At 42.0% G+C, this 71,423-nt stretch overlaps 4 protein-coding genes across 6 annotated transcripts in view; 1 reads left to right on the top strand and 3 right to left on the bottom strand.

Annotated features, from left to right (window-relative positions):
* The window catches only part of LOC139216965 (uncharacterized), a 3,147-nt gene extending 1,484 nt beyond the window's left edge, over nucleotides 1–1,663 (bottom strand). The window contains exon 1 of the mRNA XM_070848217.1: nucleotides 496–1,663. Coding sequence (XP_070704318.1) covers nucleotides 496–1,476 — 981 coding nt within the window. The 5' untranslated portion in view covers nucleotides 1,477–1,663. The remainder of the gene's footprint in view (nucleotides 1–495) is intronic.
* Nucleotides 1,664–2,263: 600 nt separating this feature from the next.
* On the bottom strand, nucleotides 2,264–10,204 carry LOC139216340 (protein FAM83G-like). The gene is made up of 5 exons (XM_070847433.1): nucleotides 9,686–10,204; nucleotides 8,393–8,560; nucleotides 4,205–4,329; nucleotides 2,779–3,715; nucleotides 2,264–2,404 (listed from the first exon to the last, which is right to left on the bottom strand). The coding sequence occupies exons 1-5, from the start codon at nucleotides 10,139–10,141 to the stop codon at nucleotides 2,264–2,266; spliced, it is 1,827 nt and encodes a 608-aa protein (XP_070703534.1). The 5' UTR covers nucleotides 10,142–10,204.
* A 4,755-nt stretch (nucleotides 10,205–14,959) lies between these two features.
* On the bottom strand, nucleotides 14,960–43,592 carry grapa (GRB2 related adaptor protein a). Its single transcript, XM_070847670.1, has 5 exons — nucleotides 43,466–43,592; nucleotides 38,684–38,781; nucleotides 37,469–37,588; nucleotides 24,693–24,861; nucleotides 14,960–16,357 (listed from the first exon to the last, which is right to left on the bottom strand). The coding sequence occupies exons 1-5, from the start codon at nucleotides 43,541–43,543 to the stop codon at nucleotides 16,172–16,174; spliced, it is 651 nt and encodes a 216-aa protein (XP_070703771.1). The 5' UTR covers nucleotides 43,544–43,592; the 3' UTR covers nucleotides 14,960–16,171.
* A 7,301-nt stretch (nucleotides 43,593–50,893) lies between these two features.
* On the top strand, nucleotides 50,894–70,143 carry epn2 (epsin 2). 3 transcript variants are annotated; one of them, XM_070848574.1, is made up of 10 exons: nucleotides 50,894–51,036; nucleotides 56,563–57,361; nucleotides 58,676–58,830; nucleotides 63,550–63,662; nucleotides 64,205–64,309; nucleotides 64,774–64,900; nucleotides 65,406–65,558; nucleotides 66,013–66,042; nucleotides 67,587–67,814; nucleotides 68,819–70,143. In XM_070848574.1, exons 2-10 carry the CDS (start codon nucleotides 56,931–56,933, stop codon nucleotides 69,169–69,171), a joined length of 1,695 nt encoding a protein of 564 aa, XP_070704675.1. In that variant the 5' UTR covers nucleotides 50,894–51,036; nucleotides 56,563–56,930; the 3' UTR covers nucleotides 69,172–70,143. The 3 variants fall into 3 exon arrangements, with proteins under 3 accessions (XP_070704675.1, XP_070704674.1, XP_070704676.1); XM_070848573.1 differs by having other exon boundaries at nucleotides 66,013–66,105; XM_070848575.1 differs by lacking the exon at nucleotides 66,013–66,042.
* Nucleotides 70,144–71,423: the final 1,280 nt, after the last annotated feature.

The raw sequence follows: 71,423 nt of genomic DNA, 5'->3' as shown, positions 1-71,423 counted from the left end.
AGAGCTGGTGAGCTTGCATAGTACACTGCAAGATAGATAGATAGATAGATAGATTGATTGATCTAATCTTCAGAAATTTTACCACGTCAGAACTAACTCTTTCACTTCATCAAGTAATACGTTCTCACATCTTAATTTTTAAGTGTTATGGGTCGCAGTTTTAAAAATACTGAATGGTGAAACTAACTAACTTCTAACTTTCACCTAATCTAACGCCAATAAGAAGGATAAAACACTTCCTTTTTGTTTAACTACCTTCACTCCTACATTTTATGACAGACAGTTGTGATGACGAACAGCATGTCCCCTCAAAAAATCTGCAAAATGAGTGGATAGTTAAAAAGTACAAATGATTCTGTTTAGATTAACCTGCGAGTTGGCTTTAAAAGTTATTTTTGTGTGATGAGGAGAATTGGGTTGAATATAAAGATGGAAACACCTTACAGTCAATACCTTCTGTCCCTCAGGCTCCCTGCTTGACTGGGGCCTCTCCACACCACTGGGTCCCAATGTCGCCCTGCCCACTTCCTTCACTTTGTCTGGTCTCTCACCCTCAAGGGCCACCTTCTTTAGTTTCAGGTCACCTGTGGACCATCGCTTTGGCTCTGCTTCCTCATTGATTAATTCTCCTGGAGTCACTCCTCCATAGACCAATCTCTCTGATTGGTTTAGCTCCTTCTTTCTCTTAGGGGCTTGGGATTGGGCTTCCTTGGTTTTTTCTACTGTCTCTGTTGAATCTTTGCCTTGTTTAAAATGGCCTGTGGTTCTCTTAGCTTCCTTGCTGCCTCCCCCGTCTGTCCCATGAGGATCTCCCTCTGTCTTCCTTTGTGCCACACTTGGTTTCCTCCCCTTTTCATCCCCTTCTCTCCCACTTTCTTCATTTACAGTCTCCTCGCCCATTGAGGAGACACTAGCAGGCCCAGACAAACTCTGCGTGTCACTGCTGGAGGTATTCCTGTCTGTAGTGCCTGATTTAGCAGCAACAGCATTATAATCCATGCATGTAGGACTAATGGTGATGGTTGTGACATTAGAAGGATTTGGGTATGTGAAGCTAACATATTCCTCTGTGGTGCCATGGTTGCGATAAGCTGCTTGGTCAAAAACCAGCTCGTGGAAAGAAGAGTCGCCACATTCATAATACTCCTCTGAGGTGGTGGAGAGAGATGAGATGTATCCGTCACTGATGTCGGATGTCGGAGTTCGAAATTCTGGAGTGTGTGAACGTGGATCCGGTGTGTGTGTTTGTGAGTCCGGGGTGGGCGTGTGCGGAAGAAACCCGTCTGGAGTTGGAGTGCGAATTAGAGCTGCGAGTGACCACGCTTCTCTCTCAGGCGTCGGCGTACGCAAGTCTGGCACGTGTGTGTCGGTTACTTGCAGGCGCAGGGATTTTTCAGGTGTCTGTTTGCTTCCCTGTGCTTTTGGAAGTAGTTCCTGAAGGCTGCTGTGTGTGTTGTGTTTTGCAGAACTCTGCATACCCACTGTGCAGCGTGCTGGTGTGAAACTCGGACTACCTTGCTGACTGTCTGCAGCGGGTGTGTGTGTGCCATCAACAGGATGGTCTTGGGATATGTGTAAGTTGTGTGAGGCAGAAACAGGAGGGCGTGTTGAAGCTTTTAAGGAATCCGCAGTTTCTAATACCCCAATATCCTGTGGAGTCAAGTCACAAGTCACATTCGTACTTTTTTCATGTGGCGCTTCAGCACACTCACAGCCTATTTGGACTCTTTCCGCGGCCTTGGTCTCCCTATGTGCTGTGGCTATGCAGTCCATCTGTGGGGTTAATTTGCAGCCTGTTGACGTCAAAGTTTTGGGCTCAGCATCTTTCGGAATTATTTCTTGAATATTCACACTCTCCTCCTTTGCTCCATCAGTGATCAAAACATATGACTGGGCTTCTATGTTGGCTCCAGACGCCAACTGCATTCCTGCTCTGTCATCACGCAGACCAACGTCCTCATTCTTTGTCTCTTGAGGAGTCCCAGTCTGTATTTGCTGTGGAGCTTCTCCAATATTTATTGTGTTTTCTGCATCTTTTTGCTCTCCTGTTTTGCCTCCACTGTTGTTATGCAGCTCCTGGACAGTCTCAGGCCCTTTTTCTGGCAATTTCTGCACTGCGGTTGCAACAGCTGCGTCACTGAAGGGCACCACTCGTGCCCCTGCGCTGGTTTCAGGCCTCCTGATGACGCTGAACTCCGGCATCTTCTGCCCATCGCTGGTGACATTACTGCCGTCTTTGATAACCAGCTGGATAGTACGAGGTTTAGGGACGGGGGGAGTTGAGGTCAAAGATGAGTGTGCTGAGGAAGAAGGGAGGGGAGCATTGAGAGTTGTAAAGGAGGAGGTAAGAGGAAGAAGGGAAGAGGAAGGGCTGGTGGAGGACAAAGGAGCACTCGTAGTCGTGCTTGTAGCGACGGAGACATGGATACTTTCGGAGCATATGGTAGAGGAAGAGGAGGAGGACACTTGGCTGTTCACAGTTGGAGTCTGGATGTTTTGAGGCTGTGTGTGAACAGCCTGTGTGTGTGCATCTGTGTGTAGCACCGCTGTCTTTGTTGTGTGTTGCTTTGTGTTCGAGTCAGTGGGATCACGCGGGTGTGAGGTTTGCGTACTGTTTGACTCTACGATGTGTGTGCTGTGCACAACAGCACTTTTTGTGTTTAAACTAGTTTCTGCCTCTTTTTGAGTGTTTGATCCGGGGAAGGAGTCAGGCTTAGGATTGTTTGTGGTGACAGGTTGTGTAGTGTGTGAAGACCTCCCAGTATTAGGAGGGGATGCTTTGCTGCTGGATTTGGGAGGTGTGTATGCATTGAGGTGAGGTGTGGTGTTGAGGGCAGCATCCTGGTTGAAAAGAGTGTTTGATTTCAGTTTATTCTCAGTGCTGAGAGTCTTAGTAGAGGGTTTGTTGGATTCACACTTTGGCCCGAATGCAGTGTATTTCTGTTCAGGAGCCTCTGCTTTACTTTTGCTGTAATCAGGCCCTGCATTGAGTTGTACTGCCTGAGTTCTGTCGACCGCTGACTCTTCAGTCTTGGTTTTAGCTTGTGGTGTTTGACGTTTATTGATCTCCTCACATTTAGCAGTAAACTGTCTGGGCTTAACGACCTCTGGCAGGGTTGCCTTAGGCATACTTAATGGGCTGCTAAACCTGATCGCTTGGCTGGTTTCAAACATCTCAGATCTCTGTAGATGGACTGGAGTTGGTTTGCTGGAATCCCGAATGTTAATGAATCCAATTACATCACTGGGGGGGTCAGGCTCCGGCCAGGTGGGCAGGTATGACATCAAGCACGCTTTCTCTAGATTGGTGAGTCCGGGGTGGATGGGAGGAGGCTCCTGTATGGCTGCTTTGCAAGCCCTCCCTCGCCTCCTCTTCTTGGTTTCTGGGACCTCTGGGGTCTTGGAGTTCTCTGGACTTTGGGTCTCTTTAGGACTGTTGTTGCCAGTGGAAGCGGTGGAGCTGGGGTTGCCTAAATTGAGCAGGGCATATTTGGGGTTGTACAGTTTCCTTGCAATTGCAGCAGAGGGAGGGGCCACCGAGGTCGGCTGTGGGAGGGGCTCTGGTTCAGGTGCAGGCCCCATGGGGACCTTCCGGAGGTCAGCTGAGCTCGAGCTCCCGTAGAGTGTGCGAAACAACTTGTCAAAGGCATCCACTGCCTGGCCTGTAACCACGGTAATGAGACTTTTGTCCAGCCGTGATGACATCCAAGTGAAACTACAGAACACAGAGCAAAAACAAAGTTAAACTACTTTTAAGTCCACCAAAAAATTACAAAACAAACATCTTTTCATTGAAAATACACATTGACTAAGTACACAGCAGTAACTGAAACGTGCAGACACCTGGGGCTAGCTCACCCGATGTGGTACAGTCGCAAATTAACAGACAAAAGTATATGAATCATTGTCCAGTTACTCAGGAACTGAACTTTGCATGCGTTTATTTCGCGTGTTCAATGGATACATTTACAACCTGTTTGTCGAGTATGTAAAGAATGCTAGCGAACGCTAATTGACACGGTGCATTCTTTATTCTTATCTCTTTATGCCGCACTCATAGAAACAAAAACAGGTGGAGCACGCAGAGATAATCTGTTTTCATTGTCGCTCTCTTTATCCGTTTCTCACATTCTCACCGACACGCACATGTATACAGACTCACACGTGTACACAAGTGCACACACAGACAGTAAAGTGCACTGACCTGTACGAACCAGACACGGCTTTGTCTCCATCAATGAACATGAATCTGTGCGCCATTTGCCCTCTGACCTTAGTGGAGGACCGAGTGTAGAACTCTGCTCCCCCTGTGCAGCGAACACGAAGGTGCTGTAACACACACACACACACACACACACACACACACACACACACACACAGTATGGATGTCACATCTCCTGATTCAGAGCTAGCTTTATATTATGTGACCTGTGTGACATAGGGTTGTAAAACAATGACAGAGATGACTTTATCTTTTACTTCCATTTAACTAATATTAGTAACATCTAGTATCAAGCACATAATGAAAAAAGTAATTTTTATGATTTTATGAGGTCCTTTTTCAGTATATATTGACTTATTTATGGTCAAGGTATGTGTACATAAAATGAAAAAGGCGGGAATACTCCACAGACCTGTGTACAGTCTTACCAGCACCATCCTCTAACTACTGTAATGTGATTAAATTCTTAAAGAAAGCATACTCACATTAACAACTATGAAGCACATATAGACAGATAACATTTAAGTCACACATACAAATCAAATGATTTTTTTTTGTGGGCACATCTAACTGTATCAGGTATTAATCAGCTGTAGTCTTTAAGTGACCCACAACTGTTTGTTTGACAGATGAGCACATTTCAATAAAAACCCTGTGGATGGACATAGACAGCAGGAGCAACAATCTACCACTTGACACCCTTGATTTAAGTAACTAACCCACAATTTCAAAGTGCTAAACAGTTACACAGAACACTTCCAAAGTACTGTGATTAACTCTTACACAACCAACATCACTGACATGGATTCTTATTTGATCTCCGTCTTGTCTTTACTTGATCTGAGCACCACATTTGACGCCAAGAACCACACCATTCTCAAAGAATTTCTTCACCATCTTTGCTGGAACATTTCCATTTTGTTCATCGCTGTCTGAAAAGACCAGCATATAAACTGTAAAAAATACTTCTGTATCAGACTGTGGCGGATTAAAATCTGGAGATCAATTCTCTGCTCACTTAACATCAATGTTTTGTTTGGCTGCTTTTTAAAAATGGCTCCATAAACCTTGATTGCAATCTCATGCAGTTAAGAATTAAGTGAGTATGACTTTTTTGCATTGTGCACATGCAAACACAGCCACTCTGACAGGTAATGAGTGGCAGTGCTAACATTTAACTAACATTCATGATAATAGGTGGGTGGTACAGTATATGGTGTTGTAGTCATAAAAGACTGTAAATACGTTTCAGATAAGAGATTACACATAAAAGGTACCTCAAGCTCAACACTTTCTCTATCAAGTCTTTCTCAGTTCTCTCACTCTGACTCACATCTTGTTTTTGGTTGGGTAAATTAACTTGTTCAAAGTAGCATATTGAGTAAGCGCTAGCAAGCTCATGAGCAACATCCTCACTAAATCTGGAAATGCTATTTAATGATATGTGTATAAATGTGTTTCGGTAAAGATCTTCAACCACAATAAAACACATCTTTACATCTGTGGGGGTCATGGTGTATCTTCCTCAAGCTTGGGTCCTGTACCAGAGGTCTGGGACGTTGAAGGTTCTGTGCAGCATCTTAGCTGGTCCTAGGACTGCACTCTTCAGGACAGAGACCTCTGATGTTGTACTTGGAATCTGCTGGAGCCACTCTCCCAGTTTGTGGGACACAGTCCCCAATGCTCTGATCACCACTGTTGCCTTTACTCCCTGCATCTTTTTCTAGCTCATCTTTCACAGACCTTGATATTTTTCAAGTTTCTTGTGTTTCTTCAACACGTTTCTATCGCTCTGGATTGCTACATCTATTACCACTGCCTTCTTCTGCTGTATATATATATATACTACTTGTCCCTATTTATATGTCTACCCTATTTATATCAATGAGGGTAGGCATCTCTCTGTATGATGCAATACAGTTTAACAGCACCACAAACTAGATCCTTCGAAATGACCATACAGTTGAATCTGCATCTCTCTAAAACAACTTCAACAAAAACTGACCCCTCATGAAGGGAGGATATATTGTAAGTTATATTAGACTGTATTACTTTTATCTAGGTGTACCTAATAAACTGGCAAATGAGTGCATATAAGTAGGCTACTGGTATATATAATTACCACTGATGTGGTACACTGTTGAGTAGTAGTTGTCCAGCTATTTCTGAGCTGTTTGACTTGCCCTTAACATCATTATTTTGACTATTGCGTTTAAGACCATCTCAACAAGACACAACTTCACAAGCCATGTCTGTCTGAAAGCAGTAGGTTTTTTCTGTCTAAGCTTGTCTAAAAAGCACTTATTTTCCTCCCTTCTTTGGTCCCTCCCTTAACTTTCTCTATCCCTTGGTACATTCCTTTGGTTATCTGATTAGATCAAATCAGCAAATTGCATTTGCGGGTGCGTGTTCAGGTTTAAACGGTGGATAATGAGTGCTTAAGCTGTTCTAAAGAATTTTACCTGAAAATGCCAACACCAAACCAGCTTTAACCGCACACTGTGGATTTGTTCATTTCACAGAAACACTCTCAGTCCATCTCTGACAGGCTGAAGGGTCGCCATAAAACCGAAAAAGAAAAAGTGCAAAAAGAATCTGGCACCTCTTTGCAAAGTCACCTGCTCCTCCTCCCATTTTATTTATCTACTCCTCCACCTACCTACCCACACCCTCCCTCACAACTTACAGTAAAAACTCAAGCTGTTCTCAAGCTGTCACACCTGTCTTCAACTCCTCCTGCCTATCAGCATGTCAGTCAGCAGCCCGACTCGGCTGCCCCGCAGACATTTGGGTTAAAATTAAGGATGGCTTTGACTGTATTTCTGCAACATTTCTCAGGTGTACCATGCCTGAGTGCTGGTGATGCACCTGTGCTTCTGCTGGTTGCATGTAAACTAAAATCCTGCTCAAAGCTTCCAGTGACAACAGATCCACACTGACACTCAATGTTTTCTTTAGGCAGAGCCACTCTGCTATCAAGTGTTTGACTAATTTAAATGTAGGGCAACAGCTGTATCACTGCAGGCAGGGTTGCACTCTGTACTGGGATTCGGGGCCAAAAACACATGATCGAGACATCCCAAGGAATTCTGTTTCCAAAAGCAGGCAGTTGCCATGAGATTAAAACTGCTGCAGAGCCAAAACAGCCTCCTCAGGCATTTGTTAGGTGTAACAGTTTGTTTCTAAAGCATCAACTGCCACATGAGAATGCTACATTTCTTGCGGTTTTGCCAATAATTCAGGTGCATGCGTGTGTCTATCCAAACATCTCCTAAATTTGCCTTTCTGCATCTTCAGTGTCACTTCTGCCTGCCAAATACTGACCTACACCTCAACAGTGAGTATTAGCATGAAAGTAAAAAGTCTGACTTCCACCGACCAAACTCTGCACTGTTAGAAGCTAACCATAAAACACATATCACCTTTTTGCATTGGCCGACTTGAGTAAATTAATGAAGGTGTGGTGACTTGACAGTTTGATCAAAACATTTATGTCAAGTACTGAAGACACCATTATGTTTTTCCTGGAACTCACTTGTGCGTGTCCCGGAATGACTGAAATGTGTTTTATAGCACGTTTTTCATGGCAGACAGCCAATTATGTATTAAAACACAACAAGGCAAGAGATTCATCTTTGATACGGTGCCAGCTGTAAGTGTTTGTGGTTCTCTGGATCTTTGATTGCTTGACTTTCTGTCAAAGGAACATTTGTACTTGTTTTGTTCTACAATAATAACTTACATAAGTATTTCAATCTCAAAATGACATTTCCACATTTCTCAACCCCCCCAAAGATTTACTCTCCATTGGTGAAACATTCACATCCTTACACGGTTGATAGTGAACTTTCATTTTCTGTCCACTTATTCTGACTCAATAGTGCCTTTGTGGAGCCTAATGTAGAAAAGCTGATGCTGGTTGGTCAGACATTGTGGTCTAGAGCAAAATATCTGAACGAGTGTTTTAACCATCAAGTTACAATTTTCACAAATACAAAGGAAACAAAAATCTAATTAGAAAATTGTCATGGACTTTACTGAGCACATGCTGACTCCTCAAATAAATAAAGATGTTTTTTTGTATTTGTTTTAACTTTAAGTACAACTACACTTGCTCTTTAATACATCAGACTGCTGTGCAAAATGTTGAAGTGAGTATAACTGGCTCACCTTGAGGTGTCCGGCATGCATGTTGGCCCTCTGACACATGGAAAGGAAATGAGGTAGTGTTGTGTGTTCCAACAGGATGTAGACAGAGACCTTCCTCTTGAAACCAGCATCTAGCAAATCTCTAAAGATGTCGACATCAGTGAAAACATCCATCACCACTGCTATTACCTGGGGACAAACACACATGACCTACATAACACACGGGAACAACTCATGCGCAAATTCATACATAGTTTATGCGCGCAAATGAGTAAAAGCACACTTTTTGTTAAAACTGCAGGGGGATCAGGCCTCAGGCTAAAAAGTCACTGTGGGTATATTGCAAACATGACACAGTGTTTGCTGCCAAAACTAATACGATTCATGTTGCTCCTCAGGTTTGAGTAAAATATAATCACACAAGTTTTCATGTACAAAGAAATATTGTGAAGACAACAATTAGAGGAAGGATCTCCCAGCTCTCTGGTTCCCCACTTATATTACCCGTAAGCTTCCTCTTTTTTCTGTCAGAAGCTCCTCAGGAAAATGTACATATGATGTTTCAGTCTAATAGCACTGAGAAGAGCTTCAAAGAAATTAAACATGTCAGAAACGTATGCCTTCAGACGAGTCAGCTGCAGCAGACAGCAAACTCCTACAAATGCACCCAGGCAACAGCACACACACACACACACACACACACACACACACACTGCAAATGCAAATACCCAACATAGCACACATGCTCCCGTGTTGCTGGCACAGTCACAGCGTGCGGCACTTCTTATCCCTGATAAAGCAGCTTAATCAGGTTGCACTTTACTCTTCATTGTCTCTCTCGGTTGGCAGTCTGTACTCTGACCTGTTGCCTTCTGGTGGTAACATTATGGCAACAGTGGAATTAATCTTTTAAATCAGTATAGCAGGTCACAGAAATAAGGGGCAGCCAAATCTTCCAATTCAGAAGCCAGTGGGCAACTGAAGAAGATTTTGATGTAATTTTTTTTTTTAAATGACTGGAAACCAACACCCCAGAATTTAACTGACAGATTGCAACACAGGACAGCATATAGTCAAATATGGACTACATATATGTATACATACAGACAATATAGGTTTTATGCAACCAGACAGTATAATATTATATTTCTTTCAAGCATTTCAAATAAGGCCAAACATCCTCATCTGCTTATACTATATATGTTTAACTGGAGGTTATTTCTTGGCTTTGCGTGCTTTATGTGAACTTTATGGCTTGAACAGAGGACATTGCTGACACACATCACCACCTCAGTGTATGGCCTATAAACATACCTTTTGCGCCTGCGCAATCATTTTTCTGACAATCTCCTTGATGTGTGCATGACCGTCCAGGGGTGGCTGCGAGTACACGGTAGTGCGCGTCACCCCCCGGTAAGAGTCGCAGTCCGGCCAGCCCAGGTCCATCTCCGGGATGGACGTGTCCGACAGGTCGGGCCAGTAGTGCAGAGACAGCGGGGGCTCGTCCTCCTCGGCCTTCCCCGGGAAGGAGCGCTCCGAGCCCGGGTCATTGGGCTCCACCGCCCCGGCGAGGGTGTCCAGCTCCGGGTCTGACAGGAAGCCCCGCAGGCCGCGAGCCTCCAGGAACTTAAAAAACGCCTCGCGGCCATCCCGGAGGAAAGCCTCCAGCGCGAGCCGCTGGTCCTCACAGTACAGGAACTCCGGTTTGGACTCGGTCGTCCGCGGGTTCACGTGGTTATCGTCCAGACACTGTATCTGGGACAGAGCCATGCCTCGACACTCAGCAAGACACAAGACGAACTTTAGAAACCCGCCAAGTCTCACGGGACAGTTCCCCTCCTAAACTTCTGCAGGCTTTGGGCAAAGGAAGCAGCTTAAAGGCGTTTTAATTCCCCCTCTGTGGTTCAAACAGCTGAGCAGTTCAGCTCCGGACTTGTTGCTCAAACCCTCATGTTGTCTCGTGCCTCGGGTTGACTTGTAATTCCTCTGAGCGGCCATGACGCGTCAACACTCAGACATTGTCATCCCCGTGTCTAACTTGGAAAGAGTTGAAACCGGCCAGAGAGACAGAGTGTGTGAGAGGGAGTGACATCCTGCAGACGGTAACGCCCGACAGGTGTGTCCCAGACGGGCAAAACACACACACACACACACACACACACACACACACACACACACACACAGAAACATGCACACCTTTGCCACGTGACCTGCAGGACTTCCCAGCTGTGTGTGTGTGTGTGTGTGTGTGTGTGTGTGTGTGTGTGCGCTTTTGGAGTGAGAAATAGAGATGTGTGAAAAGACAAGATCACCCCCTCTTTGCAAATCCCCATTAAATCATTAGCTGCCAGTCGTCCATGCAGATAGCTGACACATCAACTGTAAAAAAAAAACCATCAGCAGATCTTACAAAACGGTGTGGCGCTGAGTTACCTGCTCAGTCATGTTTCCTAATTCCTGTCAGGATGGGAGAGCCCCAAACTGTGTTTTCAAAAGGTCAAAATAAAGCACATAATGACTTCTCAGAAAGGCACAAAGATCGAGAGGAAACACTAGCTGGAGGAACTGAACACACATTTTCCCTTTTTATCTTCTTTAAAGTAAGAAAATATAGTGATTCAAACCAAAAACTACACGTTCTCCTGTTCATGACTGGCTTTTGAACTCTTTAGCATGAGTTGGATATGTTGTAGGAACCTCAGTTAAGAGCTTCAGGTAAATCCCTAAACTTAATTTGAACTTAAAATGTATTATTGTTAAATTTATGAAAGGAACAAGTCTTCACAAGAACACCAGCCAAATCAAACACTCTGTAGCCTCAAGGTTCGAAAACATATTTTAAAAGCCTCGTTTGAGCCTTGAATAATAACTACAAATTTTTGGTTTGAAAGGACTTGTAGTTTCAAAAAGTTTTGGAATTGGTTCAGTGCATCACCTCAGCCAGCAGCCGAGAGCATGAGGCAAAATGGGCTACAATGGCTGCAATGTAATCCTTTAAGGCCCCTGATCAAAGTACTTCCACTAAAATTGTTTGTTTTTGCCACTGACAGGCTCGATATGTTAATATAAGTGTCTGACAACATTACAGAAAGGATCCCCACGGAGATAGACCTAAAATTTCCCCTTTGTTTAACCAGAAACAGCTGTCGTATCGTGCAATTCTAACCCACCGGACTTGATTGACAAAAACAGGAATTTTACCTTGCAGAACACAGGAGTGGGTGGTCGACTGCAGCCTCAATCGGTTAGATTATTTGGGTTATTGTGCGTTACCCAAACATTATGTTGCATCTGAACTAATCCTTTAAAACACCAAAGTCATACAATAACACAAATAGACTAACTGATCAAGGTAGCGGTAGAACAGCTACTCACCTGTAAAATTACTGTTTTTGTCAGTGGAGTCTGGTGTCTTTGAACCAAGCATTATAATGGATATTTCTGGTTACTCAAAAAGGATCTTGCTGGTCGATGTCTTTAGGGATCCTTTCTGTAACGTTGTCAGACACTTCAAATAACAATCTGAGACTGTCAGCGGCAAAAACAAGCACTTTCAGCGGACATGCTTAGATTAGGCGCAATTGCCCCCAAGGATTACATTGCAGCTCATTCGCCAGCAGTATCTGGCTGCCTGGGGAGGTGAACTACTACTACTACTGGTCTACTGGACCACTTTCAAACATTTTTGTACCTACCAGTCACTTTGAACCCAAAATATGTAAATATAGGTCTCAGGTTACAAATACCTGAGTTATCCTTTAACCCTTGTATGGTGTTTGGGTTTGTGGGACCCGATTTCATCCGTTTTCATGTTCTTTATCAAAAGAAAAATTATACGATAATTTTTTCAAACTCAGACTCATCAATATGAGCCAAGGCCAATGAGTCTGAGTTTGAAAAAATAATTAATAGAATCATTTTTCTCTTGATTAAAAAATGAACACGGGTCCCACAGACCCGAACGCCATACAAGAGTTAAATTGTTGTAGTTAAATGACACACTTGATTATCACTAGATTACAGTCACATGATGCAGTCTGGTTTGATCTCTGCAATTGTGTGTAATCTAATTACATGTTTTTTGCTCTGGAAGACAGAGGGAGAAATATAACATGACTGCTACTTTGCAGTAGGGATAGCCTGCTGCTCACTGTAACGTATTTATCAGTCAGTACATGTGCTTTCATTCGGTTATTTATTTAGTGCTGATCTGTTGTCTGCCTAACAGGAAAAGGGAAAAAGAAAAAACAATAGGAAAGAGGTTGGACCTTACAGAAAGTGTTTGTTGCACTCGTGAAGTTCAAGAACACAACTGTGCAAACTCTACTTGTTTGCAAAAGTCTCAGGTTTTGTGTTTCTACTACTGCTGTGCCATGTTAAAGGGAGAGGATAGGCTAACCCAGCTCTAATGAAATAATTAGAATGCAAATCTCTGTTTTATCTGAATATACATCAATGTCATGAGGAATTTAGCATGATGGGTGTGGACTGACTGTGTTCAGTCTGACATACATACGCTGCATTGGCACTGTGCTCTCTGTCTGTCTGTCTCTGTGTCAGTGCTGATCTCATGTTTTAGTGAATTAGAGGCTGAATCACTAGCTGGTGTCTCACTGATTCATCAGCTGGCCATTTCATCTTTTGATTTATTGACATCTGACAAACTGGCTGGTTTCCAGAGTGATTGCAGCCATGTTACCTTTCACTGTGAGGGCCTAAACAGCCAGAGGGTGTCTGTCAGTGAAACTAGTTGTTCAACTGTTTCGTTGTTTTTCCTTCAAACACCTATAAAGATAATTTATGTCACAGGTCACACCCCCTCCCCGCCACTCTCATTTGCTTAGTTGACACACTGCTTCCACACCCTGCCTTCAACATTTTTCATCAGTATTCTACTTGTTCCTCTCTGTTTTGTTTTTTTACTCTCACTACACCACATTTTTCATTCTCTAACACCTTTTATATTCTGTATCGGGCCTCGTTGCTATCTCATCACTCCACCTCAGTTTCCTCCTGTTTGTCTCTGTCCATCTCACTTTCTGTGCTGTACTGTACACTGAGCTTTTTTTTGTGTGTACGTGACAGCGTCTCAGTGACATTTAGTATTCTTGTGTTGTCGCACGATACAAATATGTCACACGACACAAATATGTCACACACGCCACAGCTCTTTATCTACTGTGCACACACTTCAAAGTGGCTCAGCAGTTTTAAAAAAAGAACAATGGAAGAAAACAGCAGGCCTATTTCTGGTACACCTCTAACTCCTCTTTTCTTCTCCCCTGCTGGATGCCGGTGGTTTATTGACTAACTGTCAGTAGCAAGCCAGAGGTGAGTCTGTCAGAGGGAATGAAAAAAGTGGTTTATTAAAAAAATAAAACACAAGAGGAGACAAAAGAGTGAAAGAAAACGTGACAGAGGTGATTCAGTCCAGGGGAATTATAGGATGTAACCCCGATTTTTCTGCTTCATTTCTAACATCACATCCTGGTGAGAGAAGCAGCACTGCATTCCTCGCATTGCCTCACTCAACTGTCATCCATTATGACATATACTGTGTGTGTGTGTGTGTGTGTGTGTGTGTGTGTGTGTCTGTCCCCAGTGGAGGTGCTTTACAGAGGCACACCCATAGACCGAAAATCTCTCGTTGACAACAAGAACTGCATACCAGATCTTTCCTGGTATGAACACAAGTTACACTGAGATGTCTAAAATAAGTCACAAGCCAATTACAATATGATTACCATATGAATAGTGTAACCGTGTTAAATGCACTTTAGTAAGAGACATTTGTAATATTTGTGTGTGAATTCTACTTAATAATGACTTTAGTGATTAGTATTATTATAATAGTTATCAATTTTCTCTCAGTAGATGACTTGATAGTTGTTTCTATTGGTTTCAGCTGTAACGTCATGCAAATGTTCACTCTATTGAGGCTATTACAACAGACAAATCCAGACGTGCATTCCTTTTTTCGATGTAATCTCCACATCGAAAGTTCACTTTTGTTCATCTGTTGTTTTGAAATCTAAAAGTTGTTATTCCAGCCTGCTCCTTCACCTGGTTGCTATTTCGTCACTCTCACACACTGTTTGTGATCTGTCTGATCAATATTTATCTAGAACTTGCAGAAACGTGACCTTAATGCACAAAAGAAACAGAATTCATTTTATGCTATTAACCAGAAATTAAGCGAGCATTTGTAAATGACAATTATTTTTGTGGCATGAAACACAAGTACAAAATGGACTGCATAGCACAAAAGTTGCAATTTTGTCTAAGGAGTGAGGTTGCCTGATAACCATACTGAATTCCCATTTTCACTTTATTATTCTATTTGGATATATCTCCATACAGCACACACATACTATGAAGTGGAACCACATATAACGCACCTTTGTGCCAATGTTTTTAACTTATTCATTTCATAGTTGAGGGCCTTTTCTCACAAAGTGTTCATGGTATTCTGTGCACTCCATATTATTCGCATTGTGTTTCAGTGGACAGATTCATAGAAACAGACTCTGACTCTGGCTCTGAAACAGAAATGTAAATGGTATTGAGCAATAACACCCAAGCTTCAAGTTCAAAGAGGTAAATGTATCACTTTATTTAAATGATTTGTCACTACAGTTAAGGAAGACCGGTCCAAGCTCTTACTGGTAATCACATTTCTTCAACTATCTGTTGCAACAGAAACAAACTCTTTATACAATGTTTCATCTTAGTTGTAATATATGCATTTAAAGATTACACATGAATAAGAATAAATACACAGAAACAAATGATCCATAAATTGAGTCGAGCGTAGTACATTATAAGCTGTGTATTTTAAAACAAAGCGTCATCTGGGTAGCATTCATCTCATTGGTCACATAAACACAGTAACCTCCTTTACTGGTCCGCAGAGCGCAGGGCTGTACACACACACACACACACACACACACACACACACGCACACACATACTGTGACACACTTACACACACACATGCCTGAACCAAAACCCCTAAACTCATACACACATGCATTCACTTTCCCATTAGTACACAATAAACATACAGTGAACGCAGTTCTACATGTGTTCAGACCCACATTTTATACACAGACCCCTCAACACACACACACACACACACACACACACACACACACACCAGCCCATACAAAGAGGAATCTGCTGTGTCAGTATCCTCAGAGTGTCTGGCCCAAATATTCACAACACAATGACTCTCTGTGTCTCCTTGCTCAGTTCACCGGATCTCCTCGTGGGAATGGCGGGAAAACACTGTAGCAAGTCTTGACTTATGTGCAGCAGAGAAAGCTTTGCCCTTCTTCCACAACCTCCCATGGGCCACGCTTTTTTTCATCAGGTTAGTGTGAATGTGTGTGTTGCTTTGATTTAGCCTGCACCAGGGCTGATAAGCTGTAATAAATGATTATGCCTGGGAGAATGTGTGTGTGTCTGTCTGTCTGTGTGTGTGTGTGTGTGTATGTATGTGAGCTCTCCACAGTGTGTAGGTCCATATTTGAATTCTTTTTACATGTTTAAAGAGAAGTGGAGTTGTGGGATCAAGGTGGAAGCGATTGATGAGACTGTAGCAGCTGATTGGGCAAGGCTTGTGATTAACAGGTGGCATTGCAGGGGAAACGGGAGGAGTCATTTACATAATGAGCGTTCAGTCGCAGCTCGTCAGATGCCTTCTCCAGAATTTAATGGGTAAGTGCAGAGCAGGGGTGCAGTGTGAGCGGCCCATTGATGAACCTGTGGGAATGGCTGTGTGTTTGATTGACGCATCACGTCATTGGCAGTGGTAAATGGGCTGGACGTACTCCGGGGGGAAGTAGCCCACGTGTCCATGGCAACGACCTCTCCAGCGCAGCGAATCTGAGCAGTCAATGAGTTCGATGACATCACCACGCAAGAAGCGTAGCTGGGAGGGGTGGTGTGGGGTGAAGTCGAAGAGAGCGTGGGCATGATGGGGACGCTGATGAGGTAAAGAGGGAGAAGAAAAGAATTCATGAAAATTGGTTTCACAACTTTTGATGCAGTGTGTTTCTGGTACCTTGTCTTTATTGATCGTGTTCAACAATAAACTGCACTTTTTACCATCTGTTTGCCTCGTGTCAAACATTTGAGTCTGTTTTCTCATGTGTGCTTCTGGTCGTAACCTACTGGAGCCAAAATGGCGTTTATTTGGTCCATTAAGAATTGCTCGTCTGGCTAAAAAAGGTTTCTAGCTGTCAGGGTATGCAGCCCACTGAATATGTGCAATAGTGTTCATTCCATCATCAAAATATGACATTTCATTCCACTGTTATGCAGATGACACCCACATTTACCTGCCATTAAGTCAGGAAGATGCTAACTCTTAAAAAACATTGTTGGACTGTCTTAAAGACATTAAAGCTTAGACGGCTTCAGATTTTTAAAATTTGAATCAAAATAAAACTGAAATACTGATATTGGGTCCTAGTAGTGGTTGTGATGCCCCCTTTATGAACCTGTCCTCCTTGAATCCATATTCAAAACCCACCCAAAAAAATCTGGGTGTGATATTAGACAGACACCCACAGATCAAATGTAGCTTTTATCTTAGGTCAAGTCTTTCTTGTGTTTAAATGATTTTGAGAGATATATACATGTTTTTATCTCAACCTGACTACCACTGTAATGTCCTCTATGTTTGTGTCAGCCAGGCCTCCCTCTTATGCTTGCAGTTAGTCCAGAAGGCAGCAGCTCACTTTTTAACAGGAACATGCATGACTAAATAAGCTTACTCCAACCTACCTCTCCGCCTTTTTACAGCCTTTTTGCCCCCATACTCTGAAACTATGTTAACTCTGCATGTTAGGCTGGCCCCCTACACTGCCTGTCTTGTTAAAAGCAGCAATGAGGTCATTACAGGAAATTTCAAACTATTTCCTCATAAGAGGAAGGTAGCTTCAGCAACATTTGATGTGATAATATCAAAAATTCTGATCAAAATAGGAAACATACTGTATGTATTAGCTCTGTATTGCTTAGTAGAGTCTGATGAGGTGACATAGTGACACACAGACAGGCAGCGACAGTGAGGCGAGCAGGTCGGCAGACAGACAAGACAAACAAGGAGACAGATATGAAAATACGACACGTTTAAATCTGCAGTTGGCATTTGAACATGCTGTCTACTCCCACTGCTGACATCAATAAACTGCACCTGTCACGCTGTATACTCACCATCCTGAGGCATAAGATATGACTTTCTTTTAACCTTTATTTTCAGTGTGTTCTCACCTGACAACAGTCATTTATTTTGTTTAATAAGACCAGTCTTAATAAGGGAAGATGTTTTAAATTACTGCTCTACTTTGCCCCTGAGGCTGTTGAAGAGGGGTGTGTATTTCATGAAAATCTTTCCACATGTATCTTTACGAAACGTGAAAATCTGGCCGCACAAGTCTTCTCTTCATGGGCATTTTTCATTATTTGGCTACACATGAGCTTTATCAGAACAGAGCAGCTTTAAATGCCATTAGAGAATAAACGCCAAAACTGGGATTTGTTGAGGTGATGAGACAAAAAGAGAAACAGAGTCAGACACTGAGTGAGACAGGTAGACAGAGACAGAGAGGTGTTGTAAGTCCACAATGATGTGTGTGTGGGGGTGAGATAAGGCTGCACACCTATACACACACCTACTAAAAACAGCACTCTGTTTAACTGTGGTGGTTTGACAGTGATTCAGGTGAACTGCTTTCAATTCAGCCGGCAGATGCTGTGCTTTCTCTGTCTGGCTGTGTTTTTCTTTGAGTTCACAAAAGTAGTACTTCTCTTCTCTCCTGATAGCCGGCCTCCTCTGATCTCTATTGACTCGTGAAGTGAAAGCAGTTTAAGAATAGAGGAATAAAAGCGGCTATTTTAAGGAGAGCGTCTTGAACGTAACTAAACTCTCAGCTCTAAATTGCACTCCCACAGAGATGAGTGGATGTGATATGAACTGGGAGGGAGCTGAGAGATTGGGAGGGATACTAATATTGTATTTTTATGTGTGCGTATCTGTGTTTAAAGTCTGGGCTTTATTCCTGCAAACTGCTTTGTCTCTAAGGCAGAGGCAGGTACATACACTAACACACACGAACCAGACAGCAGGATTAGCATCAAGAGACACAGACACAATCTATCAATCCCACAAATCTATAAAATCCTCACGGATTTATCCATTATTGTTTGGCTGATCTAGTCTAGACCTCTTGTTTGTGTGCATGCACGTACACTCCATGTGTATGTATTTGGGTGTTAGCGAGCATGTGTGTGCAGGCCTCTGTTTGGTCAGATTTCTACAAGTTTGCGTGTGCAGTCCTGCCTTTCCTGTGTATATATACTTGTGTGTGTGACAGCACAGGCAAAACCCATTCATTTTTCAATGCCAATTTGTGAGGAGCAACAGTATGGAAGGAGAATTATGGTCCCTCTGAATCAGCTGCGCTCTGCTGCCTCATGATCGTCATCCTCTCCAGCGCCTGCTCTGACCCAGAGCGAGCGCTGACAGTGGAACAAATTACTCTGTAACATCAATGGACCACAGCTTTATACTAGATTTGTGTCTGCACATGCACACAGGGATTTAAGGCAGTGCCTCTGTTCCACTTGAAAATGACAGGGTGTCAAAAAGAGGTTGAAGTTTTGCATGAACAGACTTTTTGTTTGAAGAGAATGCTCCTTGATATGAGGACATCAGGAACTGGAGTGTAGAAATGCAAAAAAAAAAAAAAATACAAAAAATGGAAAGAATTATTTTCCATCCTGCCATGGTGCGATAAGAAGCGATCTAGGGCCATGTAATGAGCTGATGTGGAATTAGTTTGGAAACCGCACAATAGGAGAGACAACACAAAAAGCACCCAAACGTGGTGCATGGGCTCAGATTAAGCCAGGCCTCGACAGACTTAGTTTATGTCTGTGAAAGTGACCCATATAGTCAAAAACAAAAAGACACTGGAGGTCACATGGTGGTGGTGGTGGTGGTGGTGTCAGAGACAGTGAGGAGGAGAATTAAAGAAAAATAGTAAAACCGGGAGCAAGCGGCTTAAGGCAGTATTTTCATGAAACATTTATAGTACATGGGTTGAAGTTAACATGCACTCACTTGATAATCTAAAGGTCTAAAGGGAGCGATGCAAGAACTCGTTTGTACTTGTGTTTTGGAGCTTTTAGTATCACTGCCGAACACTTGTGCAAAAGGAGAAGATGAAATGGTATGCTGGTAGATGAAGAAGCGGGTATATTATTAATATTTCAGATACACATAGAGCACACGTACTTACTCCATCCTTCAATTAAATTGTCTTGCTATTTCCCTGACATCATCATTTCTGTAAGTGAAACCTTAATGGAGAGGAGAGTGTGTTGTAGTGTTTGTAGAGACACACCCCGTGAGAGACATTCAGTGGGTGTTGGAGATTTGTTGATGCCGAAGGCCAAGGTGAAGGCCCACAGACGAAGACCAGCTGAACATGATTTTATGTAAAATGACAGTCAAAGAAAAGAAGAGTTTGGATTCAAGCCAGAGATGTCGTGTTTCTAATGCTTCTTTAACGTTCACTGCAGACCTACCTACAGCATAACGAAGACCACTCACTTCGAATTCTAAAGATTTTAGACGCTAACGGAGAAAAGGAAAGTTGTTCTCTCTGTGTGTGCCAGACTAAAAGAGCAAATCAGGCAGTGGGACACATTCAGGAGAAATGAAAAGCACAAATTATATTATAAAAATTCATTATTTAAGATGCATTTTGAAAAATTAAAAAACATCAAATAAAAGCTGTAGAGCTACAAACCAACCTGTTGTGACATATTCAAATGTAATTTATACATGAAGATCAGGTTTTCAGTTTTGGCAGTGAGTTTGCAGAATACCTCAAATGCTGGTTGCTGCTAAATCATTTTTTATTTGTGCTGTTAAATTAAACAATACAAATGTACAATTTAGCCCTTAAGACTCTCATTAAAACAGTTGGAGAGTAAAAAAAAAAAAAGCAGATCTAAAGGCATGACTAAGCAGCTTTGATCTTATTTGCAACGACAGATTTTTTTCTAAGGCTACACGTCCACGTAGGTAAACACGGCACCTTCAGCACGCCACCCTCAGCTATGGGGCATGTTATGATGCGGATTATCTCAAGGCCATGGCAACGCGGTGACGTACGATACAAGAAAAGTCACAGCGAGTGTGCTATTGCTGGAAGACCACTGTATACATCCTACAAAAAGGAACTCTTGTCAGATAAATAATATATATATGTGTGTGTGTGTGTGTGTGTGTGTGTATGAGATAGAGTGAGTTCAGATATGCAGGTCATATCTGAGCATATCTGATCTGAACAGTTACAATAATTGTTTTGTCTAGATAATTCAATTTCAGTCAGTATCAATCTTGATACTTTTTGATAACATTACCATATCTCCAGCACTTCTGCTTTCTCACCATCACCATATCACATTTATAGTTTTGTAGCTATACAAGACCTCATGCTGAGAAATATGACATGTGGATGGCAGCTGTCAAATGTATTGATGTGTCTTTTGATTCCTTTTTCCAAGGTCCACCTGGCATGCGACCCTTATTAAATGTTGATATCAATACAGAACAGCAAGGTGACCTCTAACCAGCTCATTCAGACCTGAGGCAGAATAACATAGAATAAATACTGTGTGCTGTATCCTGAGGGAAATCAGCATATTTCTGATGATGGAAAAAATATGATAAGAGTCTAATATGGTATCTAAACTCTGCTGAAAAGTCTTAAATGGACTGGCTACAGACAATTGTTGGCATTAAAGCACATTTAATAGATTCCTTCCTGCATAACAGCACACAATCACAAAGTATAAATCACTTTAGCAGCCGTGAGGATGTGGGTGGGGGAGCTAAGTGAGCACTGTTTCCTTCTTTGTTGGTGTAAAGCGGACCAGCCATTTAGAAATATGATCAAGACAAATAACTGAAGAGACACCAGTGACTGCTAATACCTTGCAATTCATCGAGAATACAGCGCAACTTGACAAAGCCAGTACGGCAGCACGCTAATATATAATGGAGAGAAAAAAGGGAGTATAAAACACTCTGTTATGGTCTTAAATCTGCTTTATAACAACAATAAATGCTTATAAAACGGTAAAAGCATGCAACATCTGCCTGAATTCTTTACGCAGTATTCACATTTCTTTCAATTTCAATTTTTACTTTGAGTTTGTCAGAAACCCCAAATGCTCAGAAAGCGCTGCTGCTGTCTTCATGTGTTAGTTGCTCACATTAAAAAGATTTAGATTGTGACAGTATTTTTTTTTTGGGACAGCTGTCGTTATCTTCTGTTTAATTACCCTAAAGTTAAATTCTTAACTCACACCAGGTACAGCTGCACTTGTTGTGAGGACTGAACATCCTGGGTAACATCCCCAGTGATTTAGAACATGCATGAAATGGTCAAAATGTGAAGCAGAACGTTACCAAACAAGAGCTACGTTTAGTGAAAGAATTACTTATTTTTAGGATTGAAATTTCCCCCTCTACCAGGTGGAATACTGCTGCACAGCAAACCGTCTGCGAATGAATAATTGTGAGAAAAAAAACACCTGAGCTATAAAATGAAGTTTGAGGGAACAGAAGTTGGGGAAACGCCCAAATCTTGCTAACTTTAACACCACAACTTTACTCCATCACGCTTCGGTGAGTATATGAAGAGAAGGGTAAGAAGAGCTCTGTGAATCTGCAGTAAAGCTCACACATCATGAAAATCAATACATGTGGATTGCTCTCAAAAGAACATAAGATTCAGACAGGCTTATGAACTCAATACAGTTCAACCAATCAGACTGTCATCAAGTGATGCTTGTGCTTACAATATGGGCCTGAAAATATTGAACTATTTTGCTATGTATTTTATTTTTTTGTAAAATACAAACTTGTTCATTCATGCATTCATTAATCTATGAGAGTGTGCTTAATGTGTTTTAAACTATTACCATGAGCCCATGCTTTAAGCTTTTGTTTCTATTTCATTTTTATGGGGGCATTACTGCGGTCATTCGGCTCCAAGCTTTTGACTAGAACTAGAATACAAAATAAGAATGTGGGATAAAACTGAAAGGAAGTGTTGCTGGAATACTAATACCTGCTTGAAATTTCTGTTTTCTGAATAATGTCACAAACACACGAGGATGTATGTGCATTTGTGTGCTGCCCTCGGTTTAGTTCGATTTACAGCACTGACTCACTGACCACTAAACTTCTCACTTCCTACCTAATCGTTTCAAAAATACCACAAAGCAGCAGCAGTGGCAGGCCTCTGCACTGCTGTTTGTTTACTTGCATGCAGTGCAGCCGATCGCGGTGCTTTGAAAATGCAACTCTGTTTTATACTTAAAAGTTTTCCAACCTTTCTTGTGTGGAAAAGAGACGAGCATTAAGTAAGCTCAAATCTTCATGGGAAACTAATATGAAACAGATATCATTTACAGGAGAGCTGAAGAACTGAAGGTCACGTGAGATTGTAACATTTTTCATGAATCTTGTTTTCTAATATACAAAAGCGATGGGCTACTGCAATGTAACCTACATATAGCGTGTCACATCCTGTTAATCCTTGACATGAGCACACTAGGAGGCATAAAATGAGCAAAGTGCAATATGCTCATGTTGATTAGGGGCAATGCCATATAGAATATGTATTACCATTAATACTGGTGTATGCATATATAATGATGCATGTTATACTACTCTTATATGTTATTACAGCTCCTGTGTGGGAATGTGTACCAAATCTGTAACAGTAACATGATTGAATCTCCATATGCAGTTCCTGAGTCATCCAGTCATCCTCGTGAAAATGTTCCATTTCTAGAGATTCCAGGTCTCATTGATGGATTTCTAATAGTAGTAAAATGAGTTTAACCCTGCCCACCCTATCATTCCACATGTGACATGCTCCCAGTGGTCAGTGCTGCATGTTCAGTTCCCTACTGAATGGTGATCTACTCTCAGGTGCCAGGCTTCCAGATCGAACATGATGGGATGAGTATTAGCACACGGCGGGTGTTACAGTGATATGAACATACTGTCATGTCAGGATCGCTGTGGATCACATCTCTCCACAGCGACCGGGTTCGCCTTTGGGTGCCACTCCCAGGAATACTTAAACATGCGATGTGATCCTGCCACACAATGACTTCACAAACAGTAACAGCTTCTCCCAGGGTGACACCATCATGGGAACTACCTGTCATTTAGGTTTTCACTCACTTAACCTGACAGCATGTATTGTGAATTTTGGGATACGCCTTTGGGTGGCAGCCTTACTGTGTACTTACAGTGTTTTTTAGATTGGTAATCTACATATTAATATGTTTGTTCTTAACAACGTGCCACATATGATGCATGTGCAACTACCTATTTGACCATAAAAAAATGCAACAGCCCATTAATGGTGTAGATGAGAATAAAAACTCAACCAAGCTCATTAGGGGTCAGACCTATGAGGGGAAACTGGACTGAAGACAACAAACTAAAGAAATGTTCTGTCCAAACTTGATACATAGCAACTAAATCATAACTGATGTAAATAATTGCCTCTTAAATCAGTTTTCTTTAGTACTGCAGTGCTCACTCCCTCTGGCTCTGTGCCTAAGATGACTGATTTGGTTCTGTTCCAAACCAGCGGCAGTGCTGTAATCTGTCATTACAAGCTGCACCTCTACGTCAAACCCTCCTGCAACCGTCACAGCTCCAGAAATTTCACTAACATATGGAGTGTTCCCATAGCTGTCACCTCTATTAAAAAAAACTGGTAATGCCCTGGAGTCGCAGCGAAATGCAATATGAAGACTTTGGAAGCTTTTTAAAAAAAAATACACATTTTGTCACAACGCTGCTTCACTGTGTACTCAAGTCTCACCAGATACCGAACGAAATCTATGGTGACTTAAAGAGAAGACAGACGCTGATGACAACAAGAACAGATGTGTTTGAAATGGTTCAGTCTATGGTGTAAACAATATGATATAAGAAAGACGAATCCTCCTAAATTCATAACTGTAATACTTCAAAAAGAAATTCCTCAAATTAAAAATGACAGGATGTTTTCATGGGAAAAGAACACCTGATGCAGTTTGCAGAAAGCCCAAGAGGAAATTGGTGAAGATAATGAGAGAATGAATCAGTGTTTGGGAGATAACAAAAATTATTATTTTCTCTCCCCCATACCGAAAAAAATCCTGTTTAATCAATGAAAGAAAGAAAGAAAAAAGGGCACAAACTAACAAACAAACAATCACATGCTCACCCTGGCGAAGTGCTCGGGGTCTCTGAGGAAGACGGTCCTCTCCTTAGCGATGCTGTTGCTATGGTAGAACTCCACCAGCTCGTTCAGAGAGGAGAAGACCTCGTCCCACACGTAGTACTGACCACAGCGATCCTGCAGCACCTTGAAATGCTGAACATGGTCCCCGTAACTGCAAAATACACAGAAAGAGAAGTCTTAAATAATTTCTCATCTTAAGGGAACATCTACACATGAACTGTTTCAGCCTCATAGAAACAATTGGCTGATGTCTCATTTTGGCCATGAAAAATTAACCCATAAGAACCTGGATCCTTTTCTCCTTCAAGTAAAGTTATGGGGGATATAAAACAGACTAAATGGACCACAGGGAACACATTTCTGAACTCATTTTTGAGATCTGAAAAGTTCTTTCATATCAACTTTTTCATAAAATATGGTCAGAGCAGGTTAATTGTTATCTAGGACAGTATTAGAATTGTTAAACTGTTTGAAACTTACCTTTTAATGACAAAAACAAGCTATTTAAAATCAGCTAGTTGTGTCGCAGGTTTTAATCAGGCAGACCAATGTTTTGGAAATGGTGTCCTGGGAGCACAAAGTGACACTGGGTCACATGACTTCATCAGAATGTTAAGTAGCAGTCACTTCTTGAGTTAAATTCAAGGATAAAGCTGTATAGGGAAATTTCCAGGATATTTAAAAGGTCTGGGTTCTTATGGATTAAATATAATTGCATCTAAACTGCATCTGCCATCTGCCACATATGAATGGATAGTTTAGGAGACACTGTCCAGTGTAGTCCCCATGTTTTTCAGATAAAAGAGTGGTGCGTGTGGTAGGAGGGCACTTGAAGTAACATCTGCCTCAATCCTCCCTGAGTGCTGTCACACAGTGTTTGTGTCTTCACGTCACAAATTGTTTTTTGCATACAATGAATTTAGAACAGCTTTGGGCTGAGACCAACAGTCTTGGCCTTTAGTCTTCAAAGCCGCCCCTTTGACTCCACAGCTGTCAGCTGCTGGGGCTGGCATGCACTCAGCGCAGTCCGGTTCATTTGGAAACAACACAGTTGTCATTTCTTATTTCATTCATTTATTTATTTTTATTTTTCTCCCCCTTTTTTTTTTTAAGAAGGTGAAGTACAGCGAGTCCATAGTGAAAACAGTGGCCAAAGCAGGTGATGGTGCAACTCTGAAACAGACGAAAAAGTCCAAATAGCCACTTGTCCAATAGCCACTGTTTATGAAGAGAAAGCCGCAGTGATGCAAAGTCTAAGTCAGTATTATTAGTAGAGAATGAAGCCCAGTACAAGTCTTTTTTTAGGAAATAAAAGAGCATACAGTGACATTTAAACGGGCTGCTCTGTGGATCTGTGCGAGCAAACAAGCACAATAGTTGATGTTATTTCAGTACCATTTCATACTATATTTTGGCGAATAGAGGGCTGATAGAAGAACAAAATTAATAAATAAGTAAAAATAGCCACAGTGTTGGAGTGCATGTCTTGTTGTTATGATTAAAAGATTTGGCCAGTGTTTATTGGCAATCATACCTGCTCCCCTATCCTGCTCTGTGGTGGTTGCTTAGTAACTTGCCAGCTTATCTTTAGAAATCTGGACATCTCACCATCATCACGCTGTTATATAACTGCATCTAATAAGCAGCGGAAGTCGGTACATCTCCCCCATATTTCTAAACACCTCGCACAAAGTAGGTGTGTGTGTTAGGCTTATGTTAATGGTGTTTAAATCTCATTTGCCATGTTTGGTGAAAAATGTAGTAGAGGAAAACAGTGTCATTATTGTTTTTTGACATCATTGGTGCGATTCTTCCGATAAATGGCATAAACACAATATAGCATTGGTTGTTTAACCTTACGATCCTCCTTCATTATCTAGTCTGACTGGCACCGCTCCAGGCTCAGAGAAAGTAAATTAGCATCGGCTTGTTTCAGCCAGAATTCCTCTCTCTATTCAGGCGCTGGGCTCTATGAGCAAGCAGGGCTGAGTCCCTGATGACTGGATGGCATTCAGCTACACCTCCACCCTGCCCCTCTTTCTCTGCCTTCTCCGTTTCACCCCATGTGTCCTCATTTCTGTCTCCTCACCCTCAGTCAGTCTCCCAAATTATGAAAACTATAGTGAAGTGTACAAAATAGAGAAGGACGTAGAGTTGAAAACATCGATTCAAGCCAAATGTAAAGTTTTTTGACTTATTTTGTACCAGTCTTTGAGCCTTAACTCATTCTGTGTGAGCAGGAGTGCTATCGGTCTGTCTTTTTTCCTCTTCCCTGCCTGTGGGTCTGTATTCCTCTCTGTGTTGATCTCACTCTTCTCCATTATCTGACATCTATCTAACTTTTTCTCCCCCTATCACACTTCCTCTTGTTATCTGCTCCACCGCGTCTCCATCGTCTCTCTTGACTCAGCTCTTTCCCTCCACCGACTCACACAAACGCACAGGCATGCGACACAAAATTGTGATGTGTTTGTAAATGATCTTTATCGGCCTGTCACTGTCCCCAGTTGTCTGACACCATCTGCTGCACCCTACTGGTTGGGCTTTGTTACTGCCGCCAGCTGTGCAGCTGTTTGTCTGAGACGAAGCACGGTTAGCCGAGCGAGTGCCCTTACTGGATAGGAAAATGAATGACAAAGAAGAAACAAGAATAATTTAGATCCTGTGAAAAGTAAATATTGGGTGGAGATTAAAGACAGGGTGTAGACAGACAGAGGTCTTTTCCTTTAGATATAAAAGTTAGTCCTAAAATCTAGGAGAGCATTCTATTACAGATACTCTAATGGTAGTGAATTTTGGGTATTTCCCTGTTGATGATTTACGACATGAGACAAAAAAAACAATGTGAAGTATTTCATCTTGAATTTTGAGACTAAATTCTAGTTAGAAGAGACGCCTACAGTTGTTCCAGTCCAAAACAAGTACCCAAAAATGCATCATCTCAATACAGTTCTCACAAACGGCTTCAAAACAACACTTAAACCACAACATCACCTCTTCAGACTCAGTTTGCGCTGTTGTGCAAAACACTATGTCACCTCTGTACCGCAAGAGGGGTAAAATACAAGCAAAGCAAACGCCTTTGAGACCACATTTAGAGACAAATCATGTGAAAATTACAGAAAGCAATAATGATAATATAATAAAAACCACAAAAATCCATTGTATCTGCTGCACCACACTGATCAGCTTCTCAGACATCTGTGAAGTGCCACCAATAGGGAGGTCATGCTGCAGCACGTCACAACACAGCACAGGAGAACGAAACGCCGTGGGTGAGTTTGCTTTTGTAGTTTTTTATTGAAAAAATAATAATTTGTACAATTATTTGTACAGCGAGCAGCAGATCATCCAATATAGTTGACAGTTAGAAATAGCTAGTTGGTAGACTACCATTGTTTTCTGATGAAAGAAAGCCCAAACTTAAACTATAGGTCTGCTTAGGCTTATAAGCCTACCCACCTTTGCTCTATTGTTGCCAACTACCAGGACCTTGTTATGGTAGTAGTAGTAGGTAGTGGATTATATTTATTTAGTTAGTTAATGTTTGCCTTGTAGATACAGGCACAAGTGAAATAGTTAAAACTACTAAAAGTCAAAAGCAAGCAACAAACTGGTAAATAATGTATGTAGTCGGGCCAACGGGTAAACTCACACATACATTCACAGAGTAGATCATGTATAACTTCCACATGCTGCTATATAAGATAATACAACCTATATTTGTTTACATTACCGTGATCACTGACTAGAGGTCAACGATCATACAGTGGTGAATGCAAATTCTAACAAACAATAACAGTTAGTGGTTTTTAAAGAGGAAGAAAATGAGAGACAGCAAGGCAGAAAAGAGGTAGGAAAAGGAGGAGGAGAAAAAGCAGATGTAATGTTGTAGCTATATGAGTGTTAGGTGATGTCATGTAGACATTTTTTATTAATTATTACCCAGAGACATCAGAGAACCAGTGTGCATAACACAGACAGCATCTGTCTCGACTTGATCTCACGCATAAAGCACACTCTGCAAGTGCCCTCTCATCTCCCAGATCCAGTGTAATTAAGGCCCACAGCGATTGAGAGATTATTATCTTTTTCCAAGTAAAGGGAAACGAGAGAGAGATTAAGAGAATGAGAGTGAGAAAGATTGAAAGAGAGAAAATGAACTAGATGTAGCGATAGAACACAGAGAGAGATATACTGAAGATGAGGACCTAAGTTACTTAAAAAACTTTTACTCCACACCAGCACAATTCAAGGCGCATCAAGGTCACCCGTCCATTTTTCTCTCTACTCTCGCCATCAATTTATCTCACTTCCCTGTTCTCTCAGTCTCTCATCTGCCAACCCCCTTCTCTAATCTGCTGTTCAGTTTCTAAACCGCTGCAGATGTCTGGAATACTTCACACAGCCACACTGACACCTCCAGCTGTCAATTTAACTCAGCAAATCAGTGTGTGTGTGTGTGTGTGTGAGTAACTGATGGTCGTGTCGAGGAGTTATCAGAGTGAGCGTCATTCCATGTGCTTGTTGCAAAGCACCGATTATATCCGTGTTTACGTATGCCAACCAATGTGTCTGTTGGTGTGTGTGACTGCCCATATGGGTCGCATCTCATGTGTCACAGGCTGAGCGTAGTGGCCGTGATTGTGCGCATGTTTGCGATTTTGTAAATGCGTGTCAACCAAGCATGTCAGCGAGCGAGCGAGCGAGCAAGTGAGTGAGAGGTTCAGCTCCTCCTGCAGCATCAATAAAGCATCACCATCACCTGTTTTGATAGATGAAGTGTGTGTGTGTGTGTGTGTGTGTGTGTGTGTGTGCTCGTTGGGTGCAGAGAGGGAGCTGGGAGGGAGTGAATGAGGGGAGAATGATAAAGCATGTTTGGTGGAGGCAATTTAGTCGAAAGCGTGTTGATGGTTCAATAAGGAGCCTGTCACACAGAAATGATATGGGCCTGAGAGAGGGAGATATAGAGTTTCTTCTCAAGTGAGTTATCATCATAAAGAAAACAACAACCTATCTAAGCAAACACAGACTCCACAGAGAGGAGCAGGAATTAACTTTTTGCTTTTAAAGAGACACCACTCCTGTGCAACTTGCATCATTTTCCACTCCTTATACTATGAATTTATACCATGAGGTAATTTGTTTCAGTTTGAAAAATAGGGCAAACTAGTGTAATTGGGTTCAAACAAGAGCTGTCATTGGTGGAGCTACATTTCAGGAGGCAGAGCCCATGGCAGCAATTGGCAACTTGTGAGGTGAGCAGAAAAGAGAGAGTCACGTCAACGCAAGCAGACTGATGATTGTCAAATAACAGCTCAGTGGCTCAATGTAGCAGCAGCAGCATGATGTAGTCCGTGTGTTCATTGCGAATAAGTGGAATTGAATCTAGCTTTCTGTCTACAATGTTTATAAACTCCTGTGCTTAGCAATATATATATATATATATTCAAATTCAAAAGAACTTCCCACTTTTTCGCGTGCAAAAAAGCAGTTTTTCTCTTGGTTTGCATGTGCAGAAACCTGCTATTAAAATGATACATTAAAATCACATCTATATATGTATATGTGTATATATATATATATATATATATATATGTATATATATATATATATGTGTGTGTGTGTGTGTGTGTGTGTGTGTGTGTGTGTATATATATATATATCACTCGGAGAAAAGAGTATGAATGTATGGCCTCCCCACCGACAGAGAGAAATAAATGGTTAGCTCAAGTCGTCGTTAAAACTGCAACTGCACTTTTTCACAAAGACCAAACCACTGGAAAGCATAATATTTGATTTATTAAAAATATGGAACAGGGAAAGGCTTGTAAAACCCAGGGAGCTGAGACTCAGGGTGAGGGTGCTGTCTCATTTCAAGGAGTGTTCAGGCTCCATTGAATCCCCCTGTGGCTCTTGTGCTCTAAGAGATAGAGGGAGTAAAAGCCAGAGAAGAGAGGGTTAGACACACTTATATAGGCTTGGATGGGAAATTACATTTGGAAATAGATATTTCCAAATGAATGAAAGAATAGAAATAGGGAAATAGTTGTGTTCTTTGTCTCCCACCCTTAGTTATGAAATTTCATTAGTTGTGATCATCAACACTTTTTGCTGCCGATATTTAACACAGTGTGACAAGTGGCATCAGCTACTGATGTGATATGCATTTGTCGAAAGTTAAATCATATCGTTGGTTTTAGATATGCAATGAGTGTATACATGCCCAGTAATTAAAATACTGTGCATTCAACAACTATGGGGTATGTATGTGGGTAGACAAAACTGAGTTGTGATGTGTGGGAAGTAGTAACTCTGCAACCACGCTATGGGGCAGACTAGTTCACCAAGAACAGAAAGGGCAAGACTAGGCTGAGAGCAGATGCACCACAATGTACCTCTGGACATGTAAACTTCACCACACAGCAACCAGTGCTCCAACAGGAAGTTACTAATTTACCCTTACAAGATATATACTATATGTACTTATATAGATATAGGAATACATGATTTTCATGATTACTTAAAATAGTGTATAGTGAACTGTATTTGATATGATTTAGTTTTGAAATTGCTGGCCTATTTAAAACTTACGTTTGCTTTCAAACCCTCATAGGTCATCATGTCAACTTCCCTCTCCCTTTGCCATCAAACCAAAATCAGTTGAGCTGCAGCACAATACAGACAGGCAATCAGAATCACAAAGCTTTTATACTAAACTATGTTCCAAACTGTCTATCCTCATTTCAGCCATTCTGCAAACACACACATTGCTGTTATATTGAACTAATATTTGCCTCCCCCCATGCTTCAATAATGTTTAAAAGCCTTTTTCTCTAACTCTATTTCATTGGATGAAATAGCAGCAAGAGATCAGAATTTACAATTAATAGGCTGTTCATGGTTAATGTTATGTGTTACTAACTTTATCCAGTTTCCTAGCCTAATCTGTTATCTGCTAATGTTGCCTAAATCTATTAATTCAGTGGGGGATAATCCAGTAACATGCTTATATGCACAGACATCTTACCCTTTAAGAGCACATCACAAACAGCCTCTTCTGCTGCAACACCACAGCGCTGCTAGTATTTGCTGCTCACTTCCAGGAAATATTGAGATCCGCCATTTGCTGTTAAAAAAATAATGGTCCACTGGCGAGATGACGAGACTCTCTCTTTAAACAGCTCTTTAAACCCCTAAGATAACCTGAAGCTACAGAGGTAAATTATTTACGCACAGGAAAAAAAACCTACTATAATTTAAAATTCTTTTGCTGTCTCATTAAAGCTCACCGAAATAAAATTTTCTAGCTGACTGTCCAAGCTCAGAGTTGAGGCTGTAGATTGACATTTTGTGAATTATGCTTGCTTGAGAGTTAGTTAAAAAGGTCATCAATACCAATCATATCTGCACATCTCACAGTAGAATATAATATTTTATTATTTTTGGACAGGTTTAGCCTTTATGCTAAGCTAGGCTAACCTGCTGCAGGCTGTAGCTTAGTGTACAGACATAAGAGTGGTATCATTTGGCAAGAAAGTGAACAAGCATATTTACCATAATACGCGTATTCTATGACTATTCCTTTAGGTTGGTAGTATGTGCCATAGTATGTAGACTAAATCTACAACAAAAGCATACTTTTATGGTTTAATGACAGCCTGCTATTGCTTTTTTGTTGATACTATCAGAGGATAAAGTAAGGATAGAATAGGATAAAAAGTGACTAAAAAACAGAAGTAGGAAAGAAAGGAGAAAACCCTCTAGAGGGTTTATCTCCCAGGAGACAGACTGGTTTCATTTCAGCCCCACTGTCAATATGAGAAAACAGAGAAATAAAAAGTTAAATCTACCCGCCATAAGCCTTTCCTTCTCCTGTCTATGTTATCTGCAGTCGCTGCTTGCTCTTTCCCTCTGCCTCTCTTCATCTCTCTTTATATATTTCCAGCTTCTCTCTATTTCTCTCTATATTAATGTCTCTGTCTCCCTCAAGTCTCTCTCAATTGACTTTTGGTCACTGAACTGTGCTATTAAATTGTGCCATTGAGCTGCAGTGTAAGCTGTGAAAGCATTAACTGGACAATTGAAAAAAATAGACCAGTGCGCTTTTATTTTGGTTCCAAAATAGAAGCAGCTAAAAAATAAAGATAAAATAAAATACAAATATTAGCTTTTTTTTAATAGTTACTGCAAATTTTGTCAAATATGTCTTCATTAAGGACATTTCCAGACCCTACAGCACCCTTTATGTATTCATCATATGGAAACAACTGGAGAAAAATTCAATATCACTGTGTCTATACAGTCAGTACTTCAGACTTTGTGCTAAGCTAATCTGATTCTGATTAACCAGAAATAAAAAATATTTCCCAATAACCTTTGTTTCAGTGGTTTAGGGATGCAAAGAGCAAGAACACAACAAAAAGTAGTATTTCCACCTGTAGGATTTACCACCAGCACCATATATTTATTCCAAATTGGTATTGCATAGCTTAACTGACTCACTTCTTCACTCTATCATGCAGTTCTTTGCTACAATTTGTCCACATGCATAATATATCCAACTAAACTAAACTCATTTACTGTTTATTTACACTTGGGTGTAAATAGCCAGATGGCAGCTAAACAGCTATTTACACCTGGCCTGGTAACATTGTAAAGTCCAGTGTTGACCTTTTCATTTTTAGACTTAGTTGACTTATTAGTTTCATTTTTCAGTTTTCAGTTACAGTTTGGATAGGTTTAGGCACCAAAACCAGGAACATGGTATAGAAAATAAATAAATAACATTTTTGAGAAAAACTTTTCAACATATTTTTTTACATCCTAATTATTTAAACTAAAAAAAAAAATCGAAATATTTAAACCTTTTTCCTTCTGGGTCTCAGGAGGACGAACATTTGGAGCAGCCACAGTGGCTATTCTGTAGATGGCATTGATGGCTACTGACACCTGGGTGTAAATATCATCTGTCTTACTTTAATTTGAAAGTCAGCAAAAGTCACTTGAAAGGGTTCGGGAATGTCATCACTTAGAGACATTCCTGGGACGCTGAACCCGCGATGTGATACTTTAAGCTCTAAGAAGATTATGTCCTGGCTGTAAAATAAGCATAGCCCAAAGGGTCAGTTCACTTTATGATTCTTCTTTGAGAATAATGACCCTGACAAGAGACAAATGATTGATGACAAGGAAGCTGAATGCCTGAAACAGCCTGATTCAGCATTCGAATCATAGAAGCATGACTCAGCAAAGTCTGAGGCCATATCAAAAATGATATTTTCCACAGTGAAATACCACAAGATTAGCCATAGTTTTAATGGGCATGTGTAAGTCATTTCAGCCAGCAGGCTCACCAGACAACATTATGCCCTTTTAAAGTACCATTTCTTGTTCACAATGAAAGCAAAAGAACTCTGGTTCCCCCTCTGGAGTCCTTCCACATTCAAGAGTGTTTTGGCCAAGAAATAAACAACGATTTAAGTGTCTCATCAATGGTCAGAAGAAGCAAAAGGTACTCAATTCTTAACAATAATAATCTCAGAGAAAGGCATCTCTATTAAACAGAACACAATGCACAGAGCATTATTGACATACATTTGATTCATGCAGATCTCAGACTGTTAAAGCAAAGAAAATGCCGACAGGAGCTTCACCTGATACAAGACAAAGACTGCAGAGAAACTAATTGTGTAAGCGTGTGTGTGTGTGTGTGTGTGTGTGTGTGTGTGTGTGTGTGTGTGTGTGTGTGTGTGCGTGCATGCGTGGGCTGACCACGACACGATTAAAAAAAAAAGGTGTCAAAAGCACCTTGAGTTCAGCAAAACGTCTAGCAATCAAAAGGAAAGTGACGTCTGCTCTTGAAGATTGATTGAAAGAAAAAAAAAAAAAAAGCTCTCGATGAACAAAAGAACCTCACTGTGTTACTGAAATGTTCACAGGTAAGTTGCACCGTCTGACATTGTGTAGTAATTTTTGTAATTCTCTGGTGTATCGTCTGTCCCCCAACGAAGACCATCTGCTTTTGCTTCAGTTACTGACTTCCTAGGATGTCTTCTGATGACTCACAGAGACCGTGCACAGTTGTTGCTGTTGTTACATTCAGCTGTGACGCGCTTTACGTGTAGGTGGAGGGACTGATATTGATAGTGAGGGAGGCAGTGTAACGAGGGAGTGAGACTCTCATCTGAGAAACAGTGAAAGTTATGTCCCTTCACAGCAAAAGTGGGACAAGGAGTACAACATGCAGCCTTTTAACTGTGTGGATGTACCTCAGCCCTTTTTCTTCAGGCAATGACTTCACTTTTTCAAACTAGAGCTACAGTATAGCAATTGTAGGAGACTTAAAAAAAAACACATCCTTTGGGTGAATCTGCTGCTGAGCCAAAGGGAACTGTAAAAGCCCAGCTAAGCAAAATGGATCCCTCATCTCTCTGTATAAGTCTAGGTTAGCGTCACTTTGCTCCACTTTCCAAAAATAAGCTACTAAATAACCCATTGGGACAGTTTCAGTGGCATGGTCTGAAGCTAGTCCCCAGCCACACACTCCTTCAAACCACCTTTATTCTAAACAGGCACTCGACTGAAATCAATTCCCCTCCATTCCATCTGTGCACAAAAAAATCTCTAATTCAGACCACCACTTTTTATGACAATATTTCCAATAAAGATCGATCACTTTAAAGGTCCCCTGAACCACTACTGAGAAGATTGATTATTTTCTTAATTTAATCGCTGTCCAGTGAAAACTATGAATCTTTAAGTTTGGTGATTAAAATCAACGATTAAGTTTTGTTTTATGGTTGAACAAAATTAAGATCTTGATTAAGTTACTTATTTGGCTGAATGAACCCTTTAAAACCTGAAAATTATATTGTCACAATGCTGTTATGACCACAGTATTTCTAAAAACATGCCCGCAGCGTACATTTTTCATCATTTGAATGCATTGGAATGATAAACAAGCCACTGTATTTAATAACCCAGTAACTGCTTTCTGATAGTTAATTACATTTTTTAAATTTCATTTTCGGCTGGAAATGAAGCCTGATGAATGCAACCCCAGAGCCAATTAAAACACAAAAGAGGTTATGGGGTGGGAGGTAAATTGTTTGTGACAAAGAATTTTGTCATAATAGAATTATTTATTACCACGGCAGCATGTCTCAGCGACACCCAATACTAATATCTTTACACATGGATCTCTAACACCATGAAATATCGCCTTGATGGACTGAGATGGTTTAAAGCTACATTCATGTCTGTGAGGAAGAACCATGGTGCCTCTCTTTGTTTTTTACAGCGTCAGTTAAAACTTCTCATCGCAACCACATTATCCAAGTGATGATCAATGTAAGTGAAAGTGAACATTAGTGCAAATATATCAACAAACTGCAGTATTATGTTAATAAAGAAATATGCAAGACATCATCTACTAAACTTCAGAAGAGAGGTTCATTCCAATGAAAATGTCCCAAATTAATATTTTAACCTTACGCCACATTCACAGTGCTGCATTATTTCTAACTTCACCAGCAGTTTTCCAGTAAATTACGGAACAAAGTCCCTCTTTGGCTCCATTCAAGGCCGTGAAAAGGGATCCGATTTTCATGGACTGACGTCAAAGCCAGACCGAGCTTTGAGCCGAGCTGAGCCGGGACTGAAGTTTCCACAGTTAGTGCTGTCAGGACGTCTCCTCTGACAGAGCTGTCAGCACACAAGGACCACACACACACACACACACACACACACACACGGTCTTAAACACCTGACCCAATTTTTAAGCTGCTACGCCATCCAACAACAACAGCAGCCAGAGAGACATCAACAGACAGCCAAAAAAACAAGTAGCATCAAAATCCTCTCTGTCCCCTCTTGGCAAACCTGTTTTACACACAGCACCTCCCTTCTCTTCATTGCCTCTAATTTTCCTTTTTGCTTCCCTGAATGCAGACAACTTATTTTACTCTCTATTCCTGTATTAATCATTCCAGAGGCATGTCCCAAATCCATTGGGAGAGAGAGACGTCATGCCCAAACCTTGTTGCACAAACAACTTTAAAACAACCCACAAATTCAGCTCTAAACCCCTGACTTGAGCCGGTTCGTCTTACAGCCGCAGCAGAAAACAGGGAAGAGCCAACCCTTAGTTTCAGGTCTGGCCTTTAGTGCCAAAATGCAGACTCCAGACCCCCAACACACCCGGACTCTCCCTCTTCAATATCCTCAGAGCCCCTAGGAGCCCAACACCAAGTCTCAGCTGCATCCCTGACTGTCATCCCCCAACAAGACAACCGATTGGGCCCCATCAGCAGCTCCAAATGCCGCAGTGTGCCAGACAGGATTAGCTCACATCGGGCCAGAGGGGTTGCAGATCCTTCTCCCTCCGCCCCACACCTTATCCTCTAACCCTCCTCCTACTCCGCCTGCTCTTCTGATCCGTTGCCACCAACATAAACATGCGCACACACACTCATGCATGCACACACGCAAAACTTTTATTAAAGGACAACATGGGACAACAATGCTGCATTTGCAGGGACGTGTGCATCTGTGCATACAGTGTATGTTTACATAGATCTGCTAACTGAGTTAGACTGCATTAGAAGAAACAGACTGAAAGTTTAATGATCCCTGTGGAGAAACATTGCTGTTGCAGTAAAAAGATGCTCTCAGACATAGTAAGAGAACAGTGTATGAAGTAGGAAAAAAGTTTGAAATGCATAATATGGATCCTTGAACGATCCTTTTTCTCTTACCTGACGGACATGGAGAACTCTCCGGGGGCGCTCTCACTCTCTCTGACCAGAAAAGCCCCACACTCCCTGTGTCTGAGTCGACTTTCTGCTACACCACGAGATATACGACCAGCAAACCAGCTGCAGGAGAGAAAGAAAAACGGAAGCAATCAAGAAAGAAAGAAAAATATCATTGATGATACTGTTTTATGCATGTGGACTGTGTTGTTCTGGACTCTGTGCAGCTGCACTTAAGTTTGGATATAACTTTGAAATGTCAGTGAAAATGTTGAGACTTTGAAAGCAGCTCACAAAAGTACAGATCAATGCTGACACAGGAACGAAAGAGAGGTTTAAAGTGGCAAAAGAAAAAGGTAAAGTTGCCACGTTTGTTGAGTTATTTTTAAACACGCTGCTAAATATGCACACAGAACAAATCCCTAAATGCTGGATTTCAGTTGTCAGCTGTAGAGCGTGAGTATTTATATCATTTTTCATTTCTTTTTTCGCTCATTAGTCTTGCTTCGCAGAGCAATTTGTTTAGATGCAAGGTTTGCATAAATGAAGCACTGCTTTCATCAACCTGTGCTCTGCAACGACAGTTTGGTGACTCAAATGAGGAGAGGGCGCATCCAATATAGCGGCCACATTAACGCAGCCTCTTGATTAAGGCCATCGGGCCCGAATTCTGGGTTTTTACTTCATGGCTTTTTGAAGAAATGTGAAGGAGGAAAAATACTCACAGACGCCATGTATCCCAACGGACAACTCATGTCCCAGCAGTGTGCACAAACTTAACTAGGCAACTCCAATCGGGCCGCACATCAGTGTTCATTAACGAGCCAGAGCCGCTGTAATGGCTGTGTTGTCAGTTTAGTGTTTGTCACAGCAAAAAGTAGAACCCAGCTGGTGTATGACCATCTGATGAAGATACAGGGTGTACCAGCAGCTTCACTGTAAACACACACACACACACACACACACATACACGCTCAACCGTATCGTGTGTGATTACGTAAGGCAGCGAGTGAGTGTGTCCCTTTGGGTAGGCTGCCTTATGCCGAAGTGCAGATGTCCAAAGCAGAGCAGAAAACGCCCCCGAGCTGCACACACTCACTGATGAGCTGTTTAGATAGACCAGTGCTGGACGTGTGAAATGTATTCATCTGCTTTACAGATGAGTTGAAGATGCATGTGTGTGTGTGTGTGTGTGTCGGTGTGCGTTTGTGCACTTACGCATGTGGTCGCAGGTTGATGTAGTTTTTTGGCACAAAGCCTTTTCTGTTGTGGAGCTCAGCTGTGTACCAGTTAGGATCATCCTCCATGTTGGTAATCTAGGAGCGAACACACACACACACACACACACACATAGCCATGTTTCCATCACTTTGGACATTACATTGACTTACATTCATTTTATGGAGACTTACCCTAACTCTAATTATAACTACTACTTGCCTAAACCTAACCATTACATTAACCTTACCATTAAACCAAATCTTCACCCTAAGATTGAATGATTCATGTTATGGGGACTTGCACTTCATCCTCACAATGTGCCTGTGTAAGTTGATTTATGTCCCCACAACATGAGTAATACATGTCCACACACACACAAACAAAATATTGCCCATAATGATGTTGATGCAGGCTATTATTATCGGGTGAAAGCCTACTGTCATTTCTCTCTCGCTCACTGCATATCAATCTCCTTGCCAGGCCTCTTTTATTCCATTATCCGGTACAGTTGCTTTCATTCATCTTTGTGTCCTCGACTTGCACAACTTCGGAAGCACACAAGTTCAAAATGCCACATAAGCTCTTCATGAATGCACATGTGGGACAGCAAACAGATCGGCATTGTTGGAATGTAACTAGGGACATTTATTTAAGTACTGTACTCACATTCAACATTTTAGCTGCTTGTATTTTACTTGAGTCTTTTCTTTTCACAACACTTTCTGCTTCCACTCCACTGCAAATCAGAGGGAGATATTCTACTTTTTTTTTTTGCACACGAAATATATGAAGAGCTTGTAAAATATGGTGTTTTATATAAGATGCTTAAAAAAAACAAACTACCCATATATACCAGTGGAGCTGAACCTATTAGATAATTAATCAAATGATCGATTAACAGAAATAATTTGGTAATTCTTCGTGTAAAAAGATTTTATGGTCCCAGCTACACAAATCTAATCATCTTTAATGTGAAAGCGTCACTATTGTCTCTTTGAACTTGTGATTTCTTACTATTTCATTATTTTCAGTCAAAACAACAAAACTCCACCTCAACCAGCTACAGCAGTAAAATCTTGTTTTACGTAATGCATGAGTAATAATAGAATATATAATAGTATAACAGTCACACAGACCATTTTTCTGCTTTGAGCACTTTAACTTTTATGCTTATGTATTTTTACAATATTGCATTGATACTTCTACTTAGTAAAAAATGAAGGAACCTCCTCCCCTGACCAGACTTGAACTGCATGAACCCATACTGTACATATTGTCGCTGCACATAACAGAGCAGATGTGTTGAACATGAGTTGGGGGTGATGAGACGCTGTCACCTGATAAGCTCCAGTTTAACTGCTTTAATGTTTACCCTCTTTATCATTTCTCAATTCATTGGTCTTGTCGCTGTTTTCTCTCTTGCGTTGTCATTTTGTATTCAGTATTCTAATTCAGAGTGTGACATTCCTCGTCTTTTTGATACTTTAAGCTGTTTTGTTTGCCCTGCTTGATTTGCAGTGACACGTTTTACAAATCTTGTATTTTCCTTTCCTTATTTTCCCATCACTTTTGGAGCTTTTTTTTTTTTTTATCACAGTTTTATCAGTTAAACTCAAATAAAATGTGACATATAGTCAAATCTGAAATGTATGCTGCCAGTAAGGACCTCTATGCAAATCTACCATCTGCCAAAAAGTTGTCCTGTCCCCTCTCTGCCTTTAGAAACTTCATTTCATGCACTGCCTATTTTAATGGTTGCACTGCACGAGCATGTTAAATTGTGTTGCAGGCCAAGGAATGATTTACTGCTCATAGCATCAATCATTGTTCAGTCACAGAACTCTGATTGCCCTTTCAATCAGTAGGTTGTTTGCATGTGGGCCAAACAACATTTGATTCGAATAATAAGAAATCACTCTGAAACAACCCCTTCCTACATTTTAAGTAGTTTAAGATAACATGTTGGACTGTCTGGTTGGACGCTTTCTCTTGTCTACAGTCATTTATCCAACCCACTGCGCCACAGCCTCAGTTAATTCCTCACTCGGACACTGTGACCCACAGATGATAACTTTAATAACCAAAATTTTAATTGAAAAGCATCATGTCCCTGCCATCTCCTATTGCCACCCCTCATGATACTCCCTCTGTATGTTTTTACTGATTGTGCAATTAACTTCACCAAGGGTACATTACAGATACATCAACAGTTCTTGACTTTGCAATAAATCAGCTGTTCTACTTTTCATCCTGCAGACAAGACACTGCATCATCAAAGCCCCACTATCAAACTAGTTCTAAATCTTTGGGTAAAGATAAGAAATAATAAAAAATCCAAAACCATTCTTGCTTTGTGAATATACGAATATATACACATATATACACACATATATATATATATATATATATATATATATATATATATATATATATATATATATATATTTCTCCCCTCTTCATTCAGGATATGTATAAACAGGATATTTATCCATGTCCACCCCCACTAATTCAGTAAGCTCCCTCTGGACCAAACCAATCGAAAAAATAATTAATAATTACATCATTAATCCTTAAAATAACTATAAACCCCAAATGCATCAAGGACAAACACAAAATTTCGTGAACATCTGCACCACACAGTAGAGTTGTTCTTAATGAGGCTGAAACAGGTCAGGTGATACCCGGTACCTGAATGCCCTGTTCAGGCACATTGAAAGACAGCTGACTGTCTCTAGGCTTGGGTTGTTGGTTTTTTTTTTTTATCCCAAAAGAGGAGTCTGTCACACCAATTTAAATCCCAGATTGTCACATTCATGTGTTAGGGTTTGGAGAACAAAAGAAACGTGTTTGTCTGCTCTACTTTTGTGTCCCTTGGTTTAGACTTCTTCCTGCTTTAAAAAGAATGTCAGATCAGCTACTTTTTTTATTTAATTATGAAACTATTTTCATCATCTCATAATGAGTGTGCATGTGGTTTGTACCGTAAAAGGTGCGTTTTGACAAAGAAAAAAAGCACCAGTCAGCAGTGACAGGAAGGTATCTGACAGCTGCTTTTTTTTTTTTTTTTTTTTTACATGATGGACATTTTGCATGACGCTATATGAAATGTGACATGGTAAAGCTCAGGCAATCTGGTGCTGTAAGCCGGAAAGAACAAATGTGAAGAATTATTTAAAAGTGGTGTTTGACCTAAGCCTGAACCGGTGCTGCTTAGCTGAGACAAGACAGCAGTTTATCCCAGTGGGGAGAAAGAAAGTGTGGCACACAAGCTGAACAGTGTTTTAAGTGTCAGCTCCATTTCAGTGACCCACAAATGTGTCACTGTGGCCATAAAGCACGGGTTCACTTTGATAATATTGACCTAGCCATCAATGTTTAGTACAGTATTATGCTGGAATTTACAGGTAAATACTACGGCAAACAGATAATCACATTTATTTACTGCAACAACAGTAACTAAACTAAATGCCACCTCATTTTGTCTGTGTCATACACTGACACACTGCTCCAAAAAAATGGCTTTGCAGACAGCAGAAATGAGAAGCTGTTTTATTCACGTGTCGTCTAATAATGGAACAGAGTCTGTCTGGGATGAATAATATACCAGCATACTGCATGCACACACAGTCAAAGGTAAATTCCAATCCATGCATGGCTTGTATAAGTGGCCATAGTAATATCATGATGAGAACAACATCATAGGGGTTTTCCCAGTCAATAAAAAGTGCCCCTGGAAGAAAAGTTTTCTTTTTGATATTACTGTGTCTTCTACCATTAGGCCAACTGTATGAGTGCCTAACAGCTGGTGCGCCAGTGTAAGTCTAGAAAGAAGCTCTTGCTCTTTAATTCTGAGGATTACTGCTGATGTCTCAGAGCGACAATTTTCTACTACAATAATTTCCAGCTGTGCAGGAACTATCTCAGCGCTGCACTTGCTCTCTTATCCGTCATTAAAATACAGTAGTATGTGTTTGTTTTGCATCTTACAGCAAAAAATGGACTAGTTCAAAGTAAAAGTTTAGGAATTAAACAAGAATAGCTTTTTAAAAGAAGATTGACAAATCTGTCATTTCTGTTGGCTAAATATGACGCTTTAGCCAGCGCCCACTTAGCTTAGCATAGGCACTGGAAACAGCTAGCCTGAAATGTTATGTTTCTTTGCCCTGACAAGAAATAGTCCTGCACATAACAAACCACACCAAGTCATTTTTATACTTTAGTTTGTGTACAAATTAAGAAAATTAGATAAAATAAGTTAATGAGTGAGCTTTCCCTGTCTTTATGCTAAGCTAAGCTAGCCAACTGCTGCCAGCAGCAAAAAAAAAAAAAAAAGAGAATAAAGATTTCCCAAAATATCAAACTTCCTTTAACCAAATTTTTGCTATAGGACTCCATATTCCTGTAAAATGCTTTCAGCTGCCGATCACTATCTCAGTGTTTCAGTGTTTGTAACAATACAAAACAAGACTTGCAATACAAGTCCAAACCATCGATTGGCCAGTTTCTCATACTGCGCTTTCTTTAGTCAGCAACAGCAACACCTGGATACTGAGTGTCAAGAGCTGTAGACGATGAAGTTATAATTGTTGTAATTATCACAGCGGAGGCAGAGAGAGAAGGAGAGAGGTGGTAAAGCTGTTGGTTCACTACTGCTCTGATCTAGAAGTACAGCTAATGTTTGTGACACGTGCTGTATGTCCTTAGATAGACAGACAGACCGGCAGACAGACAGATGGATAGATTGATAGATAGACAAGTGGAAAGAATTCTTTCTCTTACCTTGAGCATGTCGCCCTTGTTGAAACTCAGTTCATCACCCTCTGTGGCACGAAACGTATACAGTGCCATTGCTTCCATGCCGAGACCTCCCAACACACACACACACACTCACACTCACACTCACACACACACAAACACTCTTGGACCCCCCACTAATGCCCCTTGCACCGGCTGGGGGCAGGTGGGGAAAGAGAGAAATGTGAAAAAAAAAAAAAAAAAAAATCAAGGAAGAGGGAAGTGGATGCAATTAAAAAAACAGACAGCGAGAGAAGAACAGCCAAGAGAGGAGAGGTCTGTCCACAGAGAACATGCAAGAGAGTCAGAGCGGAGGATGAGAAAGTGTGAGCTCGGCAAAGGGAAAGACACGACTGGCTGCTGCTCAGCAACACACCACCATGAGTATCGCTGAGAGAGAGAGAGAGAGAGAGAGAGAGAGAGAGAGAGGGAGAGAGAGGCAGCAAGCAGGGGCAAGGGAGTGGGAGGCACTTCCTGTGTATATATTTGTCTCACATTGCTGGTGTGGCTTCTGTGGATTCTGTGTATCTGTGTGTGTTTCTTCAATCAGTTTTCTGTATGTGTGTGTGTGTGTCTGTGTGGTTTGTCGGTACACTTCTGTCATTGTGTGAACCGGCTTTGCTTCACACCTTTGAAACAGAAAGTGAGCTCATGTTTGCTGTTCCTCTTTTTTCAAGTCTTACATTAAAGGTGAAGGTCAGGGCCAGCTTAGAAGCGAAGGAATAATTCGCCCCAAAATGTGGGCATTCACGAAACACCAGTGAAGTCCTTAAAGTTCATGACGCACGCAGCAGGGTCGCAGATTTCAATTTCAGTTCCCATCTGTGGTCGTTGGGCCAGCAGCCATAACGATTGTTTGATTTCCCTTTTGCTAAACTGTCCTCTTTCCACCCCACCCCCCCCCCGTCCACGTGTACGTGTTACATTACAGTTTTGTCGAGGCTTTGGTAGCATTCAAGATCTGCAAGGCATCCATCTGAAACAGTGAAAACGAAGAGGTGTCTGTGGTCAGAAACTTTCATTTTCTCACATACAAAAGCTGGCATAAAGGGTAGCAGGATGAACTTCAGAAAAAAATAAAAGAGAATAAAGGATGGACGACATTACCCGCTTTGAGTTTGGTTTTCCTACTTAGGGATGTGAGCCTGACAACAGCAGCAGGTTGCTAACAAGAGCACCCATTCCAATTTACGTCACCTGCAAGATTAAACCAAAACAGAAAAGCCTGCAGGTTTGAGAGACAATGAGGAGAATACTTCCTTATGAAATTATTCTTCCAATGAGGTAATGCTCAACTGAGCCACTGGTATTCAGGACAAATATGGATCGAAATGACAAGAAAGCATGTTGAGCCATTTATTGTCTAATTGGCTTGAAGAAAGATAATTATACCTCGGAGTAACACTGAGAAGTCCTCCATGTGCCTCTAAAAGTCTTTAATGGGAGAAATGTGATGCTGAGCTGTAAATCAAAATCCAGGCGCAAGGTGGCATTCCTGTTAACACCTCGCATCGACCATAAATCAGAGTTTCACGTCACCTATTTTTCTCAGATGTTGTGAATTAACCCAAAAGGTCATCGGTGCTGGCTCTGAAAACTGCAGAAGATTGCACAAACGGATGCCACAGCGCTTGCATAAAATATACTACTTTGAAAGGTTAGCGGGTCTCTTTTTGGTGTAAGATACAACATAGAAACTTGAGGTCTAAATTTTCCAAACTGCACACTGAGGCCACTGTCAGCTGTCACAGAATGAGAAAGCATTCGCCCTTTTGCCTTGTCAAAATACGGCATGAGAAATGTAGCTGTTCAGAACCCTGACTTATGCATCATGAAATGACCTTGCAGCACAATACTTATATAACACCAAAACGCATTCACATTTTACTTCATTTAAAACGGCGCTAGCTCACATGTTACATATGTGAGAAAGAATGAGGAGAAAAACTGACCAAACTAAACAGAACAAGACAAAGCAGAACAGCAGGAAAGCATGAAACAGGCTGCGGTTTCAATAGCATGACCTGTCCAGGAAATCCCCAGTCAGCTGGTCACTTGACTCAGCCATGAGAGGAGGAGGAAGAGGAAGAGAGGAAGTGGAACTGCCTTTCAGCTGAAGGGCCAAAGCATAATTTTGTCCTTTACTTTTTTCCCTCCTTGAGTGTGATGATTTCTCTTGAGTTCCCACACATGAGGACATGTGTGGCATCGCAATTAGGATGCATCCCACAGCAGACAGTTTTTTTTTTGGCTGTATATAAGCACTGAACAGGAATCTTAAATGTGAATAATAGATAGTAAATATAGATTTCATTTCAGCGCCAAACGTGTCATTTAAAGATGACTAAGCGTCAGAGGACTTAGGGATCCGTACAAGCTTGTACACTTGTGCTATTTGGTCATTGGTGGTGTGTTTGTGTGCCACTTCCGAGCCTCACTTGCCCATCAAACAGTGTGGGCGGCACTTTAGTTCTTTCTTTGGATTTACAGTTTGCCAAGTTGGATTTTCTGTAGGTGGTTCTGTTCTTTGTCTACTCAGCCACAGCGGTGTTCACTCTTCATACCCTTTTCTTCTGTTCAGTTCACTGAGCTGATGCAATTACATCATTTCCTGTGTCCGTTTCCAGCGAAGACCGGATGTTTTGAATAAGAGAGTTTTATCACTTTCGTGAAGTGACCGTCTTTCCACATTCTCTGATGACGCTGGGGACAATGACCAGAATTGAGCGGCCTACAGTTGTGGAGCATACATGTCATCCACAACACACAGGCACATCTAGTATGCAGGCTACTGCTTTTCTGCCTGAGTGACGCTAACATCTCATCCTGTCAGGAGCACTGATGCAGAGGGCATGAAATAGAACAGGTTTGTGTGTGTGTGTGTGTGTGTGTGTGTGTGTGTGTGTGTGTGTGTGGCAGCGGAAGCGGAAGCAAGTGGGCAACAGCGGAAAAGCAGGTGGGCACAAAGTCTCTCAACTTCCCTTCAAAGACAATGACAAACTCTGCCTTTCTCCGTCTGTGTAGTCTGAAGGTGCAGTTTCTCATTAGTTTGCCCTCACACTTTCTTCTCCTCTTTTCTGTTACCACGCTCTGAAAAAAAACACACGTCATCTCTGTTCATTGATCTCTTTCTCTCTCCTTCTTATGGCTCCATGACACTATTTTCTCTCTTTCTCCTCTTGTTTTCCCTTTTTTTCTCCCCTTTCTCTAGCTGATTTTGCAAGGAATTCAGATCAAAAACACCCACACGTCTACCTCCTCTCCACGATCATGCATATATCTAATAATAAGCAATCAATAGGCAGTAGGAATTTCCTCTAACACTGTGCAAATGAACTTTTCTGTTGCCAGTGCTCACTCTTCTATCATGACGGAGTATTTTATCATTGAGTCAATAAAATGAGGAGTAAAAAAAGCAGGGATTGTTAATTCTAAAAATTGAAAATTTGATGTCTAACCATCAGAGAAACCCAGATAAAATGTCAGAATCTTAAATGTGTGAAGGCCCACTGTTGTGATCGCTCTTGAAAACGTATGTGCCATGTAAAAATTAATTACTCACAGCTTGTCTGTTAATAAGAGTGCTTTTTGTGCCACTTTTTGCATCAGCTGGTTCACAAGAATAAAAGTGTCTGCAGTGATACTGAAACCATGGCAAAAATATAGGAAATCTTGTTCCCTAATTAAACATCATTGTAGTTTTACTCTTGTAATTTATAATGAATCAAAGCAACAAAAAAAAATCTAATTCTACATTAATTTGAGCAGACTGATATTACTGTTGGCTGTGTTTGAATTAATATGGCTGTTTGCCGCTGAGTAAAATTAGCACTGTGTATTATTCATGTTTCCTCTGTAACTGTTGGTTCAAATCACATCAGTTAAGTTTATAGTGTATGGGATATCTGCTACAAAGAAATGGGCTGAAGACTACAGCACGCTGTGCAGTGCAAACAAAAAGGCAGCTTGACTTACTGAATTATTGATTGCAATATGTAATTTTGTCTGTTTTTCGGGATCAGTAACAAGAAAAAGAAACTGGAAAAATCTACATTTTGTCACTGCTGATTGTTGGTGACTAAAACTTTCAAGTTCAACTCGCAGAGCTCATGAGGTATGTGTACTAAAAATGAGTGAATGTCAACTGTTAAAGCTGTTAAGCACCTTTTTTTTTTCTCTTCTTGCTCACCTTCTCCAGGTGGAATTTAAACCAGCCCCTAGCAAGGATAAACCATTTGCATGTATGAAAAGATTTACCTAATAAGCCGGCAGGAGTGGCATGTATTATACATTATCCTGTTTCATGCTTTCTGTCTTCTTCTGCTTTTCTGCTGATTTCAGCCCCGTCTGGAGCCACGTGTTCTACATCAGGCCAAAGACTGAACCCTGCCAATCTTTTCCCCCTTCCACATTACATAACTTTGTTGCTTTCAAAACTGGTGCACCAGTTATTCATGCAGCAACCATCAGGCCTCTATATGGTGCATCTGTAAGTTTCCTTATTTGAGCCTCTATGTTCACACATACTGCTGAAATATATTAAAGATGACTCACATGTGTCGCTGCTTTTGTGACTGTGATTTACTGCAGACAGCGCCTGATGTGCTGGTGTGTGATGAACAATGCTCAATTATATAGTGTGGAAACCTGTGACAGAGACTGAACATTTTGAGCTTCAACAGATTATTTATTGAAGGGTTGATGTACTCTCATGTTTATCTGTTATTTCCATCCTTTGTTATTATATTTCATTAAATTAATTAAAGTGTGAAGACACTTTTATCCGCTCATTGTGCACATGGGTGAATGAAGGTGTTTGTCATTCAAACACGATACAGAGAGGTTTTCTACCAGACCGCAAGTCCCCTCAAAAAGCAGTAATAATAATAAATAGAATAAAAAAATAGCAATGTAACAGTGGGAAGGTGTATCCTTGTGTGGATTTTACTGGCCCGATGAAAATGAGAGTATCTGGTGTTTTCTACGGCTCTACTCACTGACTTTACCTCAGTGTGACTTGGTCAGTTTAGACCTAAGGGTGCAGCAGGGACAGCTAAAGGCCTAGTGAGTCTCTAATGGGGTATGAGTGTTGGGAATGGGGGTAATTATATGAATGTAGGCAGGCTGCAGTGTTTAATGTTAATTAGTCTTAATGACTTTTTAAATGATGGTTCACCAGTGCTAATCACATATTAAAGGGCACATATATCTGCAGGGTCTCTGTTAGAAGGACCTCCCAAGCTACTGTCACATAACAATAAAACCTTCTGATCATTGGTCTAATAATAAAAAGTAGAACACTCCTGACCTCTGTTGGCTGAAATCGGAACTGCATGGGAGTGATGAGATCTGATCTGCTGGAGGCACCCACACATCGTGCGACATTCGTGACCTTTATTGCTGTCACTGACAAGGTCAGATATTTCTCCTCCGATGGAATAGCTCAGCCAGGTTTGCACAAGCTTTAATAGGCTTGGTTATGCACCCAGGCAAACATGATAACACTCAGGCAGACATGATAAGAAAGCACTTAAACTATGAAACAAGGTGATATCATGTTGTGATGAATGGTCTGATTGTGTGTCAAGGTGAAATTTTTGAATGTTTTATTTAACGTGTTGCTTGCAAAACAATGACTTGAGTCAAAGCTCTGACCCGATCTTGAAGTTTTGTGGTTGATCGCATGCTGCGAAGGGAGAAAGCATTTATCGCACTTGTTTTAACAATTCCAGTTGTTTGGGTTTTTTTTTGTTTGTATTCTAGAGAAATATGTTTATTTTTACATTTAATAGCAGCAAGACATTATGCCCTCCTCCTGTCACCTCTGGTGTTGTTGAGCAAACCAGCTTTGGTACACAATCCTCCACTGAATGAGGAGCTAAATATTGACTATTTCGGTGTGACCCATCTGTGAAAATGGATGCCAGGTTTGGGTTACTATCAGCATTCAGAAAACACTGTTAGAAAATACTTTTTTTGGTAAAGGTCTGGCGTAAGTGAATAATTAGGAACAGCAGATTAGAAGTTCTCCATCTTTTTCTGGGAACTAAGTGACAGAATTTCATCAACTTTGTCCTTAATAATTGTTACAATAAATAATTATTTTTCTTGCAGCCTGACTTACAAACGTCAGGTCTGTTCTGTTTCTAACCATGAAACTAGTGTGGCTGATAGCAGAACAGTCTTGTTTAAACAGTCTGTTCACACCAGGATGTCCACGTCTATCTTTCTCTCTGACTTTCTCACGCAGTGACGGACAAACACGCCCAAATCAGCTTGGCTTGGGCTTTCTTTGGCTTATCCTTTGCTCTGAACATAGCAGAGAGATATCTCCAGTGAGGTTCTCTTTATAAACACTGAGCGGGTGGGAGAAGAAAAAGACCAAAAATAAAATGTCACTGCCAGCCAGGAGGTACAGTTTATTAATAGTAAGACAAAAAAAAAAAAAACAGCCTCCGCAATGGCTGTCTACATACGGTAGCTCAGGTGTTGGCTACTTCTCTGTCTGTGCTGGCAGAAATGTAAAACTGTGACGTTTTGGTTCCGACCTCTATTTTTAAGCACCACAGTCTCCATTTACACGTGTTGGTGTCTATTTATAGCTTACTGTACACTTTTAGGGGGAACCTGTCATTTCTATTCATAGAACCTGATTTGAATAAATGTGTGTGTGTGTGTGTGTGTGTGTGTGTGAAACGCGTGATCCGTGCCTTTATTCAAACCTTGCTGATGAGATGGTTGCACAGAGACAGTGGAAAGATCTGAGTGAAGGAATGCTGCACTGCAATGATTGTGGCTTGTACTGACACACCTGTAACACACACACAGACTTTCCTTTGCTCTGACAAATCATGACATGCACTTGCTTGTGTAATAAGTCTATTTCATTCAACAACTTTATCCAAAAAGGAGGAAATTACACAAGTAGTTTCCTGAAAGAAACCTGATTTACCTGAGAGGTCTGTTCAGTCAGTAAACGGCAGACACAAAAGACAAGAAGAAGAGTTTTATTATAGGATTATCCTTGTGGTACACAATCCTCAGGCAGACAATGTTAACCAGCTCTGTGGTTTATTTTAAAGCCATACCCTCCCATCAATATGGCCCACTCTGTTGCAAGTCATGCCTGTGAAAACTTGGATGAAATGTATTAATTACCATGATGCTGAGGCTTGTGTGGCACCCTGAAACAGGCCTGCTTGTTGCTGTAACGTTGCTTTTCTCACTTACCAGGTGACATGACGGCAGCTTTCAGCAGGGGGTTGAGTGAAGTCGCTCTCTGTGCCCCCGACAAGCCAAGCCGCCTTGGTCACACCCTCCCTCACCTCCCTCCCCTCCCTCAGCTCTGCCCGCCATGTTCTGGAGGAGGAGATACGTGTAGCCTGGCTGTAGCTGGCTTAGCATTAGCAACACATAGCTTGGCGAAGGCGCAACAAGCACCCCGAACGCCGAAATAAGTACTCTATCTTGTTGTTTTGCCTTGAAATTGGCGAAACTCGTTTATGGGTTTATATCCCTGGACTAACAGTGTAGCCTGACGTAGCCCAAAAGATATGGTAAGTTAACGCCAGCTTTCAAGACAGTCGAGTTGTTTTGTTTTTCCAGGGTGTCCTGTAATCCAGTTTGCTCTGGTGATGTCTCCACCGAGCACCCGTCTTGGCTGTTAGCTTGAAGGAATGCTAACTAGCTTAGCATGCTAGTTTGCTGTCTTAGTGCAGAAAATGGGTTTGGGAGCTGACCGGAATGGTTGTATATCAAGGTGTAGGGTTGGTTGTGAATCCAGTGAACGGTATGTTTCGTGTTGCATTTAGATGCCGAATGATCAACAGTTCATTTTTTTTTTTGCCGAACCACTGGAAGGAGGAGATGTACAGCTAGCTAACCTAACATAAGCGTTGCTAGCTTTGATCCAACTTTTTTCAAAGCTAAGTTTTGGTCGCGTATCAGAAATCCACGGGTGGATCTCTGAGCGCAATTATTAAAGTCTGTGACAAAATCAAGCGCTACAGCAAATGTTATGAAACAAGCTTTAGTTGGGTTACACAGTTTGCCAACCACCCGAGTCAGTGTTCACTAACTAACTAAACCAGCGTAACGTTAAGCAAGTGAACGCTCGCTAGCTTATTTTGCTAGCTAACGACAACTACTTGTCTCAAGTTTGCACTGAACTTGCTAACGCTAGCTGTGAAGTAGCAAATGAGCTAGTTATTGCTCCAGATGTATTAAAGTGACTCTGCACAAAGTTAGATGTCCGCTACACCCAACATTATTTCACAATCCAGATAAGTAATTTGATATGAATATGTATACAAATGATTACGGCAGTTTATGTAGCCAGGAACTAATGTTAGCTAAAGCTGCTTTAGCTTATGTGCTATCAATCACATCGATTCGAGGAAGCGCAGTGATTTATTTTTTATTTTCCCCACTTTGTTTTTATTTTTTTTGAGAGCGATTTAATTGCCTTTATTTCCTCTCCCGGTGCAGCATGCTTGAATTGAAAGGACTTTTAAGTTGGATCATGCTATCGTGAGTCTATAAGGCAAAACTTGACGTCAATATACTTATTCAGATTTTGGGGGAAATTCTTTACGGTGTGGGCGCTGCCTGTTTACTCGTTCCGTTTCCAATCGGCTAACCCTGCTGGTGGGCAGGCAGGCACACAGTGTTGGCTCAAAGACGCAGTTGCAGGGTCTACTTTTTTTTTTTTTTTTTAAATATCGGGCGTAGTGGAAGATGCTGGTGTTTCGATGTGAGCTTTTTATTCAGAGCCGCACTGAGCGCATATAAACGTGGCCTGAGAGAGGGGCAGGGCTTTGTCTATTGTCAGGATGATCAGTCAGTCACAGTGGGTGACAGATGCATCATCACCGTCCTCCTCCCTTCCCTGACTTGGCTTTGTCTCTCGGCCAGCCAGGGAGGACAAAAGCCGGGGTGACGTGCTCATCAGAAGGTGGCTTCTCCTGTCTTTTCCTCACTGCGTCAGGATCGTTGCTCATCTCACCTCACTTCGACTCACAGCCACCTCAGTGCTTTTCTAGCACGTGTTAGTGGCTTGATTTTCTTTGGGTTAGACTTGATGCGATTGTTAGTTTGGCTTGTAGGAACTTAATCCTTGAGCAGCTGAGTGGTTCAGGATTAATTACTGGTGGTGCTAGCGGTTGCACTCGAATGACTGAAAAGAAGTAAATGGATGGTGAAGGAACCGGCTGGATAAGTTGATGTCACACTGTTGCAACCCCACCTTCCTCAACACACAAACTGTCACACACACAGGCACTCGGTTGTGCAAGCGTTCTATCTCCAGATCAGCTTTACTCTTGCTGTGTGGGCCTGGCAAGGTAGACCTGTTCTCAGTGTACTTTAATGCTAATCACAGTTCACCTAGCTTTTGCCAAGACACACCCAGACACTGGCGCAGGCACACACAGGAAAGGTTTGGCCCATGTTTGTGCATAGGACAGTTCACTTCACTTTCTTCTTTATGGACATTAACTGTCATGTTGGGCTGTTGAACTCTGGCAAATTCCTGAAACACTGGAAATGACTAAGGCAGACCACTTACATTGTTTTTCATGAAAATATAAATTTTCCTTAAGCTCTTTACTTTTTTGCACCTACTTTTTCAATAAATGAATGTGTAGATGTCACTATCAATATCACGTCACATTTGTTATTTGTCATGGCAAAAAGACGTTCCATGTAAGTCATAAATCTGATAATAATGTTATCAGGTAACTCACCACCAGTGCCTTATTTGGTTAAAACGGGATTTCATGTTGGACTTAATTTGAATTTCCTGACTTTGCATGCAATTGTCCGTGCTACTCTGTTGTCTTAGTCCACTGTCTAGGTGGTTTCTCTTCTCTCACCCATTCAAAAAATGTTGGCTGGCCTCAGACTCAGAGCCTCAGAGATTTTTTTTCATCACAGTAGACGAGTAGCCTGTTGTATAGTTGCAGGACACTGTCAGTTTTCTGCAGACTCTACAGTTCTGTCCATCTCTCAGGATTAATAGTCAAGAACTTGAGAGCTCGGCGGCAGAAAAGACCAAATATGTCAAAGTCAACATGGCTAGCAACAAAAACAAAACAAAATTGTTGATAAAGACTATATAATGACTATATAAGAGTATATAGAGAATCAAAACATTTAAATGTAATCCATTGAAAAAATTATATAGATAAAAAATAGATAAATCCCTATTGTCCCTTAGAATATGACACCATATCTCCTCACTATAAGGTTTACGATTGAGTTCGCTGGCAAAATAATAATATATGGTTTCCATAACAATCCAAGCAGAGGACAGCTGATCGAATTATAAACAGTATTATTATCAATGAGGTAACTGGACTGAATTGACGCCTGTGTTTACCTAATTTTGTTAATGACTTCTCAAATTTCCTCACCCACCATGTGTGTCAGTCAGCTACAGACGAACAGAGAGTAGCAGACCTGAAGGGGTGCAGTAGATGATATGTGTGTGAGTTCATCTGAAGCTGCAAGAAGTGGACTAAATTATTTTGGTGAATAGTTACCCTCCTATTCTAGTTTGACAAGAATGACAGGCTCGGGCATTCATGTATAATAAACCAGCGTTGACACATGAATATGTATTTCTACACAGATGCACACACACACACGCACACGCACACACAGCACTATGTACCGTCTCTTGTGGGTCTCGGTGCTGGAGGGATCTAAGCACAGAAGGGCTGAAGGAAGGCGGGCTAGCAGTGTCTTGTGGTGGGGGTTGTTCCGGGGTGTGGGGGTGTGGGACGGACAAGACAGACTCTCCTCTCTTCCTCCTGTCTACCATGGGTGAATAGGTGATTATAGCAGCAGATGTGTCATTAGGTCTGAGCTGTATTCATGCGGATGCAGGGTGAGGAGGAGGGTGACGAGGGAACCTTTTTTTGGGGGGGGGGGCATGCTCCACAGGAATCACATTTCACTGGTGTTAAGTGAATTTACGGGATGTGCCAAGTTGTTTTCTTAACCCCCCACCCCACCCCCCACATACACACACACATACACACTCTCGCACTCCTCGTTTCCTCACCCTTGTCCCCCCCAGCTGTCTTTCCATGGCATTGCTAGGCAGGAAGGGCCCTGAAAGAAACGCATACGCATGCTTGGATGTATACAGCCATTTGCTGCTCTGGAAATTGTGTTAAATGCAACAGTTAAAATTTGTCAGTGTGCATAGACGGCTAATCACTTTCACCACTTTTCCTCTATTCCCGAAAGCACTTGGTTGTGGGGCATGTCAATGCACGCTTGGTGCAGGGATCAGATTACTGAATAGGATAAGTCACCATGGGTCTCCCGAGATGGTAGTCAGGAACAGTGGGCACTAAAAGATCTCAGAAAGCCTAAGCTGCCATTCATCACGGGAAGCAATGATTTAAATGAGTTTGGTAAGTTTGTAGTTAATGTGAATGTATGTAACTGTGCCAATGTGATGCATGACAGTAGTGGGAGTTAAGAATGTGTGTCAAGACATTTTCCCTGAGTAAATAAAAGTAGACCAAACTCCTATGCTAATCTTGCAAAATGATCAAGCCCAGAAGATCCTGCTGTGGTGCGTTTGCATCAGGGTTCGATCTATTACAATATCGCAATTCCGTGAAATGGATTTTTCTGTCCAAGCAGCTCATTTCGCGTAAACATGAGGGCACTAAACCAATACATAAACGGTAAATGTGTGTTCCATAACTACGTGTTACATGCTAAAGTGACTTTCTCAAGAAAGTTTGCGTATGGAGCCTAGATGTGTAGGTCGCACAGCTGTTAATGTGTCTCCACGCGCTTTCCATACTTGTGTTCGTGTGTCAGGAAGTGATTAGTAGCCGGGCTGCTGCACTGAAACAGGACAGAGGAGTCATCAGTCACTCCTTTAGTCATGCTCAATGCCTTATCTCCCCCGCCACCCACCAAAAGATGGAAACAAGTTTTTACTCACACATTGCTCTGACGTCTCTCGTAGCAGTTATATTGAATGTTACTGTGCTGATGGGGGGGGAGTAGATAAAGGCTTATTAACCTCTAAATTGTTCAGGAACAGTGCCTGAACTTATCTGACTGAGTGAAATGCTCTAAAAACAGCTATTGCTTTTGTGCCCGTTTTGGTGAATCGCCTTTATATTTTCTCGGACTAAACCCCATTTTCACATGATGCTCGATAGAGGAGTAATATACATATCTCTGGAAAATGTCACATTTACACGACGGTCATCAAAAGCTCAACATAATCTCCACTAAGATAGGAATTTTTGAAATGTTTGGAATGCATTTAATTGTAACAGCCATGTAAATTTATAGTTTTTGTTCATAGACATATAATCTTGCCCTGAAAAAAATGCTCACACCTAATTAAGTATAGACTCTATGGCATTTATCTACGCATCCCATCAAGCATCACATTGGTTCTCAGTCATTTTGAGTCAACGGTTGAATGTTTTATGTGTTATGGTCCCATTTCTTGTCCTCCAAGCCCACCCAATGAGAATGAGTACATGAGTAATTTTACTCAAATTACTCATGTTCAACACCATGCCTTGTACTTTGCAATTGAGTCAGGTTACTGTAAACTCAAGATTACAAAAGTGGAAACACAGGTCTTGGTCACAGCACCCTTGTGCCATGTATAATATGAAGGAGGCAGACTCTCTGCAAGCGCATGGAAATTGCTTGTCTAAGTGTGAAAGTATGAAACATTGTTTTGTCTGGTTTCAAAAAGGAAGGCACTGCAGCTGCTCCCATGAATACAATTTAACTTCACAATCGTATTGTTTAGGTGTGGACAGCGGGATTACAATTGCATCTTTTAAGAGAGACACTGTTTAGACCTTTGACGTTACCAGACTTTTCATAGTATAAAACGGCATTCAGGAGAAAGTAATATAGCCTATTATTTTTCTTTTTCTTATGACTCTAACAAAAATTTGCTCTTTAATATGTTATTTTATTTATTTTTTATTTTATTTTATTCTTCCTTATTGTGTTACCTCTTTTATGTTTTTTTTTTTTTTTTCTCTCTTCCCCTCACTAACCTGTTACTTTCCTGTCTGTTCTAGGTGATGGCGTGGTCATGTGTGCAGCCAGCGCTGTGTGTGTGGAGATGGTTTTAACAGACGCTGTTCTGGAGGACTCAGGAACACTGCACTGGCCTGGAGAAGCCTCATAAACAAACAAACACACACACACACACACACCTGTACACAAGAAGATTTACACACGCCACCGCTGTGCCTCGGGAAAGGACACAGGCGCACGGAGACGTAACACAAGCTTCACCTGAAGCTTGCACACACACACACACACACACACACACACACACACACATCCGCTGTGTGTGTTAGCCTCTCTACCCACACATTTTCTCCTCTCCTGTGTGAGAGCGTACCTCGTATTTCTTCTTGTCTGTCCCATCTCCACCGCCACCATGCCAAGCTCCACCATCCGCCGGCAGATGAAGAACATGGTGAACAACTACTCTGACGCAGAGAAGAAAGTCAGAGAGGCCACCTCCAACGACCCCTGGGGCCCCTCGTCTTCGCTCATGTCCGAGATCGCCGACCTCACCTACAACGTGGTGGCGTTCAGCGAGATCATGAGCATGATCTGGAAACGGCTCAATGACCACGGCAAGAACTGGCGTCACGTCTACAAGGCGCTCACCCTGCTCGACTACCTGATCAAGACAGGCTCAGAGCGAGTGGCGCTGCAGTGCAAAGAGAACATCTTCGCCATCCAGACACTGAAGGACTTCCAGTACATCGACAGAGATGGCAAAGACCAGGGCATCAACGTCCGGGAGAAGAGCAAGCAGCTAGTGGTCCTACTCAAAGATGAAGAACGCCTCAAAGGAGAACGGTAAGAGCTTTATGACTCAAATTTGACCCAGATGTTAGCCAAAGTTTAAGGAGCCATACCTGATTCTGTGAGGAGGGGATTTAGCAGTGATAGAATATCCTCCATAGCTTTGACTTCATACTTTTTCTCATCCTCTAAAAGCCACCACTAAAAGTCAGTGATTTGAAACATCAGTCAGTAAAATTGCATGTTGTTCGCATCAGACTTTATTTCCCCTTCTTTCTGCTCCCTGCTCTGGTGCTGAAAGCAAGCGAGGCTGACCAAATTACTCCTGAACCGTACCAGACCCTGGCACAGCTTAATAAACAATAAATACTGTATTGGGTGTGTCCAATTTTATTACAGCTGAGCGAGAAGCTGTAACATAAAGCATCTCTGAGTCAACAACAATAATTTTCATCCTGAAGGAAAGCCAATACATAGCATTTTTAAGTTGGACTATTTTTTGCATAGAACTCTCTAAATGATACCATGGCAGGTTCAGCTCAGACCGTCCTGTGTGTGGACAGTTATTAATGGCTTTTGCTGCAATTGTGTCTGCAGTTGCAAGAGGCTGCTGTTTATCGGAACCTTCGAAAAAGCATCAACATTCACTGTAAAATTCAAAAGACAATCAAAACATCAGAGATGGGCTTTTACTGTGGGCTTTTCCCCTCAGAGTTTCATACTGCGGTTATGTCCCCTGGAAGCTGCGGTACTTTGGGGTGCACCTGTTGGTTCTAAGCAAAGATTGATCACCAGGAAGTCATGCTTCCTCAGATCCCCTCTGTGGTTTTGTCATTTACAGTGGGTCTCTACCACTGGCAAGAAGTGCAAACATGGCTACTGCACTTGAAAAATGGCTACAGTGTTGATGTATTTCCCATCTTAAGAGTTTTAGGCGAACACCACTCTGGACATGAGTCGCCCGCTTCAGTGATTGTCCATAAAGACTTTGCAGAGTAATTGAATTTTAAAAAATGTGATTAAGATGACACCTGCGCTGGTCTCCTACTGTTATGTCATTAGTTTGTGTATTTGTTGATCCATTTATTTTAAACACAATATCTCACACACAGATCAAATGCTTTATCGTTTGTTTGGCAGTATATTTAATTTCAATTAGTAATTTTGCTGCAGTATTTTAGAATTTAAACCATTTGAAATCCCAGTTTAAGTGGTTTCTCTAATAGACTTCATCTCATTATTTTTTTGTTTTAGGGCCTCACAGACCAATTGGCCTTTTGTGCCACATTCTTATTTGTCCTTTCTTGTGTGTCACACCAAGGACTCGAGTCAAGATGATTGATCATGTGCTATGCTTTGTCCTGCAAGGTCTCAAGCTTTGAAGACGAAAGAGCGTATGGCCCAGGTGTCCACAGGGAGCAGTCAGATGGGTTTTGGCCGAGGCTCATCTCAGCCCAACCTCTCCACTTCCTACAGCGAAGAGTACGGCAGGTCAGAGGGGTCACCTGCCTCCTACCATGGCTGTAAGTATTTGCTTATAGTCACAATATATACTCCCACACACGCACACAGGGCTCATATGTAATGCATGTAATACAAAATATCCCATTATACTGTATTGTGTCTCAGTTGGTGTAACTTTGGCCTAAATCCTAAAACCTGCCCCTCCCCCTGTTCTGTCTCTGGCTTGCAGTCCTGCAGTAGGGCTGCATTCCTCAGCACACACACACACACACACACACACACACACACACACACACACACACACACACACACACACACACACACACACACACACACACACACACACACACAAGAGGAAGCAGAGTTCACCCCCTCAGCCTCTATTCATCCACATGACAGAGGAATCTGCTCCTCTTTTCAGTGATACACTCACTCTTCCAGAGACACAGTGAGGGAGAGATATGGAAACACACAGTGACAGACGGTGCAATAAGGGAGACGTGGATAGATGAAGGCAGCACTGAGAGATACATGATGGAAAGAAAGCAGTATTCAATTAGACTTGGGCAACCTTCGACAAATTGTGATTAGAGAAGTGTGTTTTTCGTTAATGAAGTATGCACGCCATTTCATACATGTATTGACAAAATGGGAATTCAGTTACACTTGTTGGGCTCATTTTCTACTGAAAAGTTAGGAATGATATCACATATTCCTCTTTAAACAATTTAAGGCATAGTCACATACATATTTTATTGCATATTTGATGATATGTCATCATTGCTCTTGTGTTTCAGAATTCTATTAGCACCCATTTCTTCTAGTCCCAAATAGCTCATTGTAACAGCAAATGAGCTGTTGGAAACTTGACATAAAAGCAGTGTTCAAATGAATTGAAAGAAAGATGGAGGGAGAGAGTTGAGAAGAAGCAGAAATCCCAGTCAGGAAATGGGGTGACGCAGAGAGGGACCGAGGGGAAGAATGGAGAAGTTGAAATGAAAGAGTGAACATTGGCCTCTTTTCCTTTCATCCTCTGACCCCCCCAGCCCTTTGTGCACAGCAGGGTGCTTGTGTTTGTGTGTGTGTGTGCGTGCCTATGGGTGTATGAGTTTGTCGCCATGCACATGGTGTCAGCATGCGTGGATCTTCTGTGTAGCATGGAGCGCGGGTTCATCTTTGACTTTGCGGCCCACATTCCTGCATGTATGTTATGTTTTTAGTGTGTGGCTCGGAGGTGGAAGCTCCAGCAGCTGAGTCATCAGTTGAGAGAACTGATGGCGAGACTGGCCAATAGGAGCGAGACTGGGCTGCAGCTGTGGGTGTTGCCAAGCAGGATTTTTGGGATTCCAGTCAAACTTTCCGAGTATTGTTGTCCAGACAGGGTGTGAATGAATGGGCATGCAAGTGTGATTGTTGGTGTTAACCTAGCATAGCCCTAATCCCCAAAGTATGTGAAAGGGTCTGGTATTTGCTTGATTTAAGGTATAAAGATGTATCAAATATAATATACAGGTATATAGTCTTACTTTTCAACACCTTCTTCTTCTTCTTTTCTCATACTGATCGGTTACAATTGTAAAAGGTTTATGTCGCATGTTCATCTTGAAATTGATCGATTTTGAAATTTGTATTTGCCTTGTCATCCCACACACACACACACAGACGCGCACACATCTGTATGTGTGTAGTAGCTCATGTGTTAATTATCTTAAATGGATTCCTAAGCAGTATTTTCCCTGAGGTCAACCAGCTAATAATTAAAGCAGGTTTTTCTCTGCTTTATTGTTTCTAGTTCAAAAATGCCGTTTCAGTTCAGTCCAGCAGCTCAAATGGTTCAGTGCCTCTAAAGCTCAGCAGAAGTTCAGTCAACTTTGAATGGATCACTGCACACAAAACACATCAAACAATGAATGGAGTTCTCTTACTCAAATCAGCATGTTTAATATGATGTATGTATGATGTATGTGTTTGAGTCGAGGTTCCAGGGCTCCCAGCTATTTTCCTCAGTTTAACCCCAAGGTGTAAATAGAGGAGATTATTTAGATTTAGTGTCTTTCGTCCTTTTTGGTTGTCTCTCATCCACCTGGCCAACGTACAACACTGAATCTTTACAGCCTTTCGCACAAAGTGTCTGAAAACTCTATGAAGAAATAATGTTGCAAATTATTTGAGAGTCTTGAATGGATTGTCTCACTCACCAGGTTTCAAACGGCATATAATTCTTTCTCTAGAGAGACAAGAGACAGAGTGTCTGCAAATGTGGAGATAGTTAGTGGTTGACACCCTGGGATAAGAAATGCTGTGTGCTATTATCACCACATAAATCTACTACAGATGACATTAGTGGTCATCCAGTGTTCATCAGCCCATTTCACTGTCCCTGAAACTCGGTTCTCTGGGTTCAGAGCTCGAATTCAGTGTTTTGTCATTAAATGTAGCACCATTCATTCTTAGACGGTCACAGTGGGGGGGTTACAGACAATCCTAGCTGACACTGAGGGAGAGAGGGGAGCAAGTCAGTCACATTCACACCTACAGGCAAATTTTAAGTCTCCAATTGACCTAAACTACATGCCATTGTACTGTGGGAAGAAGCCGGACAACCTGCAGAGAACTCGCACAAAGGGTTAGGGTTAGCCTCAGCTGCCAGCGGGGTCACACCCCCAACTCGCTTCATGTGAAGCTAAACACCGCACCACCGACCCAGAAAATTAAGCATTATATATGAATGTTTCTGCTAGCAGGCTATGCCAGTGGGGAATGCCAAGAAATTGTGATTATCCTTATATGGTCCATTCCCACAGTAGTGGGCAAGAAACCAGTGTGTTTTAGTTGGCTCTGAGTTTTGTTTATTTGTCTTTCTGACTGTCAAGTGTTGTACTGTGTCGTTGAGTTCCCAGTTTAGTCCCTCTTTACGCTTAGTGGCTGAGAACTGTTGTAGAAGCCCTCTTTTACTTCTGAGTGAAGAAATGTACCTCCTGCTGCTAAATGGCACAGTGCACATTTTGTGCCTTGTTAAGTCGTCCATACACCCATATCATCCCAGCATATTTCGCAGGGTTACAGTGTCTCTGTAGGCATTAGTACCACTGTGTTCCCTGACTATTTAAAGCAGACATGTCTGATGTGGAGACCATGGCTGAGGTCCCACCAGCTAACTAAACACACCTTTACCCTTGGTCACTTTCCCTCGAGCCACACAGCCTGGAGCTAAGAAGAGATGGGTTTGAAAAGAAGATAATGATGATAATGATGATGATAATATATCAGTGAGGGCAGGATAGAAGTGAGCAAGGTGTCCAAGAGGGAGGCTGTAGTGGCAAGACAGACGCAGTGAATTAGTTATTAAGAATATGTTTGTCATTATTGGTCTTTTTTTTTTTTATTAGTCATGCCGAGTTGCAGCTGTAATGCTGCCACTACTGAACACATAATAGGATAATTTTGTTGACATACAAGCATATCCAATAAGTAATAAGTTGGCAACAGCTTTCTTCAGTCATTTCAAGGAAGGCTAAGCCTTTAAACAGTTGAGGGAAGGAAATATATTTTTAAAAAGCACTGCGTTTGCTAAAACCTGCTGATGTGACATCTGCTTCCCACAGACTGGGCAGGAGGATGTTCGTCAGTGTGTGAGAGATTTGTGTCAAATAGTGAAACTAACTGTCAGCGTTTCCCCCAAATCATGTTTGTGTGAGATTTTTTGTTTTGTCTCGGCAGTGAGGCCTTTATGTATTTTTCTCTAACCGTTTGCGTTCATTACAGCTATCAAGATGATGTAACATTATACACAAGATCATTTTTGTGTGTGTGTGTGTGTGTGTGTGTGTGTGTGTGTGTGTGTGTGTGTGTGTGTGTGTGTGTGTGTGTGTGTGTGTGTGTGTGTGTGTGTGTGTGTGTGTGTGTGTGTGTGTGTGTGTTTGGGAGTGTCCACATCAGCAGCAGAACATGTCCTGACCGGTCTTCGTTGTTTGGAGCAGAGAGAGAGAAAAAATGCGATGGAGGAGAGAGATGTTTATTATTTAAGTTGGAGAACATGAACAGCATTAAAGTCTGAGAGGAATTGTTTAAGTTTGGCCAAACATCCCACCAAAATTTGTTAAGATGCCGTTTATAATGGATAAAACAGCTTTGCATGTGATCGGTTGTACAGAAAATCCTGAACTGTTGTACAAACACCATTGAACACGTTATTCACACATGTAAAAAGCGGAGAAATGATGAAGCAGAAATAATGATGTCGGAGGTAAAGTTCAAGAATTGATGATGTCACCGTCCTGTCGTCACCTCCCACACCACGGTTCCCACAAAAACGGCAAAATAGCTGTTTCCATACCAAAAGACACACAGTCACACTTGGAATTAAAGAAAACAATCTACGTTAATGAGCGTCTTTTGGCATTGTAGCGTCTTTTTCCTGGCCGGATAGCCCGTGTGTGTGTTCACCACGTGCAGTGTCTGTGTTTTTTTGTGCTGCCACATGGCCTGATCTAATCCAATAAAGTGAATGGGCCTGTCGTTTCTTACAAGCTCACCGAAGGCCTCTAATCAGTCTCTCACACACAGCACACAGTATAACACACAGTGCAAATGGAATTCAAATTCTTTGCTAGACAGCACTGTGTGAAAAGCATCTCTGTGATTGTAATTATTACACCAGGGCTTGGTTTTGGAAGGTTAGCATGGATATTGTTTCAGTGTAATTATAACATACATATATATGTGACGTAGTTCCATGTGGCAGTGATGTTAACATATGTTCTGTATGTGTCTGTTAGCCACGTCACCCAATGCGGGTTCAGAACTGGAGCAGGCCAGACCTCAGACCAGCGGAGAGGAGGAGCTACAGCTGCAACTTGCTCTGGCCATGAGCAGAGAGGCTGCAGAGCAGGTACACAGATGCATGTGCTAAACAAGAAGCATTGGCAGAACATGAATCCGTGCGAGTTGTTATCCTCTCCTACTGTGCCTGTGTTATTTGACGACCGTGTACATTACATTTCAAAAGATGGCTTCACAGGAACCCATGAGTAATCATCTTTTATTTCATTCCTCTGTACATCAATACTTTCCGCTGTCCTGGGCTATTGTGCTGGAAATACACACACTTAAAAAGCTTCCTGAAACCCTCTTAATTATTTACCTCACCAATTAATCTGTTCCTCTAAGCCCCCGAACCTCAAAAGAGCTTTCCACTTAGACAAACATTTCTGAGTTGTTCTCCATCTTTTTGCCAAATTTGGGATTAGTGTTTTGTATATAAGAGCTGAATATGAAAATGATATGATCAGCAACTGCAAACAAGATGTTTAAATCAAATTAATTGCTAAACTTCATTTGGATAAACTCAAATAGAAAATTGAAAGAATCTTTCTTTTCTCACTCTGTTCTGGTTATGCTAACTGTGCTCTGGTTGTGTGTGTGTGTGTTTAGGAGGAGCGCATACGCAGAGGGGACGACCTGAGACTACAGATGGCCTTGGAGGAGAGTAAGAAAGAAGGTCCAGATTCAGTAAAACTGCCCAAGAAGAAGAAAGAGGTAAAATGCGATCGAAAGTGACTCAGTTGCTCAATTATCTTGACCATGCTCCTGAAATAGTCTTGTCTCTCCCCATCCTCTCTTTTTTTTTTTTTTTTCTTTTCTGCCTGACCCGGTCTGCTGCCTCAGTAACAGTAGTGAAACCACTAACTGGCAGCAGACTGCCAGCTCACTCATCATTATTCTGCCTGAATAGCAGGCTGACTGGAGTCTGAGAGCACGCAGAGCCAAAGTGATGAAGGAATACGGCTGCATGTCTGTGCTTCATGTTTTTTCTCAGCACTGACATCACCGCCAGTATGTCGGAATAGTATCTGTGCTAAAGAGGATAATGGCTGGCCAACAGATGGTCCTAACGGTTTTTGTCCTCTATTTCCCCTCCGTCTTTACTCGTCACATTCTTTTTTCCCCTCTTTCCTGCATCCCTTTTCTGTTTCTAACCCACTTTCTCCGTCCACTTCTAGCCACAGTCATCTTTGATGGATCTGATGGATGTCCCAGAGCCTGGTCCCAGTGTTGACCCTTGGGGCGCAGGGGCCAGGGCTGAGGCCGGGGCAGCCGCTGCATCAGAAGACCCCTGGCAGCCTTATGGTATACACACATACAGTGCACACGCCCTCACTGGCAATGGACACATCTTATAATATCTACACACTAACTGTCGCTGCTGAGAAGTATTCGTGTACAGAGTCATTTTTTCTGTGTGTGTGTGTGTGTGTGTGTGTGTGTGTGTGTGTGTGTTTCGTCTGTGCTAACCACCTGCAGCTCATAGCACTGTGAGTCTTTGTTAAATAGGAATGCTGCTCCACTGGCCCAGCAACATTACTGCCCTAAGAGGCAGGGAGAGGGGAGGGCGTTGGAGGAAGATATTGTGAGGGAAAGGAGTGTGGAGGGATGAGGAGGCAGGGAAAGGGACTTTGGGGAGTTGAGTCGTACTAAAGGGGAGATGAAGGAGGACAGATGAGCAGCACTTTTAGAATGAGTCAAGTCATATACACGCCTGCTATAGAACCTGCATGAAACCGCTTTACATTTTGCATGCGTCATCCAACACCCCTGTCCTTTCCCAACACTGAATCTCTCCCCCTTTCCCCAGGGTCTGCCCCTAAGTCAGCAGCCCCAGTGGACCCCTGGGGCGCTCCTCCTCCCTCTGTCCCACCCATGAAGAGCAATGATCCCTGGGCATCCAACTCTGCTCCTGCCTCTGACCCCTGGAGCTCTGCAGCCCGCCCCAAGACTTCCAATGCAGGTGACCATCAGGGAAGAAGTAGCTTTTATTTCAGGCATCATTTGCTACCTATACCAAAGAGGTTAATGTTTCACTGGTTAGTTTGTCTGGAAATTATGTGCTGGAGTCTTAAAGATATTTGGAGAATTTTTAAGTATTTATACAAGTTTTTAGTCTCTAAGTTTTCTCTGTTTTAAGAAATGAAAAAGATATCTAATCAGTGGCTGGCTAATGTCTCAAAGACTCGATGGCTGTGTCAGAATGGACACTTGCGTCTCTCAGTCACAAATGCTTATGCACATCTGCATGCTTTCACTTGCTTATTGTGTTCATTTGTCAGTTACTTTACCAAAATATCCATACTCATTCATACTTGTGTTGTCTGTTTCCATCTGTCTACGTATGCGTGCCTGCTGTCTATGTGGTTCTTGTCTGTGTGTGTTTGTGTGTGTGTGTATGCGTTGTCCCCTTTCAGGTAGCTTTGACCTGTTCAATGCATCCAATGGTACGTCCAAAGAGGACTTCTCAGAGTTTGACAGCCTGCGCTCCTCCTCCTCTGTCCCCACTGGTACTCACCCTTGTCTTCGTCTCTCTAATGACACGGAGTCTGTGTTGGTTTTTTTCCTCAGTGTCTGAAATGATGCCTGTCTGCAGATATGCTTCTGCGCTGGCACAGACACACATGTCTTGTCTTTTTATGTGAGTATCGCCAGGCCAGAGCAAAGACAGTGATGGGACCACCGGAGTCAAATTTTTTCAAACAGTTGATGATTTTCCACTACAAATGCAGTCAAACGCTGCCGTAAAAAAAAATAGCTGTTTGCTCTGGTCTGGGCCCATATCAGCGTGGTGTAATCTGATGCAGCTTTTATGTGTTTATTGCTGAGCACGTTATAAGACCTGGGCCATCCAGTTCATGGAATCTCTTTTCTGATCTGATGTGGTACTAGAATTTGGTCTGGTGCATCTGAACCAACAACAAATGCCCCAGAGTTTGAATTAAACACATGCACAACTCCATTGAAGTTGGTGTGTGTGTGTGTGACAATGGACAGTGTGGCACAGGTCTGAGTGTTTTTCCCTATGTGGATCGTCAGTCTCCGGGTGTGGGAGGGTGACATTGACTTTTTCTCCATCGTAACACAAACATTTGTGATACAGTCAAGGACAAGGTGAGAAGGAACACAAACACAGGCATGCAAAGTTACTTTTCCTTGAAAGGAAAAGTCTGTTGAAACAACAAGCCACCCTATCACCGTGCAGGCGGTAAAGGACACAAACCTCAGCTATGCTAAGGAAAAAGCCCCCTGCCGGAGGAGTTGCAGAAATGTTATGATTTAAATCACCTCCGGCTGAAATCGACAGTGTTTATGGGGTGTTAATTCACACTCGGCCTGTCTGATCTTATCACGAGCTTTGTTTTTGGCTCTGTTACGTCTCAGTTTCTGTTCTGAGAGGACAGTTTCTGTCTGTGACATTTCCTCTTGTGTGTGCGTGGCAGCTGGCATGCTGGGTCTGTGTGTGTCCATGTGTGAGTGTATTAACAAAGGTCTCTGCTGCTGTCTGACTGCTGCCGCAAAAAAACCCAAAAAAAACAGCCAGGCTGTCTGCCCCTGCTGTCCTCTCATAAAAGCATCTCCTGATCACTTTATTGTTATTCACTCAATTTTATTTCCCAGTTAAATGTCAGTGTGGGTGCTCACATGCAGGTGTAGGTGACAAGTGACTCAAACCGAGGAGTTTATGCAAGGCAAGAATAGGCAAAAAATACATCTCAGAAGATCTTGTAGACCTTTGCAGTGCAAATTGTGAGTGTACTTAGCTGTTCAGTATCACAAATGTAAACAGTCCTTTAGTATACTCAAGCCATGTGAAACTCAGGTTTACTGTGTTAGCTGTACCTAATTATAGAGTTGTGACCTCTGCAATTCAAGAGTAGTTAAGAAATATGTTCTTGTATTCATGATGTTTCCCTGCTTTTTTTTTTTAATGTCCTTGTTTCCCTCAAAGAGAAGTTCAGTTTTTCATCAGCTGCTTTTTGTTCCCCAGGTGACGGGGGCATAGCGTCCTCTGTCCCCTCCCAAGCCAGTCTTGCTAGCAGTGGCAGCCTGGACCTCTTCGACCCCCTGCCCACCTCCATGTCTGCCACCACAAACCCAACTAGAAAGACTCCAGAGTCCTTCCTGGGTCCCAACGCTGCCCTTGTCAATCTGGACTCTCTGGTGACCAGACCAGCCCAGCCTGCACCAGTCGTCAACCCGTTCTTAGCTTCAACAGGTGGGTAGACGACGAGAAAATATGAGTTGTTCTCAAAACTTGAAATGCTGTCACTCTAAACACTTCCTAGCGTTTTTACAGACCGTATGTCATCTAGTATTTTAGAGATGTTCGCTCTGAGCAGAGATCACCAACCTGTCAGTCTTTCCGAGCAGATCTTTAACACTAGAACTGCTGCCAGTGGCCATTCTGACCATTTAACTGCCAAACTCTATCACTTATGATAAATTAAAACAGTGACTCATTTATTCTGTCAGGATATATTACATCTGGCAGCAGTATTTTTATGTTGGATGATAACAGACACATATCCTAATCATATGTTAGGTCAATCTAGCATTACTCAGCAAAAGTCATTAAATATACCTTGTAATGGAAGCATTTTATTTCCTTGAGGCCATGTGCCAACTTCTGCACTACTCTGTTTGCCCTCAGTGTACTCTGCAGTCAGCTACATGAACTTCCTGTTTTCCTGCTGGTGTTCCTTTTGTGGGATGGGGGCACTAAACCCAGTACTAGTGTATCACTTTGATAGATTTAAGGCTGTAAGTGATCCTCAGTTGGAAAAGGTCGGTGACCTCTGATGTCAGAAATGAGTATTTCATCTAAATATACAGACAGGCTTTTTTTAAGCAGGTAAACACACTGGTTAAGTCGTAATGATTAGGTAACAGAGTGTGCTAGCCAGGACGTGTAGTCTGTGAGCCAGCAGACTTGGATGTCCACGTGCAGGCCTGAACACACACAGACACACACACACACCCATCTTGAATGTTGAATCATTGACCCTGCCCTGTCTGTACTAGCTGTGAACTCTGAGGTCAGAGACATGAACCACACCAAGTTACTTTCATGAAATGAGTAGCATTTTAAAGTAAGAAGTAAACATGTAATTCTACCCACCACAATAATATTTGCCTTTTATTGCAGAGCTTTAAGTGGACTGTCTCTGAGCTCAGTAACATTTTCTTTCTATCTTTCTTCCTTTACCCGTCTTTATTCAGGTGGCTCTGCTCCAGCAGCCCACGCCAACCCCTTCCAAGTGAGCCAGCCAGCCCCCCCCACCCTCAACCAGATGCGGGTCAGCCCCATGCCCTCCGGCTTCGGCAACATGCCCGAGCCCATGTCCCTCTCTTCCATGCCCGCTCAGCCCATCACCATGGTCCCCCTGGCAGGGATGGCGCCCATGGGCCGCGTGATGCCCGGAGTTGGGGCTGGCGCCATCGGAGGCGTGGGGGCGAACGCGGGGATGAGTGCGGGGATCCCGGCCTCCATGTCCATGCCCCAGCCCCTGATGAGCATGCCACCCCAGGCTGGGACGCAGCCCACCGGAACCACCAACCCCTTCCTTTTGTGAGGGGGTGACTTGCCCCAGAGTAACCCCCTCCTCTCTCTTTCTCTCTTCCACTTTGGCTCCTTAAGAAGCTTCAGAATGAACACGGAGATGTCTTATCCCAGCTATCCCTTTATAACCAACTCCTAGCCAGGTCGTAGTTCCAGCCTAGTTCCCTACCATAACACACTCCTTTACTCCCTCGTCCTCTGTCTCTTTCTCTCAGTGCTACAAGCTGCCTAGTCCTGTGTGTTCCATACTGATCTGACGATGATGTTGATGACCACAAAGAGTTTGCATCTGTCTACAGACTTACTGAGTAGCAGTGGTGTTTACAGTTTTTCCACAGAGGCAGGACAGGACCCGGTGTCTCCTCCCTGTCCTCCTCGCCTCCTCTCCCTTACTTCTTTCCTTAGGATTGCTCCTTTTTTTCTTCTGTGGTGGAGTGACAGGAGAGTCTGACTATACTAATGCCAGGATCTTTATCTCTTCAGTAGAGCTAATCTTTTATAAGCCCTGTCAGCTGGTGTGTGTTTGTGTGTGTGTGTGTGTGTGTGTGAGTGCACATCTCAGTACTTTTACACTGTGTATATTCCAGTGGGTTTTACTTACACACACTGGAGTAAAGATGAGAGATAGTCAGATGTGTTTATACTCGTGTCTGTATGTGTGTGTTATTAAGCAGGGATTTTGCACAATTTTTTTTTCTTTCTTCTTTTTCTTTCTGCGACTGTTGGGCTCACCGTTACACCTTAGCTAAGGGAGGGAGGCTGGCCACTAACATGGCCCAGACGTCACACTGCCGCGGCCCTCAGCAACACTCTGTCACAACTCTCGTCTGGTCACTTCCCGTCTACTTGGACCTTTTTCCCCCGATCCTCCACATGAACTCTGACCTCCAGCGGTCACAGGATGAAACATGAATGAACATTTATGAAAGGAGATGATGAACCCCTTGTGGTAGGGGTGGAAAAGATCCGCAAGCGCAACTTTTGTTTGTACGTATGTGTGCTCACGAGCAGGTGTACTGTTAATGCCCGGATACTAACAGCCACGCGCTGATATATTTGTCACTGAGCCCCCCCCCCCAGTGTTTGTTTAGAGAAGAAGACATGAACTGTGATGGCATCAGTATTTTACTATCTGAACTATATGGATGCAGAGAGGCATCATGGGACAGTTTTTGTTTTCCTTTTTGTTTCCGTTTGTTTCTAGGGTCAAAGGGAAGAGGGTGGGTTGTGTGTGTGTGTGTGTGTGTGTGTGCGTGCGTGCGTGCGTGCGTGTGTGTGTGGGTGTGTGGGTGTGAGAGAGATGCATTTAGCTTCCAAGTGTACTTTCATGAGCAAGTTTCCCCTCATGTCTCACTCATTAAAGTGGACGTTTCTTAGAAATTTCTTGAGGTAGTCTCTGAAGTTCAAGTCAAAACATGGGTTAATGTTGACATCTGCAGCCTTAAGTGTGTGTGTGTGTGTGTGTGTGTGTGTGTGTGTGTGTGTTGTGTGTGTGTGTATGCAACTATATATCAAGGAGTGTTACTATGGTGACAGGGTTGCGAGGAAAGCTCGGGCTTTAAAGAGCACGTCAGCCACTCAGCATTGTGAAGAGACTTTACCTCCGAGTGGATTTACTGTGGCTAATCTTTCCGCAAGAACATTACCTGGTGGACACACGCGCACTCACTCTCTCTCTCACTCACACACACTCACACACACACACACACACACACACACACACAGGGTTGTTCCAGGATCGGTCTATTGATAGCACAGGGAATCCCGCAGCAAACAACAGTGAGATGCGTCATGTAAACAAGCAGTTGTTAATTTCGTCGGTTACTTTTTTGTTGTTATGTACTCGTTAGATGTAAATCCATAGCCAAGCCTTTCAGAGTTTTGGAGCTGTGTACTAGCTAAGCCATGTATCATCTTCATCCTCTCTTTTGTCTATTTTTTTTTTCTGTCATTCTTAGTTTTTTCACCCTATGGGTAGGCTATGTAATTCTCTTCTCTTAGAAGCACAACTGTTACCAAAGTCATAGCGACTGTGATTTCTGAGGATATTGTACTTTGAGTAGATTGAACAGTAGGGTCACACTTCACTGACTTTTTTTTTGTTTGTTTTCCTGTTTATGGATGCTCGTGATATCAGAGACTCCATTATTTTACTTTTTTTTTTTTTTTTTTTAAACTTCAGAGCTATTTGTACAGGAGTTTGCATAAGAAAGTGTTACTGTTGGCTGAATACTGGCACATGTACTGACAGCAAGCTGAGCGTCC

Source organism: Pempheris klunzingeri, chromosome 17 (genome assembly GCF_042242105.1).
Source record: "Pempheris klunzingeri isolate RE-2024b chromosome 17, fPemKlu1.hap1, whole genome shotgun sequence".
Lineage (NCBI taxonomy): Eukaryota > Metazoa > Chordata > Actinopteri > Acropomatiformes > Pempheridae > Pempheris > Pempheris klunzingeri.
Note: the sequence above shows the minus strand (reverse complement) of the source record. Positions and strands in the feature narration are given on the sequence as shown.

What these genes read in the sequence shown, in the direction of transcription:
- epn2 (XM_070848573.1), top strand. Translation starts at nt 56,931, where the DNA reads ATGCCAAGCTCCACCATCCGCCGGCAGATGAAGAACATGGTGAACAAC. An exon ending in GCAGAGAGGCTGCAGAGCAG is followed by an intron (nt 63,663 to 64,204) that starts GTACACAGATGC and finishes GTGTGTGTTTAG; the next exon opens with GAGGAGCGCATACGCAGAGG. An exon ending in CCCCAAGACTTCCAATGCAG is followed by an intron (nt 65,559 to 66,012) that starts GTGACCATCAGG and finishes GTCCCCTTTCAG; the next exon opens with GTAGCTTTGACCTGTTCAAT.
- grapa (XM_070847670.1), bottom strand. Translation starts at nt 43,543, where the DNA reads ATGGAAGCAATGGCACTGTATACGTTTCGTGCCACAGAGGGTGATGAA. An exon ending in ACAAGGGCGACATGCTCAAG is followed by an intron (nt 38,782 to 43,465) that starts GTAAGAGAAAGA and finishes GTTCGCTCCTAG; the next exon opens with ATTACCAACATGGAGGATGA. An exon ending in ACCCCGAGCACTTCGCCAGG is followed by an intron (nt 16,358 to 24,692) that starts GTGAGCATGTGA and finishes TTACCTCATCAG; the next exon opens with CGTCCCCATCATGCCCACGC.
- LOC139216340 (XM_070847433.1), bottom strand. Translation starts at nt 10,141, where the DNA reads ATGGCTCTGTCCCAGATACAGTGTCTGGACGATAACCACGTGAACCCG. An exon ending in TGATTGCGCAGGCGCAAAAG is followed by an intron (nt 8,561 to 9,685) that starts GTATGTTTATAG and finishes GTTTGTCCCCAG; the next exon opens with GTAATAGCAGTGGTGATGGA. An exon ending in TGCATGCCGGACACCTCAAG is followed by an intron (nt 4,330 to 8,392) that starts GTGAGCCAGTTA and finishes TGTGTGTTACAG; the next exon opens with CACCTTCGTGTTCGCTGCAC.